The sequence below is a fragment of the Lathamus discolor genome, chromosome 2 (assembly GCF_037157495.1).
Source record: "Lathamus discolor isolate bLatDis1 chromosome 2, bLatDis1.hap1, whole genome shotgun sequence".
NCBI lineage: Eukaryota > Metazoa > Chordata > Aves > Psittaciformes > Psittacidae > Lathamus > Lathamus discolor.
Genome location: NC_088885.1, coordinates 78,253,117 through 78,325,205, shown reverse-complemented (window position 1 = coordinate 78,325,205; position 72,089 = coordinate 78,253,117).

The window sequence follows — 72,089 nt, the reverse complement described above, 5'->3', positions numbered from 1 at the left end:
CTTTTACATTTCAGAGCCTTTTCTATCTTTTCCAGCCTTGGCTGTATGATGATAGTGTGCATGTGTTTACATATATATATATATATACACACATATATATATGTATACGCACATACATACATATATATAACATGATTAGATCAATACTTACGTCATATACCTCTGCAGAATTAATAACGTCAGTATTCACGTGGACTAATCCTTCAACTTTGAAAGCAGACAGTCTTTTCTTTTCGAACTTCATTCCCTTACAGCATTGCATTCAAAGTCGAAGTCACCAAGACATATGAACATGTGCTTAAATATAATTGTTCATTTAGGGCCATTCTTACTCTTCAAATCCGTTAAGAGTCTGCTTAAAGTTAACCAGTGTGTTACTGGACTGAGCCTCTTTGCAACAGATGGTAAGTTTGTACTTCCCAAGAGTCTTTCTCCTGCAGAGACAAGTTCACTTAAGAAGAAGAAATGCTCTGATTCAGGGGAGGCAGAAAGGATGTGTCTTTATAACTTCTTTTTAAGGCCAGCAGAAACCATTGTGATTATTTCAGCAGAATAGTAAAATGTTTTGGATTGGAAGGGACCTTAAAAATATCTAGTTCCAATCTCCCTGCCATAAGCAGGGACTACTTGCACTAGACCAGGTTGCTCAAAGCCCCATCCAACCTTGCCCTGAACACTGCCAGGGAAGGGGCATCCACAACTTCTCTGGGCAACTTGCTCCGTGTATCACTACCCCCATCATGAAGAACTTCTTCCTTATATCTAATCTAAATCTCCCCTCTTTCAGTTCAAAGCCATTTCACCTTGTCCTATCACTACAAAACAAAAAGTTCCTCTCCAGATTTCTTGTAAGCCCTCTTGAGGCACTGGGAGGCTGCTATAAGGTCTCCTCAAAGCTGTCTCTTTTCCAGGCTCTCAGCCTGTCTTCATAGGAGAGATGCTTCTTTGGACCGACTCCAGTAGGTCCTTCTTATGTTGGGAGCCCTAGATCTGAACACAGTACTCCAGGTGGGGTCTCACTAGAGTGAGAATCACATCACTAGAGGGGAAAATCACCTCCTTCAACCTGCTGGTTACACTCCTTTTGATGCAGCCCAGGATACAGTTGGCTTTCTGAGCTGCAAGTGCACACTGCCAGCTCATGTTGAGTTTCTCATCAACCAACACCTCCAAGCCAATCTCCTCAGGGCTGCTCTCAATCCAGACTCAGCCTGGCCTGTATTTGTGCTTGCGATTGCCCTGACCCACCAGACTTATTCTGAGCTGGAACTGAACGTTTATGGAATAATATTAAAAAGATGTTTTGTAACTGTTGTCACAAAGGGCTTGTTCAGTAATGGGTGTTGGATGTTCTTTGGGTTAATCCTTTGAATTGCTGTTACTCTAAGGACATAGTAATATATATTGTATCTCAGTTTAGTGAAGAGTTATATATCTTAATCTATTACTTTCCAATGTCAATGTTAAGCTTCTTTGGTGTGGTTTCTTAAAGTTTTGAGGCATGCATAATAGCACTGTCATTTCTCATTCCCCCCTTTTTAATTCCAGACTAACCACTTGAACCTACTAACCATTTTTAAGCAAATTTAAAAGAAAGTTATGAGTCTTAAAGGTGTCATTTTCATAGATATTTCATGAAAATTAACAGCTCCAGCTGTTATCTCCCACTGGCAGAAATCCTGCCGGACTCTGGTTCTTAACAGGCATCAGAATATCCAAAGATGTTCAACATAACTAAGCCTGGTTGCCCCTGAATTTCTTCATTAATTTTTTCTGTTTGTGAAATTTATTTCTTCACAGTACTGTTTCTGCTGCATGTCTGGAATTCTTACAGGCTAAACTATTCAAAATTGGCTTAATTTAAAATTAGGTTAATTAGTTAATTAATTATATTAAAATCGGGGGTTGAAACTAAATGATCTTAAGGTCCTTTCCAATCCTAACCATTCTATGATGAAAAACTATAATAAGTATGTTGGGCCATATCATGAGAAGTGCCAAGCCCATCCCTCCCATTGACTGTGCCTTGTTTGAACCGTATCGTTCATTTATTCTTTTATTATGATCTCTGTTCCTAAAGGTCAATATTTCTATCACAAGCATAGTAGTCATGAATCCATATCCTCTCTAGACACTCCCTTAATATAAAAAGCATAAATCATTTACTGAGTGGCTATAAGGGCACAGCTATTAGTCTAAAAACAGAAGCCTATTAAAGCTTCATTAAGAAATTCAAGTCAAATATTCCACTGGAAGAGTACTCTATAATAAAATCATATTAATTCTCTTTCTGTGGCATCATTGCTAACAAAGGTTATGTATACTGTCCTATCAATGTTAGTTCTACTCTGTTATGTGATTATAGAAATAATGTCCTTTTGGTCAACAGATCTGCATTGCGAAAAGGCAGAAATACAGCTGAGGATAGTGACAAGAATAATAAAGAATTTTTTTTCTTTACACATACACAAGGTACTCTGTATATAGAGATATAAGGATAATACACACAGACAGTTAAACTAAATGTCTGATTTTTTTTTTTTTTCCCCATAGGGAATTTCTGCTAAGCCATCTTTTTCCTGGTATGTTCGTGTCTCTTCTTATATAGTCTATGTATTTTGCTGGGTAAAAGTTAACATGTGCTGTGGCTTGTTTGGTTGTGTCCCTGTGCTGTCTGTCCAGCTGGTAGCTAATTCACAGAATGACTTTTCAAAATGACTGAGTTTAGCCACTGAATTCTGCTTGCCTTCTCCAGCCTGCAAAATTAGTTTAGACCTCTCTATTTCACTCAGCTGCCAGTTTTCATAAAAAACAGATAGGGGCTTAGTGTTTCTGAGATTACTATTTGTCAAATGTTGTTGAGACTGACCAGGTTCAAAAGTAGCTGTCATCTGTAATGGACAAAGACAGGGCACATCACCTAAGTCTTGTTTCATATGGAAACTGAACTTTAAGAAAGAAAACTTTAGCTGAAACAGAAACATTTTTTTGTTCCACTTTTGTAAACTGAATGTATTTGTCAGTGCAATGATGCAATAAATATGACCAGTCATGTAAAGACACAGGGTTAAATAGTCCTTGCAACTAACACCATGATATGAAAGTGAAACAATATATTGGAATAATTACTGAATATTCCAAACAGCAAATGAAACTCTTTTAGCATGGGGAAATAACAAATAACTGCATCCGAGTATGGTCCTTTTTATCTCAATAGGAAAATTTTCCTGGTTTAGAGACAAAAAAAGTCTCAGATACAATAATTTTGCTGAGTAGCCATTTATTTATTAGTGATTATTATTGCTTACCACCAATTTAGATGGAATTCTGTCAGTATTCTAACCTATCATGAGGTTTCATCAATATTTCACATTTTTATATTTTAAACAACATGGCACCGTTTTGAGTTAAAAGCAAGTACAACTTAACAGGAAAAACTTTACTAATAAATTCTTGCATATCTTATAAAAACTAGCGTATTTTGGCAAGGGAGAAAGCTTCTGTACTTGGAAGTCTATAACTAGCACAACTATCCATTGGGCAGAATAGGAATACTTATGAGCGCATCGGTCCTGTGTAAATTCTGACTTTTGTATCTTGGACATACTGTAGAGTGATTAAGAGAGAAAACATAATTTAAATAATGTAAGAGATTATTAAACTGTGGCCCAAAGGTAACAGTGCTGTTGTTCTTGCAGCCATGTTGGAAGGTCAATTTGGGAGTCTTAACAGAGATGCTTAAGTTTTAACCCGTTACCCCTTGTCCTATCACTACAGTCCCTAATGAAGAGTCCCTCCCCAGCATCCTTATTGGCTTCCTTCAGATACTGGAAGGCTGCTAGGAGGTCTCCACGCAGCCTTCTCCAGGCTGAACAACCCCAACTTTCTCAGCCTATCTTCATACGGGATGTGCTCCAGTCCCCTGATCATCCTCATGGCCCTCCTCTGGACTTGTTCCAGCAGTTCCATGTCCTTTTTATGTTGAGGACACCAGAACTGTACACAATACTCCAAGTGAGGTCCCACAAAAGCAGAGTAGAGGGGCAGGATCACCTCCTTCAACCTGCTCGTCATGCTCCTTTTGATGCAAGATTCCAAGTGAAGCACCAAAAAAGAAAACAAAGAAAAACGCTCTTAAGCTTTCCTTTAGCCCCTTGCCCTTTGCAACCAAGGATGATGGCATTTAACACTAATGGTCATGTTAAAAATGGCAAAACCATGGAAAGAGTATGCACTACAAGTTGTAGAATTCTGTAGGCCTAAGTCACAAGCTGGTAGTGACACGTTTATGTATTCTTTTCAGTCCTAGTTTCCATGGTATTTGTATTCATCAGAGTCACCTGGTGCTTTGTAACAAACTGTCCAGTTTCCGGAAGAGGGGGCAGGGTATGTGGAGGGGGTGTTAAGTGTTGTATGCAAGTAAAACTTGGAATTTGACATAATCATTATTTGACATAATTAGATTTTCCAGTAACCATGAATTAGCTGACAGTAGGTCATGTTCAACTGAGTATTTTAAAATGAGCATACTTTAGCATTTTATTGCTTAATGTCACTGTATTTAAGTGCCTGTCAGTATTTTCATTATGAACCATATTTTGGAAAATGGAGTTTAATTAAACAGTATCTCTAATGTTCTAAATTTTATCAGGCTGAGCTGGCATACAAGCTAGACAGCAAACACTTCACAACATAATTATGGCCCCAGAGAAACCGAAGCAAGCAGACAGGGTATTCACCTAAGTTCTGACAGTACATCTGCTAAGAACAAAATCTAAAGAAACAAAACTGGATGAAGGAAGTTTTTTGGTTGGTTGTTTTTTTTTTTTTTTCCCAGGTAACTTAATAAAAGCACAATGTAATCAACTAGGAAGTGAACAGTGTTTAAAAAGCAAAAGGAAAATTAGATTGTCTGAGGAGGAGGGAGAATGCATTATAGCAGTGATTTTCCCCTGTTCCTCAGAATAAGTAGCTCTCTAATCTAAAATCTTTGCAGTCAGCACTTTATGAGCATGTACAATCAAAGTGTAAAATTCATAAAGGAGTCACACAGGACAAGTGGTGTATAAATTTTGTTGCAGATATAACGACAGGGATTTGTGGAGTCATTTAACAACCTCTGATATACTGGTAAGTCTTGCAATAGAAGATGAGAAGGTCAATTTTAAACTTTGGAGGTTATATTTAAGATACATCGTCAGCCATTTGCTACTACAAAGGAAGATTTCCACCATATGTAAGGTGGAAACAAAACTTGCTAAGATTATAAAAGATGCTATTCTGTAGTTGTGCTGTACAACAGATCAATGTCCAGTCTTACAAGCGAAGCAGGAAGTACTAAACGAGTTCTAGTAAATGAGAACTAGTAAATTCAGTTCCATATCCATCTTCATTACCATTTCCAAAACATATAATACTTGCTCAAGCTATTGTACAGTGGCTCTAAAAAAACAGCGGAATACTGAAGACAGATTCATTACTGGTGTTCTGCATTACAGTGCATTAACAGATGTCCTGTCAGTGCAGATGCTGCAAGACTGGTGAATTGGTAAGATATATAGAGAACTAATGCATACAATACACTGAAATATTTCAGTGTTTGGCATGAAATCTGAAAAATAATGATGTTAACATAGATGGTATAAATATGCCCAAGAACAACTTCTACTAGGAAAATACTAACTGAAAATAGCCCTGTATAGGTGTGACAGGTGGGGCGGGTGATGGTGTACTTTTTCTGGGAAGAGGGAGTATTTTTGTGTTTTCTGTTTTTTTTTCCAGAGACAAAGGCAGAGAAAGGATACAGGAGAATGCTTTGTGGTTGTGCTTTATTTTTTTAAAAAAGATCACAGTCAATTGTGACACTAAAATCACTTTGAAGGAGCATAGGACTGGATCAAAAAAGAAAAAAAAACAAAACTTCAGTAACAGTATGTATATTTCTGACACAGCATATGTTTGACTCGTCACTCCAAATTTGTTGAAAAAAAATCAGAATGATTCTAACTTGTCATTTGTTCTGCCAGAACAAATTCTTCTATTCTTCTATTGCCTGCCTCTGCAGCTCTAGTGATGTACCCAATTGGGCTGTCCATAACCCACTTAAAGATGTTATTTATTTGCTGTTGTTGTTCCTTTCTGTGTTTGGTTTATGTGGCAAGGATTAAGTAGTAGGAGGGCTGCAGGCGTGACTTCTGTGAGAAGATACCAGAAGCAATCTCCATGTCGGACACAGCTAGTTCCAGCAGGCTGGACCTGTTACTGGCAAAAGCTGAGCCAAGCAGTGATTTTGTGATCACTTTTGTGATACCATATTTAAGAAAGGATAAAAAACGCTGTATGGAAGGGCCATACAATAATGTGCGAAAAACAATTACGCAGACACCAAGTCAGTGAACAAGGAAGTGGAGGAGGTGCTCTGGGTGCTGGAACAGAGATGGTCCTACAGTGCATGGTGAAGACTGTGGTGAGGCAGTCTGTCCCCCTGCAGCCCACTGAGGTCCATGATGGAGCAGATTTCACCTTCAGCCTGTGGAGAGCCCCATGCCAAAGCACGTAGAGTGCCCTGAAGGAAGCTACAGCCCATGGAAAGCCTACACCAAAGCAGTTTTTCCGGCAGAACCTGTGACCCCATAGGTAACCCATGCTGGAAGAGGCCGTTCCTGAAGGCACACTGTGGAAAAGACCCATACTAGAACAGCTGTTGAAAAAATGAAGCGTGTGGGAAGGGCCCACATTGGAGAAGTTCATGAGCTGTCTCATGTGGGTGGGCACCACAAGAGAACAAGGGAAGAGCATGCTGAGGAAGGAGCAGCAGAGACAAAGCATTATGAACCGACTGCAACCCCCATCCCCTATCTCCCTGCACAACTCAAAGTAGAGCAGGTATAAGATTCAGGAGTGAGCTTGAGCCGGGGGGAAGGTGGTTTTAGACTTGTTCTCATTTTTCATTATTCCACATTGATGTGATTGGCAATAAATTAAATTAATTCCCGCAAGTGAGTCTGGTTTGCCCATGATGATAATTGCTGAGTAATCTCCCTGTTCCTATTTTCTCACCTTGATCTGTTGAGGAGGTGAAGTGATAAGAGTGGCTTGGTAGGTACTTGGTACCCAGAGCCAAGGGCACCCACCACATTTCTTTCCACAAACCCATTGTCATCTCATTGACCTGAAGCTGCAGTTTCCAGATGTCCCCAGATGTGTAAAGTTGTGTAGGAGAGCTCACCCCTTCTTTGTATGCCTTGTATACCAGATTCAGGCCTACACATGATTGCTGCTAATTTTTAGATTCTTCTAGTCACTGCACAAGAAGTGGGCTTCCTTTGTTTGTACTTTGAAAAAAAACCTAGCTGGCCAAGAGCCACCTTTTCTCAGCTTTCTGCTTTTGTTTTGCCTGTATGTGTTGTATGACTCACTGTCACCAGTTCCCTCCTTTCAGAGACTCAACCATTATATAGGGTGGCAGTCAACAGCTTTAATGGCCTGATTCACCAACTTCTGACAGGAATCAGAAAAGCAATAGTTGGCAGCCAGGTCTTCCTACTGTTCTTTTCAGTAGCTTATCTTTCTGAACACAGACCATATTGATATTGTTCTGAGTGCAGGGAACTTGCATGAATCTACATCACCAGCCTCCACTTAAAAGACCTTCTTTAGACTTGCTAAAAAGATTCCGTCTACTTCATCACATAGTCTGCAAATGTCATCCAGGAAAAGGAGAAACTGTGTGGTATTATGTGATAAGTCATGTGTTAGTGGTATGTGTTAGTGATAAAACATCCCCAGGTCATTAAGAGGTATGACATTCTCCAAGTGACAGAGGAACCAGCAAGGAGAGAGGTGCTATGCTGAACCTTGTTCTCACCAACAAGGAAGAGCAGGTGGGGAATGTGGATAACATATTCCACCTGATGAAGTAATAATTTATTTGCAACAGCAAATTGACTTTACAGATTGCTAGCACATCACACGTCATCTAGGGTAATAGAAATGTTTCACTCAAAAGAAAATTTGGGTAGAGTTTTTCAGAGTCTTAGTGAGCAGCCTAAAATCTATAATACGCATTGCCCAGCCTTGGTAGAATATGACTACAGTTGCTTTAAGAAATGGAGAGGGTTTCTCAGTAGTATAAGCCATTCTATTTCTTTGAATGTAGTTCTCTAGTTTAGATATAGTAATTGAGCTAATATGCACTCTCTGTAGTTCGGTATTTCAAATTACCCTTAGGGTTTACACTTGCTGAAGTAATTGTTTTACTGAATATTATTTGAAGCAGCTTTAGACCAACCAGCTTTGGTGGGTTTGCCTTGTCCAACAGCCAAACTCCCATCCATCTGTTCAGTTCCCACCTCACAACCCCAGCCTCCAAAGGTCGGGGTGGAAAACAAGAAAGAATATGGTTGAGAAACCTTGTGTATTGAGGAAAAAAACAGAGATCCCTTACCAATCACCATCACAGGCAAAACAGGCTTGACTTGGGGATAATTGATTTATTGCCAATTAAAATGTGGGCCTGCTGTCAGTCCACAACAACTCTTCTCTGACGCTCCTTCCTCCTCACACTTTTCCTTGTTCCAGTGTGAAGCCTTCCCACAGGCTGCAGTGGGCTCTCCATTGGCTCCAGTTTTCTCCAGAGCATGTCCATCTGCCCCACTGGGGTTCCTCCCTGCTTAACTTCCTTAAGATTTTGCAAACTGAGCTTAGAGAATCTCTGAACACTGAAAGATCTCTCGCATACTTACACAATGCCTCAACTCTTACTTGCTGCTAAACTTTAGGGCTGTTTTTCAAAACCAAGAGCTCCCTATTTCTCCCATGCCCTCTTTCCCCAGGAAAAAACTGAACATAATCAGAAAGAATCAGGAATGATAGAATGATAGACGCTTAAGATACTTGAGGCCAAGGCAGAGATGAGCAATCCTCTAAAAAAAAAAAAAAAGAACAAATTCAGGCTTTCTACTATGATTCTGAAACTAATCATAAAATCAAACTTAATCCCATAGCTGATAGGGTGGAGGCCTGTCTGTCCTGGGTTCAGCAGTAGCAGTCATTTTTCTCCTTCTTAGTAGCTAGTGCAGTTGCGTGTTTTGTTTTTTTTTTTGGCCTGGGAACAGTGCTGATAACGCTGATGTTTTCAGTTGCTGCTCAGATGTTTGGTCTGGCCAAGGACTTTCTGAGCCTCATGCTCTGCCAGGGAGGAGGGAAAGCTGGGAGGAAGCAGAGACAAGACACCTGACCCAAACTGACCAAAGAGGTATTCCATACCACAGCACGTCATGCCCAGGATGTAACTGGGAGTTACCCAGAAGGGCTAGAGGACTGCAGGGTTGGACAAGGTATCGGTCAGTGCTCGGCTGGGGGGAGTGGGGCGAGTTATTGGTCGTCTGGTGTTGAGGTGTTGTTGTATTCTTTCCTCTTGTTATTTCTTTTATCATTATTATTATTGATGGTAGCAGTAGTGATTGGTGTTATACCTTAGTTACTAAACCGTTCTTATCTCAACCCGTGGGAGTTGTATTCTTTTCGATTCTCCTCTCCGTCCCTCCAGGTGTAGGGGGAGGGCAAGAAGGGGGGGAGCGAGTGGACGGGCTGTGTAGTTTATGGCTGAATTTGTTTAAACCACAACAAGGCCTTTGTTTAAAATGTGACATTTGATTTCTTAACAATTTCTCTGTAATTTTGAGGTAAGGAACATTTCACCTGCACAAACTACAGTTAAATCTATCTGACATTTATTTACTGTTTATGCTAGGACAAAGAAAAGAAATTCATCAGGGGACTGGAACAAAAGACAGTGTTGCAACAGCTTTCTCTCAAATGAATAGGATGAGATAGCTTTTACAGGATCATACACTGTTTGCTTTATTTTTTTTTCCTTTTTAAATTAGATATTGGATCTCTGGTCAAGTACAATAAAGTAAGATTATTCTGAGAAGAGCTCTAACTTTTTTTTTTTTTTTAATTTGAGTTCAGGTGGGAAAACCTCTAATAACTTTAAAGTACACCATCCCAGTCCACAGCCCTGATCTTTAAGTGAAGTGCTTATAAAAATTTAAAATGCTCTTGTAATTTTAAACCAGTGCATGTTGCAATGCCCAGAACCCTGATCACTTCCAAATTTCACTTCCAATAAATTTAAATTGCTTTGTGCAATGCAGAGAGGTTTAAAATTATTGCAGTACTTTAAATTCCATACTGAAGTGCCTATAAAATTTGAAGACCTCCAATAATTTTAAATTACTCTGCATGTTGTATTGCAATTTGAGCCAATCTGAAAACAAAAATCCAAGTATACTATGCTTTAATTTGCAATGATAAGCATCACTGAAAAATGACCATTAAGTACTTACATGAAACATGCCAATTCTCAGTGAATTAACTGAAGCAAATACCAAATATAATGAGGAAGTATTCAGGCAGAAAACTTATGCTTCTTTTTAAGATAATAGGATAACATCATTGTTTTGAGACAGAGAGCTACTACTGTAGCACAAATAAAGTGGTATGTGGAGTGTGAGATTAGGGAGTTTGTGAATGTATGAGTTATTCATCTTCATCACCACTATAAATTACCTAAATGACTACTATTCAGTAAAGTGACAATATGCAAAGTACTGAGCATGAACACACTTACATGATGTGTCAAGACAACACATCCAGATGCTACCTGGAATGTATTTTATCAGCCAAATTCTACTCTTAAGACTGTCAGTGTACATTTAGGGGAGCTTTCTTCACTTTAGAATTTGCTTCAAAATACACTTAATAATCTTAAAAGATGATGTGTATCTTCCAAGACAATATCTACACAGAATAGTTTTCTGTCTTGCCTTATGTATCCTCAATAGTTTTTAGTCATCTGAGGAGCCAGGAAGTAAATAAAATAGTAACAAACTTACAGTAACTTGGCATTATTTTTTTGGCATATTATATCTTATATGGGCAACACTTTCCAAAAGCATAGAGTGTTAGCTTAGCTTTTGTCAAGGGAATTTCAAAGGAAGTTTTCTCTTTAGGAAAGAAAGAATGCTGATTATTTGCATTATAATTCTTTGAGTGATAAAAATCCTGTGACTTTGTTCTGAATTTGGGTTATTTTTTGCAATCAGAAACAGGTAGCAAAAGCCATTGAATGGAGGAAAAAATGATCTCTAGTAGAATTAAAGTACATTTTCATGCAAAACTGGAGGAAAATGACTGCAGTTATTTGAATCCATTGAGGATACTATTATTTTAAGAGCCACAATGAGGCAGCTCAGTCTTTACATTCTAACCTGCTCCCATTTAGTATGTTTCTTTTTTCTCTGTGCACCAAGAAAAACACTCTGATATAATAAAAGGCAGTTGTCAGCTTAACCTCAGACAATTCATTAGGGTACTTAATTTTTTATTTATAGTCATAACTTCACCTAAACCTGACACTGAAAATATAATTGAGAAGTATCATAGATACCTGGGACCACACGACAGGCCTGAGATAAAAATCACGATCCTTTTGCAGCTATAGAAGGAATTTTGCATAAGCAAAATGGAAGCATCAGCAGAGAATTTTGAGAATTGTACTTGAGCAAATGCAAGTGCTGTGACATAAATTGAAGTTAAATGACTAGTTATTTTGGGGCTGAGAAGGTCTTCTTGTCCATGCCCTACCTTCAGGGTAGATGTTCCTGATAGTGAGATGACAACTGGTTTTTGCCATGTCTTAGATTTAAATGACAGTAAGCTTTGTTCCATCTCAAAATTTCATTTGTTGGCAACCTTAGAAATTGTTTGTACTTAGGCTAAGAGTCTGAATTTCTGGGATAAGACAAAGTCAAGCAGGTGATAAAGTACATCTCTTGGCAGTGTAAAAGCCATCTATGACCCTAGTTACTTCTTTTTACTCCTTCGTTCCTTCCCAGGTGTGCTTCAGGAAGTCCTAAAGTAGATGGAAGGACTACTCCCAGGTAAGTAAAAACAGTAATATTTCTTCAAAGCTGTCACTGCTACTGAAAGAAATGTCAACTAACTGTACCCTTTCTTCTGTTCCTGAGTAAATTTCCTACAGCTAGAAAAATTCACCTCCAAATGGAAGGGGCACTGGCAATTGTTATTTAACTGCCTAAGAAGTTTTATCAACAAACTTGATCATTAAACAAAAATGAAACAGAGAAGCAAATTTGGCATATAGTTGCATTATCCAAGAGTGAATAAAGGTAACTAAATATACTAGAACTTTCTCTCTCTTTTTTTTTTTTTTTTAATTATTATTATTTTGCTTAGAAGAGAGATCGTCTACTTCCTGTGTATAAATTTACTCTAGCAGGCAGCTAAGCAATACACAGCTTCTTTCTTCCCTCCACAGTGGGACTGGGAGAAAATAGGAAGAGCAAAAGCAAAAAAAAAACATGGGTCAAGGTAAAGACAGTTTTATATGGAAGGGGGTTAAAGTAATGCAAAGGCAGTCACTCACCACACTGACAAATAGACTGATGCCTAGCCTGTCTTTGAGTAATGGCTACCTACCCAATATTCCTATTCTGCTGCCCTGCCTCAAGATTTTAGTACTGAGCATGATAGCATGAAATATCCCTTTGGTCAGGCTACGTCAGCTGTCCAGTTACATCCCCTCTCAACCTCTTGCCCACCCCCAGCCTATTCACTGGTAGAGGGCAGAGTGGGAAAAAAGATTGCTGCTGTGCAAGCACTGCTCAGCATTAGCCAAAACACTGTTGTGTTATCGAGGTTGTTTTAGTCAAAAATCCAAAACACACCACCATAAGGACTGCTATTACAAAAAATAACTCCAACCCAGCCAAACAAAGCACAGTCCTGTATAAATCTTTTCCTACCTGTTGTGGCCAGACCCTCTGTCACTATCTACCCCTTGAAGGAATTTATTAAACAGATGTAAAACACCTGAAACTGCTCAGTGTTTAGTGGTCCCATTACGCATATTTCATTCTCTTGTTCTCTTTTTCTCCTAAATAAGAGATGCAGAGAGATAAGGGATATAAAGACCTTCTTACTTCCATTTCTTGCAACATTCCTCTTCACTCATTCTCCCCAGTTTTATATTCAATCATTGTTCATCTCTCTAGAAGTGTTAATACAAGCTTTACTATACTAATATATATTGAATTTTGTTTGCTCTAAGTTTCATAGAATCATAGAATAGTTAGGGTTGGAAAGGACCTCAAGATCATCTAGTTCCAACACCCCTGCTACGGGCAGGAACACCTCAAACTAAACCATGCCACCCAAGGCTTGTCGGACCTGGCCTTGAACACTGCCAGGGATGGAGCATTCACAGCCTCCCTGGGCAACCTGTTCCAGTGCCTCACCACCCTAACAGGAAAGAACTTCCTCCTTATATCCAATCTAAACTTCCGCTGTTAAAGTTTTAACCCATTACCCCTTGTCCTATCACTACAGTCCCTAATGAAGAATCCCTCCCCAGCATCCTTATTGGCTTCCTTCAGATACTGGAAGGCTGCTAGGAGGTCTCCACGCAGCCTTCTCTTCTCCAGGCTGAACAACCCCAACTTTCTCAGCCTATAGCCCCTCAGCCTATAGCCTATAGCCCCAACCTTTCTCAGTTTGCTTCTACAGTGGTTCTAATCCTTGTCCAGCTTGCTTTGATATCGACTCTTGTGTTTGTCATTGCCTTACTTTGTTACATGGGCATCTTTAGATGTTAAAGCTGTATGAAATACTGCTAAAAACAGGTGGAGAATCTCCTTAACTCCCTGAGTTGAAGAACTTTTCTAAAACTCTATGAAATACTTTTTTTTCCCCCTCTCACTTACACTTCTATTTACCATTGTGCTACACCCTGGATCTAAGTTGTGCAGGGTTTAATCATAAGCCTGTCACGTGGAATTCTATGAAAAGCCATTTGAAAAAAAAATCCTAATAAATGATATCTTGAGCCCACAGTGGGGAACAGAATGTTGACAACTTCTGTTACATAGTTTTTCAGAAACTCCAGTATTGCTGGTAACATGGGATCCTGGCTTAAATCACACCTTGATTATTATTCCACATCTTTTCACTGCTAGTGTAGGCTTCATTATTGTGTGCATGCAAAACTTCTTATGGTAAATTCTTGTTTTTAGGATTCTGTTTGTCTAGGAATTTCATAGCAGCATAGCGCAGCCATATTCAGCATTTTAATAGCAGTCACTGGATCTGTCAGTTATTCCTGGCTGTGTCTTGAAGATTCTTTACTTTTTAAATGAACTTAATTTTCAAAAACTGATCTTAGAAAATGACCTTAAAGCTTTGCTGAGTACATTAATTGTCCTGACATTCTTTATAGTTAGCATGATGCAGCACAAGGTGATCATCTAATTATAATGATGAATATGACAAGACAGACATTCAAGATGGTCAAAGTTTATTTTGTAAAAAATTTTAGCCACTTAGAATTATTCTTTAACCTGACATTTTGGTGAACTACACTCACAATATGTTTATCATCTGCTATCAAATATACCTCAGCGGCTTGAGACCCAGCAGCTATCTTCCTGCTTGACTAAGAAATATTTTTCTAGTTACCACAGGTCATACCAGGCTAAAAGCAGTAAATTGTACTTTCCATCACTGAATAAGGATGTATGTTCTTGCATCACTTTGTCTGTCAGTCTAAAGCTGTGGTTGAACTTTCTATAACCTTAAAGTTGCGGATGACTCTAATTATACTGATTTTTATTTCATACAGTTGGTGAGAGTTTTATATTTAAATTGCCTAAGTATGATTCATACGATGACACCATATAGCACCACTTGTTGCTAGGTGAAAATCTGCGTTGGCAAGAGGAAAAAAATGTATCATGCTCTTGATGCTTGGCCAAAAGTAAGCAGTACTCCTGAACAAATTTAGAGGGAAAGAATAGTTGAAATGAGATTAAAGGAAAAATAGGTAATAACAAAATAACTTCTTTTTTTTATTTTTTTTATTTGCAGAGGGTAGGGAGTGGTGGTGGTAGGAGTTTTGTTAAACAAGTGTAGTGGTTTTTATAGGCAAAATAAAGTCTCTCTCTCCTATTTGGTCAAAAGCACTTGGTACAGTACTGCATGGTAAATTAGTGGATTTAGATATAAGGAAATTAGTAAAGGGATTGTGGAAAGAGTAGCCCATTGACTAACAGGAGAACAGCACTGACATTAATCTCAGTGTCAGGCAGGGTGGATAATGGGATTTTTCACAGTAAAGTAGTAAACAATATTGTCAGAGGTGGTGCGATCCAAATAAATTATGGACATTCTTAAGCTAGAAGTTCATCAGTGGAAATGGCTGAGGGACAGAGACTTCTTTGTACTAGTTCATTGCAGAATGGTGTAAATTGCCAGTATATTGTAGCTGATAATAACATCATCTTTTCCCAATAGAGAGAAATACTAGTACAATTGAACAAGGATTTAGTAAAACATAATTTGAAATTCTATGCATAATTCTGACCTCTCACTTTCAAAGAATTAGAATTCAAACCAAAACAAGTAAGGAGTTAATCAGGAATTTGGACAGCTCATCACAGGGACAAAGAGTACAAGAACTTTACTCCTCTTAAGCTTTTAATTTGCAAGGATAGAGGATAGGATTGCTCTATATACCCATATTCAGGCAAAAAATACCATGGGAGTTGAAAATCTACTTTAGTCAAATATGATATTAGCACAAGAATATACATGCCCCAAAATAATCCTCTTTCTGTCTGGAGATTAATTTTTTCCACAGTCATCTATGGAAACACCTAAATATTCCTTGTGCTATAACAACTCAAGCCTATTAGTATCTACAGTTAAACTACATAGTTTTCCTTATTTTTTATTCATAAATGATACATTTATTCACAATAGTTTCATAAATTCCAGCTGTCATTCTTTATATCTATGTTCAGCATAAGTGATCAGATGAGCATTTTTGTGTCTTTTTTCTTTTTTTTGCTTTGACAACCAGGCTTCTGCCTCTTTGTACCTGTTTGTCGCATTCAGAAAACCAGAAAAGAACTAAGAGAGCATAAGCAAATTCAGGATGGAATTAGGGACCGTAATCAGGAGAAAAACTGAAAATTACAGGCTCAGAGATGAAAATATGATTGAAAAGGGAAGGAAACAAATAAGGTGATCAGTGAAGCTCTCTGAACTTGTTAGCCCAAACTGGGCTAACCTGATCTTTTGGTGTTTTATAATCCAGTATTGTGTTCCTACTATAAGGTGGATATTTAGGTTTGTTTGTTGAGGACTTGGATATGTATGTTTTTGTGAATGAGATCTACCATTTTAACTTGGGCTTATATTTGTTCAATATCTTGGACAGCTTTCTACAAAATTTAATAGAACAGAATGGCAAAATTCTGCATTTCACTGACATACAGTTATGAATTTGTTTCTGTCAGTTTTAGGATTTTGGTGTAGAAATGCTCACAGCATCTATCACCTCTTAGAGTCTTAATAGGGCTGTTTCCCAAATTACCTTCTTGAGTAACCCAATGGATCATACGAGCTATTCTGGAAAAGTGGGCTAGTCTAAACTTTCCTGACAAATAGTTTGATCACATTATTTGGTCTTCCTTGAAACAGTCTTGAAGAAATCTCACTGCTTGTCTAGATCTTTGCTTGTACTTGTGCCTGGACAGAGTAACACCAGACTCAGCTACAGACTGGGAGACAAGTGACTGGAGAGTAGCCCTGAAGAAAGGATCTCTGGCTGCTGGTCAGCAGCAGGCTTAATATGAGTCAGCAATGTGCCCTGGCATCCAAGGGGGCAAACTGCATCCTGTGGTGCAACAAACACAGCATAGCCAGCTGGTTAAAAAAGGTGATTATACTGCCATAATCAGTGTTGGTGTAGCCTCCACCTTGAACATTGTGTGCACTTATGGGTCCCACAATTTAAGAAGGATGTGAAGGTCCTTGAATATGTCCAGACAAGGGCAACAAAGATGGTGAAAGGGCTAGAAGGAATGTCCTATGAAGGAGCCGCTGAAGGCAGCTGAGGATCTTTGGATCTGCCCAGTTTGATGTAAAGGAGGCTGAGGGGTGACCTCATTGCTCTCTTCAGCTTCCTGAGGAGGAGAAGGGGAGAGGGAGGTTCTGATCTTTCCTCCCTCGTATCCAGTGATAGGATGTGTGGGAATGGTTTAAACCTGCTATAGAGGAGGCTCAGACATGACATTAGGAAACATTTCTTTACCGTGAGGGTGGCAAAACGCTGGAACACACTTCCTAGAGAGGTGGTCAATGCCCCAAGCCTGTCTGTGCTGAAGAGGCATTTGGACAATGCCTTTAATAACCTTGGGTTAGATGATCATTGTAGGTACCTTCTCACTGAAAATATTCTGTTCTGGTTTACTCGTGTTGGAATGGATTGGAAGAGAAGTTTCTTTACAGCTAGCTGCCCATGGAAAACTTAACACATGAAAGTTACAGTGTGTGAGAGACTGAACAGCACTGGGGTTATGATAGCTGTTTGTCTCTGTTACCAGTTTTACAACAAACAAACAAACAAAAAAACCCACAAACCAACCCCCCCCTCCCCACCCCCCGAGAGTTTTTTAACCAAAACTCGACAAGATAGGTAAGCATGGCTCATACATTGAGATAAACAGCTAAAAGGCCACCAAGGAAAAATCAGTCTTGATAGCTTTTCGTTTTTAGTATTAATGGTTTGTACCTCAGTTTTGATACCCAGCCATGAGGTTTAGCAAATGCTAATGTATCAAATGTGAGAACTTATCTGATGGGTTAATAGATATGTCATCACTGATCTCAACTTTCAAACACATTTTTTTACCTTTACAGACATAAGCTATATTAAGTAGCAGCTGGCTGCTTTTTCATTGACCATAACCTAGCTTTTGTGCATGCACAGAAAATGTGGGAAGGAGAATTCAAACACTTTTTAATATGCTGTTAGGCAACATTCTTGCATACTGGTTGAACTGTATTTCATGGAATTGTGTGTTTTATTTGAAATTTCAGTCTCAAACCTTATATCAAGAAATTTGTATTTGTGTTTTACTTTCATGTCTCATGTAGGCTTTGGCAGGGAAACTTAATGCCCTTCTTTTGATTATTTCATACCAATCATCACTCGATTTATGCACCCATTAGTAATTAAAAAAAGATTTTGGATGAAAAACAGAGTCATTTGGAGAATAAACTTTGCATTGTTAGAAATATTTTTCCAGCTTGCAGATTATTTCAAAATAAATAACCCTTCACAATGCAATTGAAAGAATGATTTTTCTGTGAAAGCAACCCAGTACAAAATAACAACAGAAATATCATGAAACATTAGAGGGAAGAGGAGCCTTGAAACTCTTTGACAAATATTTTTTTTCCAATTTTCAATAAACTCTTGCACAGCAGCCCCTTAAAAAAAAAAACAACCAAATGAAAAAACCCTTAAAAAATTACTTCTTGTCATCAGCACTTCACTTTCCACATATTGTTAAAATAAATTGCATTGTATACATGAAAAAGAAAGATGTGACTGTAATTCAGTGACATAAATCTATGTCAAAGTTCCAAAGTTTCATTTAAAAAAAAATAATTTCTCTTCCCTGTCCTCTTTACTTGTGTAACACAGCACTTCCATTGAAATGAGAGTTTTACTATATCCTGTTCAATGTATTTTGCAGTACATTCTGCTATTCTGCATTTATTACTGTACCACATACACAGTATGCAATGGTCTTAAAGTAGTGCATTTTACATAACTGATTGAACTTGATCCTGAAGGCAGCAAAGTTCAGCTGCTCATCACAGCGTTTCTTCTTTTTTCCGCCTTCGTATCAGTACAAAGTGACCCTAAACTCACAGGACACCCAACTTGACAGGATTATTTTAGATAGTGCTGTGGTTATTAGTTCTTACATCACTCAGCTTGTCAGTAGCCAGCACCAGAGTCGTGACCAGAAGGTGATGGAGATCGAGAAAAAAGAGCAGGGAACGAGCTCTCCTGTTCTATGGTGGCAATCTACTTCTGTAATGCTTCCCTAAGGTGTTCAACACCTGGCACAGCTGGAAGCACCCTCAGTCTATTGTAAATTGCACCAGGTGGCTAAACCAGCATGTGTGCCATTTATGACATATAGGGGATGTGGGCTAAAGCTCTCTGTGTCTGTTTTTCCTGATTCATAGCTGGGAGCTGAGGCAAAAAAATTCTCACCTTTTTAAGTTTGCATTATTGCTATTGGAATTAATATGTATATGCACACCTAAAAAAAATCCTCTAGAATAAAATAATTTTATATATTTTAATCTGAAATAGGAAAATATGTGTTTAAAAATGATAAAGCAAAAAGTATAGGAAACAATTTCAAAACACAAAAATCTACATGTTGCATCAGTTTGGGACCAAACTGCAACCATGCTGCAATAGTGTATTTGAAATAATCATGTGCCACGTTTGTTTTTCAGAATTAAGCCAAGGCTTTTAATACAGACACTGTATAGAAAAATGTCAGCCATTCAGTTCTATCAAAATAGTGATCAAACTGCCCCTCACTGCAGTGCAGCACTGTTGTGGTTTAAACCACGTGGTAAACCCAGGACAAGCACCAATCATGCTGTAGCAGGAGATTGAGAGCTGGTGATGCATGTGAACCACTGCAGTGTCAGTTGGCAAAAGCTGCTGTACCACATTTCAGGGAGAGAAAGAGTGGGCAAGTTACGCCATCCATCAGCCTATGAAATAATGTCAACACAGCTTCTCAGTGTCTCCATCAGGAAAAGTATTAATGCATTTATGCATAAATTTCTCTTTATAGTATATACTAAGCTATTACAGGGCATGAAGACTGTAGTCAATACAATGTATGTATTTTTTAGAAGAGAAAAAAATAATAAAAAGTAAGAAATCTGGGACTATGCTGCAGAACTTCCTCTTCTCTACTTGAGCTAACCTGATAACAAGCTACTGCTAAACAGAGCTAAGATTCTCTATGGCAGACTTCTGTTCCTCTGTTAACCTTTATTGGGACCATGAAAACATGACTGCCCTTAAGAAAACTATTAAGCTAAACATGTGAGGGGAGTTAAAGCTGCTTTATATAGCTACCCAATTATCCTTTCACAGCCATCATCTCCTGGCCATATATTAGAACTTGGTGAACTCGAAATAAATCATGCATTATGTTGTAGCAGGAGCCCGTCTTTCATCCAAAAATATTTGACAGAAAAAGATTCAAAAGCCAGATATGAGTCCTTTAGTGGTGCAACACTAGGAAGCAGACATAGGCATATTATTAAGCTGCTGAGAAAGACTGAGTTGGTACTGATATAAATGAAAGAGACCAGAGCTTTCCCTAGCAGAATCCTGATAGCCAAAGAGAGAGGGCAAACACTGAGAGAGGGTCAGTGCAAGATATCTATCAACCTGTATCCTGTAGGATTGTCTCTGATATCTCACAGAATTCTAGCCCTAGAAAGAACTCAGAACAGACCTTGTTCATTTTGCATTATAGAAACTATGGAAAACTAATGTAACTCTCAAGAATACCAGCAGACTTCATGAAACCTAGAAGGTTCACTGGCAGAGCTGTGGGAGGGGAGGGCTCAAAGCAAGCACCAGGAAAGAGAAGGCAGATAGAGGATTCCAGGTATTTCCAGTGAAGTAACTCCCCACCCTCTGAGGACATTCGAGCCAGGGGGAGAAAATAAAGTGAAAAATCTCATGGTGGAGATAAAACCAGACAGACCCCTTACCAGTTAGTGACGTGCAAAACAGATTTGACTTGGAGAAAATTCATTTATTGCCATCATTTACTGCCATTTAACAGAGTTGCACAGTGAGAAGCAAAAGTGGAAGCAATTCCCTCTCCTCTCCCTCCTTCCCAAGTGCAACTTCGTTCTTTTCACACTGACTCTTCGACCTCTTCTCACTCTAGCGCCGGGGAAGAGTGGCGGATTGCTGACAGCTCTTCACTGCAGCTGCTTCCTCCTCTCGCTTTTCCCCTTCCCAAGTGCTGCAGTCCTTCAGGATAAACTTGCTTCAGCGCGGGCCCTCCATGGGCTGCAGCTTCCTCCAGGGCAAGCGCCTGCCCCACTGGGGTCCCTCCCGGTGCCGCAGGGGCATCTCTGCCGGGCGCCCGGAGCCCCTCCTGCCCTGCTCCCGCTCTGCCCTCGGGGCTCGCAGGGCTGTCTCTCTCCCGGTTCCCCTCAGCCCTGGCTGCCGGGCACCGTTTGCCCTTCCTTACCCGAGGCTCCCGCCCGTGGCTGAGGGGCTTGTCCTGGGTTCAGCAGTAGCAGTCATTTTTTCTCCTTCTTAGTAGCTGGTGCAGCGCTGTGTTTTGACTTTCGGCCTGGGAACAGAGCTGATAATACAAATGTTTTTAGTTGCTGCTAAGTAATGTTTACCCTGACTAAGGACTTTGTGAGTCTCATGCTCTGCCAGGGACGAGGGGAGGCTGGGAGGAAGCAGAGACAGGACACCTGACCCAAACTAGCCAAAGAGGTATTCCATACCACAGCACGTCATGCCCAGGGAGGTAACTGGGAGTTACCCGGAAGGGCGCAGGCCCTCTTCGGGGGGTGGGGGGGGGATATGTTGAACTTGTTCGGCGGTGGTACTGTATTCTCTTCCCTTGTTATTTCCTTTATCATTATTATTATTGGTGGTAGCAGTAGTGATTTGAGTTATACCTTAGTTACTGCACTGTTCTTATGTCAACCCTTGGGAGTTACATTCTCTCGATTCTCCTCCCCATCCCTCTGGGAGCGGGAAGGGGGGGAAGGAATGAAAGAGGGAGAGGGGGGGGGGGGGGTAGTGAGTGAGTGAACGAGCTGTGTGGCTTGGTTTAAACCACGACAGGGGCTCAGCTCTGGCCTGCGGTGGGGCCGTTGGAGCCAACTGGGACCAGCTGTGTCCTGCACTGGGCAGCACCGGCCACTCCCCACAGAGGACGCCCTGGCAGTGCCCCACTGCTCCTGGTGCTGACAGCACATGGGCATCTGCACCCAGTACTGTTTCTTGGATGTGATTTTTAAGGAAGTGGGTATTCAGATTACCCTCCTCAGCTTTCCTTTTTCTTTGTAATCCTGTGCTTGCAAGACTTACAGCAGGGAAAAGGCGAAGTGAATGAGGCCTCTCAGCCTTCTCATTTCTCCCCTTTATGATCAGTGGCATTACAAAAAAAATTAATTATGTCTTTCTCATAAAGTCCATAAAGTTCAAACTCAGCTGCTGCTATTTGCTGATGTTGATGTTTCAGTGGCAGTTCTTTAAACCTAACGAGTTACCCGGTTTTATTTATTATGACTAGCACCTTCCTACAAAAAAAAAAAAAAAAAAAAAAACACAACCCAACCAACCAAACTTAATGTATTTTCCTATGACACTTATTATAAATCCTGTTTGTTTGCATTTCCTAACAGCAACAAATAAGAAAATTGTCAGAATAACAGGGCTGTACTTTGGTACCTCTTATAAATAAGACAGGAATTTTATAATGAAGTCGCAGTAATTGATATTGAAGAAGTCTGCCTTAAAGCTAGTGGTTTGCACAGGCATAGAACCCACTTCTGTTACTGCTGTGCAACTATTATAAGGAAAAGGTGCTTGGATTTTGATAAAAAGGTGAGGAAAATAATGCTGGTAATGTGCTTGAATAGGAATATTGTCACGTCACCTTTATAAAGCTGTTGCAAACTAATGTTTTAGATTGTTAATGATTGTACAATTCTAAATAATAAAACAGACTGATGCAGCGCCCTTGCAAATAACTCAGAGTTGAAGGTTGTGACATTTGTTATATGAATCTTAATCGCTCATTGTTTTTTTATACATAATAAATTTGGAATTAATGTATGACTTTGATTTCATGATGATATAAGAATTTTCAGTATATCCAATCTTCTTACAGGGGTTTGTGTTAATAACTTAGGACCTCAGGTTGCATCACCTTTTCCTTCAGATAATCTGTATTAATTTGAGCAGCTCCACTGCAATCAATTGTTACTGACCTTTTCATGCCACCATCTGGCTTACATGACAGCAGTTAAATTTTTGTGTGTGTGATTCTCTAGTTCAGTTGCCATTTTGGGCCCTGAAACTGAATACAGTTTTCATGGATGGGTGTTTTTTGTGTGCAAGTACTGTGCAGGATTAGTGCTCAAGTCTTCCAGAACTCACTGGAATTACGCTGACTTTTGGTGAAGAAGCTGTTTTTTTTGTCATTCTAAATAACAGCCTTTGAAATAAAAATGATTCAGGAGGCTTAATAAAGGGAAAAGAAACTTTGATTAAATATATTTTTTGTAGCAAATATGTTCGTACATTTTAATGTTCAACTTATTACAAATACACCCAGAGAATGTTAATGTCATGATTTCTTAACAAAATTATGATTAACAAAAACAGAGTAACACAGAATATGTTACTGCAAACTAATTAGGGAGAAAATGAATAATCTGGGATTTCGGGAGACACAACAATTAGCACAAGAAACACAGAAATTTCCTTGTTGGAAAACAGTGCTGTGACCCCTCTGATATCTTTGTCTTCTTTCCATACTTCATCTATTTTTTATGAAGACTGTACAGTGGGTGTGGCTTTCTGTGCCAGGATAAATGACCAAACTTTGTTGACGAGCCTTGTGGATCACACCAGAAGTCAGCCTTCATTGTCAGCCTAGATCTTTTTAGAAAAGAAATTCACGGCAAGCATCAAGCTGATTATTTCTCAGGAACCTCTCAGTTTCCAGCATGTGTCAGTTTACGGATTTCCTAAGTTATAGGCTGCCTCAGAACCAAAGATCCTATCCTTGAAAAATTGTCTGATATCCTTTATAACATATTTCTATCATCTGGTCCCACCACATCCTTTGGCGACTAGTTAGACAAATGCTGTGCATGTGAAAAAAAAACCCAAACAAACAAACCATCACCTCCCTCCCCCCAAAACCAGGTTTAGCTTGTTTCAGATTTTTTTACTTTTGACTTCTCTTGGTTTCAGAGTTTTTAGGTTTGGGTTGGTTGTTTTTTTTTTTTTTTTTTTGGAGGGGCGGGGGTTGTTTGATTTTATTTCTAATGCAGGATTTAAATGATTGTTTCCTATTGATTTCATGGATATTTATGAAATCTGTAGTGTTCTCTATTTCTATCTTACCAATCTCAATCTGTTTTTCATCAAAGCTAAATAGAGCAGGACTTTTCAGTGATTCCTATGTAGAAGCTATTCCCTATATCCAATCACATAATTTGATTATTTTCTATGGTTGTCTCTTTGTGTGTGTGTGTCCCTATTTCTTTATGTCTAATATGACTACTGGGTAAACTAATTAAATTGTACAATGGGTATAGTGCTTATAAAAGATATAGACAAACTAATTTATGCTTCTCCCAATGTTTCCTACATTGTGGTATGTTTGAAAATGTTTTCTCCATGGTAAACCCAGTTAGTGAAACTTCAATTTACTGCATTAAACAGCTGTGAATTTCACATCTACTTATAGTTAGCATTTTGCCTTTGTATGAACAGACATTAAGGGATCAGTTGCTGTTTGGAATATACATTTCTAAGCATGGCTTGCATACTACTATTTCTTTGAGATATCTGTACAGCTAAAGAATAGAGGAACCACCATTTCAAACTATAGTTCAGAAAAGCAACATTGTAAGCTGTTTGATTGCTAACAAATATGGTAACTATCCATTGTACATAGGATGGAGACCTGCACTGAGTAGCAGAGTTGCATCCTTAAGTAGAAAGAACACTGTATCCCCACAATGTTCCAACAGTGTTTTGAACTATAGAGTATCAGGAAAAAATCTGTCCCTGGAAGGAAGCAGATGGTTCTTGGGGAATTAGGTATTCCTGGAAAGCAGTGAGCAGACCCAACAGCTATGATCAAAGACACTTGGTTTTATATGTGTTGTTTTTTTTCCAAAAACTGTAATTTTTTAGTGGCATGAAAATATAATTGATTGTGTTAACAACGTGAAGGTATTGAATAGGACCTGGATTACAAGCCACCAACTGTGCCTTTTAATAGAAAAAGATAAAACTAGATGAGAAGCTTTAGATTTGGTTTTGCAGTCAAACCTGTGGTCTTTTGTTCTTGGTTGGGTTTGGGTTTTTTTTTTTGTCTTTTTTTGTTTTGTTGTTGCTTCTTCACACTTACTAGTCATAATGGAGAAAGAAGAGCAAAGATTCAGAAGGTTGTTTTTCTCATAGAGTTTTCATAGCCTAACTTGTCAGGCAGAGTCATAGCACAAAACAAACTTATCCCAATGTCTTTCTGTCCATAAAACAATTTGTTCCTTACTGCAGCAAGACAAGACAAAACAAAACAAAACAAAAATCCGTGTTAGGCTAGCTCACTATTTCTCACTGAGAAATAAGACTTTTTGTGCAATTGAAAGTTAGAATTCAATTCACTGTTTCAGTATGTATTTGTTGCTCCGGACTTACCTGAATCCAGATGCCAGTCTGTTTTTAACTCCCTGCTCCAATCTAGACATTATGTCTTTTGGACTAACATTTTTATAAGAATAAAGGGTAGGAATATCTCATGCAAGAAAGCACACAAGCAGCAATAAGGAAGTGTAGAGACAGATTTTGGGAGAATTAAGTCCTAAAGAACCACTAGGTAACAGCAGCCAACACACCAGTCCCATAAGTCCTATTGATTCTTATCTATGAATATTTTCTGATTTATGAATATATAAAGCCTATAAAGGTATCAATAGTAAAATAACAATAATTAATCTGAAATGAGTTTATAGGATTTCCTAAATGCTGTATAGTAACAATAGTGTATAGATCTATAGCTGTTACATAATTAATCTTATTGGAAGGTAAGAATCCTCAATTCAGAACTCTATTGTTTGAGATACTGCTTGTTATCCTATTTAATTTTAAAATAACAATCAGACTTAGTTACCTTTGCAGATACTGTGCAACTAATAGAATCTGACAAAGGATGGACAAACTCTATAGGTAAAAAGCTTGGGGGTTATCCAGTACATAGATACCTAGCACTTTGGCAGTTCTATTGGTTGTACAATCTTGTTTTTGAAAACATATTTTAAAAGTATCAGTGTTCAAAAAAAAAAAAAAAAAAAAAAAAGAAGAATTTAAGTTATTGGTATTTATCCTGCATTAAAACCTTAAAAATCTTAAATTTCAGATTTTAAAAGCTAGTACAGTATTAGGTGTCATAAATTGCATGCTATACTTTTGGTAATGTTCCTTCCTGATGAGTTACATTTTCAAAGAGACTCCTCTAAGATCAAGAAACATTGCTTCCTTGAGTCCATGCCCAAATTCTGTGTTTAGATGAGTTTTTCCCTAATTATATTGCAGTACCTCAGACCAAATACGTATAAACAAGGAATATTGTCAAATCTGACTCGATATTCATCCTTTTAAAACATGTAGAATTATAGGGTTGTAATGAGAATATGGTTTAATGAACATTATAATAATAAAAAAAAAGAGCTCTTCTAGAATTCATTTAGAAATTAGTAATAGAAAAGCAGTTTACTTCATGCCGTTCTGTGATTATTAGAAATATTTTAAACTTAACATATTATTTTTTACAATTGAGATTTAAGCAGCTGAAAGTTAGGTGCTAGGTTTTAAGACTAGTAGCTAAAAAAGCTCAGACATAAGCACAGGCAATGCTTTTCTGAATCAAATTACTAATTTGTGCTGGCTGGTGCTTCACAGTAAATCTCAAGAAACCTTGCAAGAGAAAATAAAGACATAACATTTCCAGGCAAAATTTCCTCCCAAATCTTGACAGTTAGAGGTCAGTCTTGTCTGAAATACAGGGATTTATATCTTTCCCTTGGATCCATCACTTTGTACATGGTTAGAGAGCTGAAAATAAAAGTTAAAATTCATTGGAGCTGCTGTGTGGGATCAATTAGAATTCTTAATTATGTTGGCCCAGATCCACAAAAAGATCCAAGGAATGTAGGTGCTCAAAGCTAAGACTCATTCTCTGTTCGACATTTAGGTGCTTTAAGGTCACAGTTGCTGTAATTCAAGCCAGTAAAGTTCCCTCAGGAATATTTCTTCTGTCCTGATCATTGGTGATTTTCACTACTGGGTTGAGCATCCTGTCACCCCGTATCTCAGACAAAACTTACAGAACTCAGTTCTAAAACTCCAGACAGAATTTCTGTGGCTCAAACTACATGAAAGGATGGATCATCATAAAATTTTTAGAAATAATAAACTTTTCTGTACCTAGTCCTGCAATTGAAAGCAATATCTCTGCAGATATTGCAAGTGCATCATTAGTTCTACGAGAAGTCAGCTTCGAGCCACCGCAAAGAAATAAGGAAAATATTGTTGTTCAGGAAATTGTTCCCTATAGAAAAGACACCTGTTGTGTTTGGGTAAGAGAAGACTTGAAATCAGGTCCTCCACTGGCTTGAATGGGAAGTGTTCCATTTCATTTTAGGAGAGCATTTTATTTTTGGCTTAGATTAGGCAAAATTCAGGGTCTCACAAATGTTCAAAAGTATATTTCTTAAGAAAGTAATTTACCCTTTCATTATGCCCTTCAGAAAACATTTTAGAAAAAGAGATTATGATAGGTTGATATGGTACTCCCATTCTAGATATTACAGTGATTGAACATTGCAAAATCTTACAGTAATAAAATAAGCAAATAACAATAAATTTTATTCCATTTTTATTTTTATGAAAAGAAAAGTTCGATAGAAATCCAGTAGGCCTTTGACCTGTGGCAGAATGGGGAGAATGGGCCCTGCTGGAAAAATCAATTGTAACTTATAATATAGTCATATCTTAAAGGGTTCCTTTTTTTTAAGTTATGTATTGCTTGCAGATCTAGGCATAAGCACGTTTCCTGCTCTGTGTGGGAGCAGGATGGATTGCTCTGCATTACTTTTATCATGATCTCATAGTAGGTATACCATTAGTAAGATAATTTCAATTTCCTGGGATCGTGGATTGCAGGCTGTGGGAAGTACTAAAGCACTAAAGACGTGGTACTGAAGAACCAATAAACAGGGAGAAGTATGCAGAAAAAGTTTCACAAGTGGTTGGATTTTGGACATCTCTGGCAGTAAGTATTGTCTGATGCTTATTAAGAAAATTAAGCTCCTACTCTTAACCAGAGTTCCGTCGCCACTTTCTGCCTGCTTTCGGATACCTCATAGGAAACGTATCTTTGAGATAATTTCTCCCTTTCAAAATTTCATTGAATTTAGCAAACAGTCTCAGAGGGAAACATTCAAACAAATTTTTGGTGTTTGGGGTAGAAGTGTGTGAATAAAGCTAATAGTATAAAGTTTTGCTTCCTTTCTTCTAACAGGAAAGACAAACTTAAAATAAGGACATCCTCACTGCAGTCAAGAAGGAAAGTGGTTTAAAGAGTAGCAGTTACTGAGCTGTATGCAGTTTTGAAGTATATGATACTTCATACATATGATAGGTATGTATTTTGAAATACTTTATTAAATCATGCAGGATATTCTGTGTATTTTAGCATTGGTGGGATTTTTGCCTGGGGGGAGGGAAGTGGCGATTTGTTTATTTGCTTGTTTTAATCCAAACATACTTTTTGAAACCCAGATGGTTTTTCATAAAAGTCCAAGTATAATCCTGGTAATAATTATCTACAAGTATTTCCATCCTTTGTCAGCCCATTGCTTAGTCTTTCAGTGGATATTGTTTCTGTGTCTTTAAAATCTATTTCAGCTGTACGATAGCACAGCAATACCAGAAAGAGCAGGTAGCGGTCTGAGGGGGCAGATTAGAGAGATGCCTGTAGTGTTGTATGTGGCAGTGTAACCTTCCCTATCCCCAGGATTGTGCTGTCTGTGATCCCAGGCCAAGGTCCCGTATGTTGCAGCTGCGTAACCTTGGCTCAGACCAAGGATAAAGTGTAGAGATGAACCACTCAGGAAAAGAATGATAAAACTGTACATTGAGGTTAGTTTGTTGAGATGGGCATACATAGCAGGTCAAGGATTAAAGATTGGAAAAAATTATTAACATAGAAATATTTAAAGGGAAAAACAGGGAGCTGGAAGGTGGTGATTAAGCAATGGGAGGGAGCTGTTACCCCTTCCTCACATCACTGAGGACTGCTTGCATGTCTTACGCAGTTGTTGCTTACAAGGGCATATGCATGTTTAGTATGGCACATTGTTATTCTTTGCTATCTTTTTGTGTGTGTGTTATTTGCTACTCAGTGTCTTTATAACTGCTTTGTACTCCTGTGCTATGTATACTTTGCAGCATACTTGTACACATCGAAAGGGACCCAGACATTCAGTGAGGCAGCGAGTGGATTTCACGTCAAAATTTACAATTGCCTTGTCAATCACTACACCTGGCTACATTTTGCAATTAGAAATGCTCATTTCCTCTTCTGCTTTTTATTTAAATCATCCTTGGTAATGTCTGGTATGAACATTTTCCCAAACACATTTGCAGTTTGCACTATGCAAAAGCAAATAGCACTTTGGTTTTGCTCCTTTATTAAAGTAGTTAAAGACTTTCATTTACAGTTTATTTTGTACCTATAATCTTAACTGTTGTTCAGTTGAGGAAGCAAAAATGCAAATTGTTCTTTGAAAAAAGTCATGTTCTTTATAGCTGTAACACCAAACAAGCACCAATTTAGAACTCTGTTTTGTGGGGGGGAAAAAATCAACCAAATAAAACAACTTTTAAATCTAAAAAAGTAAAAATTGGATGTATAAAATCAAGCCATGTTCAATAAACTGTTTCATGAAAATTGCAGTTACAGACTCACATCCATCAGTGTCTTGGGAATAAAACCTTTCTGGATTTTGTAAATTTATGAGACTTAGAAGCTTGAGATACGGACCATATGAAGCATTCCAGTTTTTAGATACTTATCATGATAAAATTAGTTTTGAGGTACTTCCCCTTATAAATCATCTATCTGCTTTAAGGAGATATGCTGCAAATCAGAGTAATTTATTTATTTAATATTTATTAGCTTGTGGTCTTGCTGAATGTTATATTAAAGGCACTAGTATGAATCTGAATAGCAAATTAGTGCCCTTCGATTCTGATATGAATAGAATGCTGGCAATTTTCTTCACATAAAACAGGAGTCTTAAAACTCAGGATGGTTTAGTAGAAGAGGATTGCTAACTTAATATGTTGATGATTCAAATAAGCATGTTTCAGATAGTTCACTTTATGTGTACAACATTGACAATATAAAAAAGAGGCATGAAAGCATTTTGGAATAAATAAGATAGTACTGTTACTGGATCCCAAAATAAACCTGCCACTAAACTATTATTCGTTGGGTTTATTATTGTTGCATGTTTCAGAACTGCATTATATAAATGTCCCTGATAGAATACATTATTTTGAAAAATGTCTTGATCTTGATATGCAAGAAAATTATAGATGACAATTCCTTGAATTTTAAAACGCTATCTTTCTCTGAAATTTTCTCAAGATATGAAATATATGCAATATTAATTCTTTAATAAAGAATACCGTTAATAAAAAATTGATCATTTTTATAAAGAGAGATTCCAAAAGAGTAAATTACTGAAGTGATTTAATAGATGTTCAAGTTTGAAGTTTTCTTAACTTTTGTTTTAATAAGGGTTTCAAAAAATAAAAATAAAGCTCCACCTAAAGCACCAACTATCTCGTAGAGAAGATAAATACTACACAATATTTGTAAATAACTCAGCAGACACTTGCAGACAGCTTTCTGAGACAGCATAGTATTCCATGAGCAGTTTTATTTATTGTCCATCCTTGATTTCTTGTAAAATGGAACATTACGTTACTCTTTTTGTTATGCTAAGATGATTTGGAATCCCAATATATGTTTGAATAAAAATTGTCTTCATTATAAATATGTTTCAGTGGCTATTTTTATTTTTTTTTTAAAGAAAGGACTAAAGAACTTAGGAGTATTTACAAAAGTTTTGGAATGCTCTCAAAATATATAGGCTATATATATCAGCCAGGTACTAGAGTCAGGAGCCAAGTTTCACCAGGTCTTGGTAAATACTACAATTAACTTCTGAAAAAGAGAAAACTCATAATCATTAGGTCAGACCAAATACCATGAAGAGTTTATACACATCTCTCTGGGCTGTTAGAGGTGAGAAAGGTCTTTCTATTAGGAAGTGGAATGGAGGAGTTCTAAAAGACAAATGCATTTATTTGAAAATTTGCACAGTATTATTTTACTGCTCTTGACACTTATTCATGGGTTGTTAAATACTCTGAGTACATAGAAGCAAACAAATGGTATCTAAAATGGAAATACTCAACCCTGTGCCATTTTAAATTCAGTAACTACTTAATAGATGGTACACAATAGAACAAAGGAAATACTCTATTTTGGGCCACAGTTCAATCTTACAGTGGCCATTGGGTGTGAGTTAGAAATGGCTACTCTAATTAAGGTTAACAGGCAATTAACAGGGGGTTGCTTGTGTTGCCCAAAAATATCTAAGCTAGTTTTATTTTTAATATGCAGTGGTATTTCCCTATCAAAAGTACCTTGATGATGTACTTTTGTATAGTTTTGAAATTAATTGATTCATACTGTCATTAGGATAACACAGTGACTCATTCAGTGCCCATCAAATGTTTGAGGCATACACTTTTTTGATTGTATTTTTTACCAAGTTTATGGAGGAATATGCATGCTATTAAAGAGTCATGTCATAGTTAAATGCTGTTCTGTTTCAAAAAAGAAAGCAGTGGACAGAAGCCTAATGTTCCTGATAACTGAGAAGCTTTGATAAAACTCGACAAAAAGTAACACAAATTACTGAATTACAAGTTACTCCTACACAGGTAGGAAATCCAGTGAGTATTTCATTAGGTATCTTTTTTTTTTTTTTTTTGATGAATATTTGTAAATTTTGACTTTCAAAAGCAGAACTCTTATGAAGCAGTGGGGTTTATTTAGTTACTTTATTCACTAGCATTTTTATCTGCCAGAATTTTCAGATTGGAAATTTATAATTTACAGGTCAATTTGTTAAGCTTAGCACATTTTCAACATGTTAAATAAATGTTAGTAATTTCTTTATCTGTGTGTGTTTGTGGAGGGTTTGCTGTTAGCCTGGAGAATTTGACATTTGCATGGTTAAAAATACCAAAATTTTCTGAATGCTAGAAAAATCTACCAATATTTCTGAGCCTTTTCTTCTAAGTGTTCATTGCACAGTTAGGTTGACATACAGTTCATTATTTCAGGATCAGAACTGGGATCCATTAGACATCCTGCTAGAACTGGAACTTTTTTGGTTTGTGTGTTTTTCAGAAGGGAAAGAGAGTGAACACAAGCCATTTGCTTGCTTGTTTACTGTCAGACAGTAAATTTTATTATTATTTGGGTAGTAGTACTGTAAATTACCACTATTCAATAATAAGGTGCTTTTCCTCTGAAATAGACTGTTGGCCTACACCAGTCATTTCCTCATTGCAGCAAAAGGCTTACCACATACTTCAGAAGTGGCACAGTGATATTTTGCACTTCCTAATGCTACACAGTCACTATAAAACTGTTTCAAGAGAAGAAATCATTCTGAAGAGCAGTTTCCTGTAAATTTCCCTGGATTATTTTAGTACTTTCTACTTTTATACTTTTCAGCTGTAAGCATGTGTCATACAAACCCAGAAATAATTAGTTTTGGTGTATTTTATCCTCTGCTTTTGAACAATAGAAGTGGAACAACAGTGAAACTTACAAGTTCCCAAGGAGAAGGACTTAGAGATGGTGTTTGGAGAGAAGCTCAACATGAGCCAGCAATGTGCACTTGCCAACCCTGTCTTGGGCTGCGTCAAAAGAAGGCTGTCCATCAGGTCTAGGGAGGTGATTCTCACCTCTACTCTGCTTCCCTGTGAAACCCCACCTGCAGTACTGTATTCAGCTCTGGGGCCTCCAACACAAGAGGGACATGATCTTGTTGGAGCAACTGCAGAGGAGACCACAAAGATTATCAGAGGGCTGGAACACCTCTCCTATCAAGACAAGTAGAGAGCTGGGGTTGTTGTTGGAGAATAAGGTTCTGGGGACACCTTATAGCAGCCTCCCAATACCTAAAGGGGGCCTACAAGAAATCTGGAGGGAGAAATTTTGCAAGGGCATGCAGTGAGAGGACAAGGGGGAATGGTTTTAAACAGAAAGCGGAGATTTACATTTGATGTGAGGAAAAAATTCTTCACTATGAGAATGCGGGGACACTGAAAGAGATTGTCCAGAGAAGTTGTGGCTGCCCCATCCCTGGAAGTGTTCAAGGACAGGCTGGGACAACCTGGTTCAGTGGAAGGTATCCCTGCAAATTGCTGAGGGGTTGGAACTGGATGATCCTTAACGTCACTTTCAACCCAAACCTCTCTGTGATTCTGTGATACCAAGTTATTTAAGGCCTGCTTGGCAGGACTGTGGGTGTTGTTGGAAGACCAAAGGTAAGCTATGCATTGTATAACTGTACATGTTTAGCAAAAGCACAGTCAGTCATTTTTATGTTTTCTGTCAGAATATGGGGAAAACTAAAACAAAATAAATGAAGAGTTTTTATGTGAGGTTTTGTTTTTACCTCTTCAGGACTAGGTCGTTTTTGTGTAAAAAAGGGCAGCAGTAGCAGTGAGTGTCAGGATGCATGGAGCAGGCGGGACACCTGAAAACAGGATGAGGAAAGGCTAGAGATATAGTGGGATTATCAGCAGGGTAAAATGTCTTATGCCTCTACAACAGAAGGGATTAGACAATTGCTATGGGAGCCCAGCTGTGGCAGGAGGGAGGATGGCTGTAGAAGAGCACATGGGAGGAGATGCAGCTCCATGTAATAACTGTTTTGAATTGAAGTCCAAGGTCATGCATGGATGGCTCATGCACATTGAACTGCTACACGAGCATCCCCAGGCACACACTACTATTTCTTTGTGCTTTTAGAAGTACTGTAGTTGTGCCATGCTTCTGCTCTTTGCTTTCTCACAGCTAGGTCACAGGGCTTTATCTTGTCTATGAAAAAGTCACTGGTTTTTTGGATCAGATCAAGTCTAGCAAAAATAAGACAAGGTTAACTGAGGTGGAAGTATTGTACACTCGTTATGGTGGGAAGGGACAAAAAAAAAAAAAGGAATCTAGAATGTCTGACCCTGATTACTTTATTTCTTCTTGTATATTTCTCTGTAGAGCTCTTTCATGTGAGTGGCTCATCCAGTATTTGAAAATGTCACCTTTTACACTTAGCTAGAGAAGAATTTCTTTAGGCTTTTGTGTATACAGGATTTACTGAGGAGTCTGTTTTCTACAACTTAGAATTATGCACAGTGGGAATTAGAAGAAGAGAAAAAGTTTACCTGTTTGTGTTGTGAAATATAAGAACAGGGAGAAGCTGTCACTTTTGTACTAGCTGGTATATCTAAAGCTATGGTTTCTATTTCATCCTGGAAGCTTTTTTCTTTTTTTTCTTTTTTTTCCTCTCCTTTTCTTTCATGAATGAAATTTAAAGGAATTAAGGAATTGCCAGTCTAATTGTTTAATTTCTACTTCCAGGAATAATTATTATTTTTCTACTGTAAACCATTTTCCCCTGAGGTGGGCTGGGGACCACGTGAGGTGAGAAAGGTTTTGGAGTCATAAACAACACCTTTCTATCATGACTACAAAGTCAGAAAGAAAATATGGAAATGATGTTTTAATCTGTGCTTTGATCTGCAAAATCAAAGAGATTGCAAGATACCATTTTTTTGGGGGGGTTTGTTTTTCTGTTTGTTTTTTTTTTTTTTATTGGAAAGGAAACTGGATTATAGTCTGGGGATACTGTTCTGCCAAACAAAACTTCCTTTTCTTGGTAACTCTATGGACACTAGTCCCTAGGATTGTGACAGTTTGTACAGGGCATACACTTCTGTTTTAGAAGTTGACAAACTATTTTTAGTTTTGCCCTCATGAAAGTCCTCATTTCTGCTAACCAGAACAATTTACACTAAAGTATCTCTCACAGGTTTTCCAATTACAAGTTTCCTTTGGAGATTGCCATGCAGCATTGTGTTTCTTAATAGAAATGGGAGTAGTGAATGCATCATTCCCTGATGATGTGAGTCCATTTGCTGGTATGAATTCCACACCTGGGCTGAAAGCTGCTATTGCGTTCTGGGAGATAATACAATAGAAATATAAATAGACATTAAAACAGGCAGTGCCTCAGTTCCTCCCTGAAATCTGCATCTCTTTTTGTCTCTGTAGTAAAGATTCTTCAAGACTCAGCACAAATAATATGCAGCATATGTCTGGAAATCTTTTAATTTGTGTATGACATGCAGTAAACCTAATCATCACTCTTGTTTGACTTGAAGTCAGGCTATTTTAAGGTGCAATTTGAAATTTGCTCCTACTCTGACCTCTCATGTTACAGTTTACAGGCTTGCTATTGCCAATTGGATTGCATTGGTCATCTGATTTTCTGCCAGTACAAATACAGTATACATGCTGATAATGTGTGAGAAAGATGGGATCATGCTCATGTGCATGCATAAAAATCTCAATTGTCAAAAGTCCCTATGAAATGTATCTTTTATTCAAATTGTGAGCCAGAACCATGACCCAGAAGCTGGGTTAAAGCACTCAAAGGCATGGGAACAGAAAAATCTCTGTGTTTTTCTTGAGGTTCTGCTTCAGTACTTGCAGTTCAGTACTGCTCACTACTCAGTCACAAGACAATAAAAGCCCTGTACAAAGGGAGCATTGTGTGTTTCTCAGTATGGCTTATAGGGGTTAAGTGTTATGTTGCTGCAAAGGCCCAATTTTTCAGAGACTTATGTGGGCAGTGTCATACTTTTTTTTTTTTTTCCTGGGCTACAAGGGAATTTTTTATGTCAGCGGCCTAAATATATGACATTGTATAAGACTTTGGCAAGCTAATTGCTTATTACAGAGGAATTTAAAATGCGTGTTTAATGAATGAACACTACCTACTTAAATACCAGATTACAGGATTGTAAATCAAGGTTACTGTGCTTAGGTCATGCAAGATTAGGAATTGTAAAAGTGACCCTCTATCTCAGTGAAACGATCATTTTAATTTCAAATGCTTTTAATTTAAATGTGAGTTATGGTCTGAAAGAATTACAGTCTTTTATTTCAAAACTGTATTTTTGACTGCCTGCCTTCAGGACTCATAGCCATTGTGGAGGAAGAGGTAATGAACATATGGAATGTAGGAAGCTTGTGAACATAAGATAAAGACGTAAGAAGCCTGGTGACCCCATACCTGGCCTTGCTTTGAGCATGAGGTTGGGCAAGAGGCTTACTGAGGTCCTTTCCAGCCTTAACAATATTTTCAATTTACCTGAAAACATCATTTTTATTTGTAACATTTTTTCTCAGTTGTGGTAGTAAGCTAATGTATGTATTCATATAGATGATATTTATGTCTTCTGACTTGATGACAAAGCATTTGGAGATTGGAAAACCTGCAGCCATTCCAAAAAATGATGCTTCACAGGAATTCATTACATCACTAAGCTCATAGCTAATCCCCCAAATCCATCTTTAAAGGTTATATTTAAAATCTAAGTTGTACAGAAATTTTTATCTTCTGGGAGGTTGCGTTTCCAAATGAAGTTAGTTTATTATGTCCCAGTTTATGTTACACCAATGTTAAAAATAAATAAAAGAGAAAAAATGCCATTCCTGGGGACTTGAAATAGTTCTGCTATTTCTTGCCGTGCTCTACTGAGACTGGTGATGACAAAAGAAAATAAGTAGATTCTGTGCTGCTCAAATCTAGGATCACTATGCACTTTACACAGGCCCAAAATTAATCCTAGAACTGAGTAAATATAGCAAGTAAAAGAAATAATAAACGGGAAATCCTGTGATCCAGTATTTCTTCCAATTCTTAATCTCCACAAATAAACACACTCAGCTTTTAATTTGTTTTGAGTGTTGCCTCTATTTATACAAATAAGCAGAAACTAAGATGGCCAGCAGTGTATGTATATGGAGAGGGAAAGGGATGCCCAGATCTTCTTGCAGATTTTGGAAAAAGCAGACACTTGTGCTTATCCTTTTATAGGTATATCCCTAGATAGAATGCCCACAATAGTATTCTGCCAGATGGACAAGGTAGATCAATACTTTATTAAAAATTATAATAAAATTTCAGGTAGGCAAACCTGAGCTAATATTGATCTAGACAAAAAATGGGATTACAATACCAGCAGAGTGACTAGTTGTCATTTACACCACACCTAGGTAAAGATATTGCGGTTTGCTCATGAAGGCCTAGTTCTGCATCCTTAGTGCTGAGTAACCACAGAGTTATAGCATGACCTACAAGGAGTGAGCTTCCATTGTGGTGACCAGAAAAAGAAGAGTAGTGTTTTAGAGGCAAAATGAGTATTTGCATCACATTTTAATTTGTATAACCTTATGACAGTAACTAGCATGTCAGTACCATCATATTAGACATCTTAGTGGTTTTAACTACTCTTCAATGAAATAAGACACCCCATGCATTTTGTGTCTGTAAAAGTTTTCTGAGATAATCAAATTCAAGTTAAAGGGGAAACATCTGTGTAAATAATAATAATAAAAAATCTATGAATACTTTTTTTCCTCTTTGACTTCTAATTTGAGTGATATTCCAAAGAGAGGGAGAACTCTTTGGACAGTAATTTTATTTATATTATTTTAATGATCTGTCTGGTTCATAATCTGTGACCATATTTTAAATGTCATGAAGCTGCAAACACCTCTGCTAAGTGTCCTTTTTCAAGGATGACTTATCAACATTAAAGACACTTCCTTCCTCTGCCTCAATATTTAAAAAAAAACACAAACCCAAACCCAAACAAATAAAAGAAGAAAACATCCTGGCTGTAAAAGATCATTCTTCCATTACAAGGTCAAGTAAATTCAGCAGATCTTGCAGAGCTGAGAAAGTCCTGAATTTCAAAGCAGACTTCTTTTGCTACAATACACAAGCCAGGTATACCTAAAATGAATTTTGAAACTAATAGACCAGTGAATTTTGATTTTCTTCACTAGTTCTTTCTAGGTTGTAAGTTTGTGTGAAGATAAAGGCATAAAAAGAAAAAAAAAGGAAAAGAGTGAAAGCACAAAACACAGACATGAACTGTTAAGCAGTATGCCCATGTGGGTTGTCTTTCCTATACCATTTTTATCACTCACATTTTCCATCCTCCCTATCATAATGAAACAAAAAAGCATGTATGGCAATTTATTGCCAATTACATGGTAAAGAAAGAAAATATCAAGCAAGAAGAGAAAGCAAGATGACGTGATTCAAAAAAACAATCAATCACAAGCAGAGGTGTTCAGAAGAACATGGAAGTAAGTGATAGCAAACGCCAAATCCTGCATTAAAAAGCACGCATGCCAAAGAAACCCAGCCCACTGCATGTTCAATGGTTATTAGCAAGTGTGTTTTTTCACACCTGTGATTCCAGATTAATTTTTGCATGAACCAAAAATAACAGATTCATGATTTTGTTTATCATTATTCCAAAGAGTTTTACTCATCATAAGTTAGGCTACATTAAATGATAAATTAAATGGACTGTTTGTTAGACCATTAATCCTGACTTTAAATTGAACAAAGTGAGAATTGGATAATTTTCTGGAAAGCCTGTCATGGAATTAAGAAGTAGCGAAGAAGAATCATAGAATCGTTTATGTTGGAAGGGACCTTCAAAGGTCGCATGGTCCACCCTCTCTGCAATGAACAGGGACGTCTTCATCTAGATCAGGTTGCCCAGAACTGCATCCAGCCTGGTTTCTGGAAAAATATTCATAAATAAGGCAAATCAGAGAGAAAACACAACCAAGAGGAAATTAGACTTTATAGTGAAAGAAGTAACTGATAGCTAAAAGCACCAACCAGAAAACAACACAGCTAAACAAGCATTTAGTTCTCTGCAGATGAAGAAATAACATGGTAAAGAGGGAACTTATTTTTTTTCTGCTTCTCAAGCAAAGGCTAGTTAGTGTTCCTGACAACATCTTACTTTCTATCTGCTTTTACTAGACTTTACAGCAAAATGCTAATTTCATACAGTGGCTTGTTATGTTTTCCAAGTAATAGAGATCTTGATCACTGTATCTGAATATTCAAAATCTGAAAACCTGTTAGCTTACCTTATTTTGAAGAGAGAGAGAGGAAAAGTTTTTTAATGTTAGGAGAGAACAGAATCTTCTATAAAACTGAAAAGAATTTGTGATATCATTTAGGGTGACAGTATAAAAGGTAATGAAAATTTGGTGTATTGACATAAGTTGTAGGTTAAATACATCATCTAATGATTTATTTAAAAAGACAGGTGTCCTGGTTTCAGCTGGGATAATTTTCTTCCTTGTAGCTGGTGCAGTGCTGTGTTTTGGCTTTAGTCCAAAAATAATGCTGATAACATACTGGTGTTTTAGTTGTTGCCTGGTAGGGCTTACTCTTAAGTCAAGGACTTTTCAGTTTCCTGTGCTCTGCCAGTGAAGATGGGCACAAGAAGCTGTGGCGGAGCATGGCCAGGATAGTTGACCTTAACAAGCCAAAGAGGTATTCCATACCATGGTGCATCATGCTCAGTATATAAACTGTGAGGGGTTGGCTGAGAGGTGCCGATCACTGCTAGGGTCGGGCTGGGTATCAGCGAGTGGTGAACAAATGTATTGTATTCTTTTGGGGTTTATTTCTCTTTACTTCCTATTATTATTATTATTATTTCAATTATTAAACTGTTATTATCTCAGACCATGGTTTTTTTATCTTTTTTCTGATTTTTCCTCCCTATCCTACCACAAGGAGGAGGGAAGTGAGCAAGTGGCTGTGTGGTACTTAGTTGCCAGCTGGGATTAAACTATGACAGCATGGAATCTTACTAAAATTTATATTATAGCAAGATAAACAGCAATGAAAGTCCTTTCTTAGGCATAATTTAATTGCTCTTAGCAACATTATTCTTTAATCCTGACACAAATTAATAATAACACCATTATTATTAATTTGTGTACTTTACAGAGAGTTAAAAAGTATTGTAAATTTCACAAGTAATTTTTCATAAAGCTTTCACCTTCACCTCAGATGCACAGAAATCCTTTGCCATTCCTTAGCACAAGTTTCTATAATTTGTAAAGTCTGGCATAATTTTCCAACTAACTTTCAAGAGCTTCCTTGAGACTGAACGTAGGAATTGAAGCTGGAAAAGTTTTACAGTCCAACGTAATAAATGGAAATTGGTACAAAAATATTATAGAAATAAAAAACTACCAGTGATCTAGGGAATAGCAATAAAATATTTAAAAATTACAGAACAGTGACAAGGTGATATCTGAATATAAGTAGAATATGGGAAACTAAGTCAGCAGTCTTTTGTTGTCTTTATAACTATACTGCCAACTTGAGAAGCCAATGCAAAAAAGTCATTCTGTCTTTGATCTTTTTTCAAATGCAATGAGTGAGTGACTCAGATGCCTTAGTTCTAGCAGAAGCAATAAACTGTTATGCACTGGACAAACCTGATATTTTTCCATATAGTCTGGCAATGTTAGACCTCATAAGCTATTCCAAACAAAATATATTGTGTCTGTATCTTTCAGATTTTTCATTAGTTGTCTACTGAGCTAGCAAAAAGTTCTTGTTTCTCTCAGGGAGGAAGAATGGCTGTTCTTATTAAGAAAGTAGTCTTAAACTTGAGATCTGGATCCTGTTCCCAGTTTTGATATGTTGCAATGTGTATTCTTATCTCTAAAATTTCTGATGAGATGCTGTGAAATGTTTATTACCGTTCAGAAAAGAGACCATGAAAAGCAGGTGGTCACATATCAGTCTTGCCTAAATAAATGCAGGGGATTTGACGGTCCAATACTCAATTCTAATCCCATTTTCTTGTGTTCTTGTATTCAGTTAAGCAAGTTACTTTGAAGTCTTCAAAAATACTCAGCTATTAAGGACAGGATTCAGCTCCAGATTAACTCTTAAATGTAGCTGTTTTACGTGTAGATGTCAGCTTCTTAACTTAGTGTCTAACACTAAGGTTGATGGAGATGTAGTCAATGTAGTCAGTAGGCTACAGAAAGCTGTCCAGGTGAACCAAAGTAAGTGGCTGCTTTAAGATTAACAAATAACTCTTGGCACTCTTGCCTGTATTGACTAAACTGAATACAATGACATTCATCTGTCTGAATGTGGAGCTAATCCCACCCTAAATGCAGCAATAAGAAATGAGTCAGGGTTAATTAACAGAAATAAACTGTATTCTTAGACACATTGTCCTGTCCCAGCCCCCAGATGCCATCTACCCACTTAAAAGGGTGGTTGACACTTTACTGCCTCTTTTTTTTTACTATATACTGACCATTAAAGAATTATGTATTTGGATAAGGTGTTTAACTTAAGTATTTTATGTCCGGGCACCAGTGGATAATTTTTCTACTGTATGTGGAGGTTTCTTATAAACTAAAGCACTCCCAGAGAAAACTGCCACAAGCTGGACAATCACATTCTTTTATGTGAGCTTCCTAAACTACTTTTCCTCCACATTTTATACACAGTTTATATAATGTCGTGTGTCCTAAAAATGCCTTTTAGAGTGTACAAGTAAAATGTCCATCACCTGAGGTCTCTAATTCCTGATAGTGCCTTGCAAATTTTATAAAATATGAAGAATAACTAGCTACAGTTCACATATTATGTATAAGAAAATTGTTCTGGCAAGAAAAAGTTACTATAGTCTGTAGTAGCTCCCTAGTATCAATTAAATGCAGTCATGCATAGGAAGCCCTGGATAGTCCTGGATGCTCAGAATATAGCAAGGTCCAGCATCTCAGCTGCTTAGAGATTCTGAGGAGTGATCATATAGGTATGAGATACTTTTGAGATATTAATCTAAGTTTTTGCTTTGCCACAGGGATTCCTGTGTGAACTATGGGAAGCCTTGTTAAAGCAAGGTCTATACAAAAGATCCTGGCAGCAGCTGGATACCAAAATGACCCTTTCTGTACTCATACTCTTCAGACCCAGTCTCATCTACTGCTTAGCTTTGGAGGACCTGAGCCACCCAACATGCTGAGCTTTTCTCAGTAGCTTCTGTAGACAAAGGTCAACTTCCAGGATTTGAAAATTTCTAGGTGTTCAGACAAAGCATTAGTAAGAATAATGATTTAAATTAGAGAACAATAATTATCTGTTAATTTCAGTGAACTCGTCTAGAGAATGAAAATGTCAGCAGGGACACAGGGAAAAAAGACCTCTGAGAAATTATACAGAGGTAGCATAAACATGCAAGGAAGGGAAAGACCTGATACATAACAAAAGATGAAAGCAAATTGCTAGAAAGGGAAGGAAATATCACAGGAAAGAATTTTCTATCACAATCTGCAAATCTTCCCTGGCAAAACGCAAAGTGGAAGAAACTTGTCAATAAAATCATTTCAAGATATATAAAAAGCAAATCATAGAATCATAGAATAGTTAGGGTTGGAAAGGACCTCAAGATCATCTAGTTCCAACACCCCTGCCATGGACAGGGACACCTCACACTAAACCATCCCACACAAGGCTTCATCCAACCTGGCCTTGAACACCGCCAGGGATGGAGCACTCACAACCTCCCTGGGCAACCGATTCCAGTGTCTCACTACCCTAACAGGAAAGAATTTCCTCCTTATATCCAATTTAAACTTCCCCTGTTTAAGTTTTAACCCGTTACCCCTCGTCCTATCACTACAGTTTCTGACAAAGAGTCCATCCCAGCATCCCTATAAAATCACACACAGAAACAATAAATATGCAATATAGTTTATTTAAATATGCTGCCAACAAGCAACTCTTCCCTTGTCTACCTTTAACTTATATATTTATGCTTAGTGGGTTTTATTATTTTGTCTTCCTCAAAGTGTTCTAACATGCATTATTGAAAATGCATAGAAAAGCTAAACAATACAGCTGAATTTTGTGGTACCAAAATATCTGACTTGAAGTCTAAAAAGATTTGTTTGGAGAAGGCACAAAAGCGTTATTTTGGCAGAGTCCAGAGTATAATGCTTAGCTAACTATTCATTGCCATTGTGAAACTTCAGCTTATAAAGGAAATGATCCTTTCCCTATGAGCTAGATCAGGAGGGAACAATTTCTTTTATCTGGCTGGATGCAGAGTCTCAGAGAAGATTAGATGTTGGGTCTGGTTTTCTTTGCAATTTGGAAAAAAATATAAAGCTAAATTCTTATTAATTTTTTTAATGAAAGCTCACACAAAGGAGATCCAAATTGTTCGCTTCATTCTTTTTCTGTAAAAATGAAATATAGAAAGCCTGAGAGACTTATTTTTCACAAATACTTTGAAACCTGCAGTTAGAGTTGGGAGCCAAGCCAGCTGTATACTATTGTCAGCTGGCCAATATTGCCTTCCTGACATGTTGAGTACCAATGGTCTTCAACCTAACGATGTAAGATGCATTGAATTGAAGGCAAGTGTGTTTGTAAGCTTAGATGTGTTTATTGTGAATTTCTGCTAACTGAAGTATCACTGCAAAATCTTCCTTTTCCACTATTTACTGAAATGTGCTTCTGCTACAGATGCTCTGTAAAATGTCTTCACTTACTTTTCTTTGTAGTGGGACTATTATAATTTTTTCTTCTTTAATGGGGGCTTGAGATGGGGAGACACAGGTCGCTACCTCTGACAATTTTCTATGAAGCATTTTATTCATCAAATTGTGATTATTAATGCAATCAAGCTGATAATGTTAATAAAAGGTAAGTATTCAGAGAGTATACTTACTCTCACCTCCTTTTCTAGTTATCCAGTTGAAGCCTTGTTGTTTCCTCTGGAGTATGGGAACATACTGATATCACTTCAGAGGGATGTTTGTTTCTTTCTTTCACCAGGTGTTCAAACAATGCTCTAGTTTTTCCCCTGCACAAAGCAACTAGTGCATCTTGGATGTGGCCCAAGTTACACAACCTTTTGCTGATGCCAAGTGTGTTTTAGTGGTCTTGTACAGATTCAGCAAACTCGTGGTGTCATGACTTTATCAACTCTTGCGGATCCAGCAGTACTCCTGGTTGTCAGGTCTTGTCCGTGAGCTTGTACATGCTCCCTCATGTACTCAGCATGTACTCTTTTCAGCCCTTTGTTTTCTGGTAAATATTCCTCCATCCCAACCTATTGAAAGTTATGGAAGTTATTCATACAAACTGGCATAAAGGCAACCTTTCTGACAGGATCAATCCTATATCTTTCTAGCGGTTTTGCCTGGTTTTTGTCAAAATGTCAAAAATAGACTTTTGTCAAGTTTCATAAGTCTTCTTCATTTCAGAATAGTTCTGTCACAGTACTTACTGGTAGATTCTCTAAGTTCTCTTCTAAGTCGGTTCCTCAGGTTTCTTTCCTGCTTCCCACTCCTAAATATGACTAAATAATTCCTCCAAGATTTAGATGGAAATATTCTTCAAATATTATTCACTTTCCTCCTAGATGTCTTTTACCTCTAACACAACCAATGAATACACACTCCATTCTTTCAAATTTCATAATATTCCCTGCAGTCTCACTTTTTTAGTGTACCTTTTCATGTTGTAACTGAAAAATCATGAAGTAACAGCAGTGAACAGAAAAAGCTAGGTGGCACCCCAGAAATAATTTATGTCACTGATTCCTTATTGGTCACTTGACATAACTTATCTGACTACCTCTGCTCCCCTTTAACACTAAATTTAACACTTTTAACATCTTGTAATTTTCTCTTCTGTTTTGATGCTATGTGATGGGGCTTTTCCCAGGTTTCCATCATCTCTCAACCCATACTGTTTCAGTGCTTAAACAGTTAAGCATTGTTTCAGTGCTATTAGTGTTCAGTACTCTGGGATGTAGATAGAAACAGGTTGGACACTGTATGAGAAGAATCTGAATAATAAGAGTGCAATCAACAGTTGCAACATGGAGGTCTAGTGTGTAACTAAGCCCATCAGGGAACAATTAAAATAACAGGATTCCTTATATCCTAGAAACACATCAAATAAAACTTTGTAACTCTGGAATACCTAATAAGAAATTAGGTTGATTTGCATAAACTTATTGCAGTTTACCTTTAGTCTGTAAGTGCACAAGATGTCATTAGTATTGCTATTTGCTGGAATTCTGAAGGTTTGAACAGCTTTATGTAGTTAAAACAGAATCATTGATAAAGAGAAGTAAGCTGAGCATTTTTTAAGAAATGCAGTAAAATGAACTGTTCAAACAATTAATATCTGTTCAAGTAAATTTGGAATAGTAGCTTAATGTGTTTGAAATATGTCTATCATCAAGGCTTTTGAAGCTGTACATTGCAAAAATATGACACATATAAAATGTACTAATTCTTACCCTTCAGGTGACTAAAAATTACAGTTCTTAGAAAAAAGCTCACTGTTAGGACAGTCATTTCAAGCTCTCAAGATATTTATCAAACAATAACATCTCATACTCAAGCACCTCAATAACTCTTGCTATTAGGAACCTTTTAAGAATAATGAGATAATGCAGTTGTTTCAGGCATTAAAACTTGGAAATCTGTAACATGGGGAAGCTGCAGGCCGAGAAATGTGTAGGCATGATTAAATGTAATGGCTTTGAAGCCGAAATAGGTTTTTATTTGCTCAGTTATATTGACAGACAGAAAGAAACGAATGTAAATCTGTCACATTTGAGTTCCATATTGTTGGGAAACTTTTAGATTTTCTTTTTTTCCCTTAAAAATTGCAGTGTAAAAACTGAGTACTCTTGTAAGCAGCAAAACTGCTAACCTTGAAAATCTGAAGTCTATTCATACAGAGAAATAGTTCAGACACTAACATTTGACATGTTAATTGACAAATAGTAGTGACATTAGAGATTCATCTTTAATGGCATTCCCTGCTTTTGTAAACTGTCATTGTCCTCTTGAAATCAGTGTCAAATGAGTTTTCATATTCATTTGTCCTTGACAACTTCATGAAATGTACAGATTTGATATTTTAACTTGTAAAAAGACTCTGCAAGGATATGATGCCTAACTAGAAGCCCTCTAAAAAGCATGGTAACTTGCGGGATCTAGCATTTATCACAAGAGTGAACCATGGTAATGACTGCGAGCATGTTTCTCCTGTTTTAAAATTTGAACCAGAGCATTAAATATTTCTCTGTGGTAATTGAAAATTCAGATAAGCAAAATTTTCAACAGAGTTTCTCTAATAGGCAACATCTGAAAATGTCTACCTATGTTCTAATAGAAAAAGAAATTATTAGCAACTTTTCTGGATTTAAGATTTGCTCTTAATTTATTGTAACAGTCATTGGGCTTTTAAGGTAAAGATTAACTGCTAACTCAGAATTCGTAATACGTACACATCATCTGGACTTGATTTTACAATGTCATCAGAAAAAATTACTTTTAGACTGTTTAATATGGACGTCTTGTGTTCGGAGAGTTTTTTCTCCATCCACAATAGCTATAAATTTTTCAGTATGATGGATAATATAAAATCCTGTCCTGGTGAAGTCAATGGTAGTCGTTAAAAGCCATCTTTTTACCTCCTTTATTCATCTGCTCCTAAATAGAATTTTATGCTGAAATTAAATTAGCTTCCTGCAGTTTGAGCAAATGTATCTGATTGCATCTACATATTCCTCCTATGTTCAGCCTTGTGCCAGATAGGATCTCATCATGTGTAATTTGGTTTTAACAGATCCAGTCAGCTCTGACAATTGGGATTCCACATTCAGACATCCTGTAGATGCAATAAAGGTTTGTGCTCAAGTTACAGACTATTAGCAGAGCAATTTTGCCTTTAGTTTTCCTGTTGTAGATGGCCCAGTCTTGGATACCTTCACTACTGATTTAAGGAGACAAAATCAGTTGCAAAACAAATTAATTTGTGGCTTTGTCAAGAAAGTCCATTTAGACAGTTCTTATATTGCCCTACTCCATCCTTACACAAAATATAACTATTTTCCATGATCCTTGATTTTACTAGAAAGTTCTATTTTACTTAAAGTATTGAAAATTTAGAAGAATACAGAAGAAGGAAGTAGTTTTTAAACTTTCAAAAATCTATTACAGCATTATTTAACTGACGGCTCTGAACATTAACTTTGTGAATTTGAAGTTAACATTTTATTCATTATCCTGACTACCCATACTTTTTGCTTGTCATCCAAACTTCATACATACATAAAACACATACATACCAAAACTCTAAACAAAGGCTGCACATATGGCCTGTCCTAGTAAAATTTGTTGTACTATAGGCTCTGAAACAGTCTGATCAAAATAATATTTCCTAAAGCAGTACTAGTAGCATGGCTCTCTACTGGGAGATTGGCCTATTATTTTTATCTGGTGTGGAAGTCATGACTACATAATTTCTTTCTGGATGATTGGCATGTTTTGAAAAATATTTAGAAATATAAAGTAGTACTGTTAGTGTACTACATTACTTAGAAACTTTCTGCAAAATCATACCAAGCGAGATTGTGAAAATCTTTTATTTTTTATAGCAAAAGAGTTTGATAATTTGTGTTTTAGTTTTAGCATATCTACTGGACCTGGTGTAGTGGGCTGACACTGGCTGGACTCCAGGGCCCCACCAAAGACACTCTATCGTAATTTAGCTGTTCAGTAAAGCATGTGGGTTTTTAAAAATTAGATTAAATAATATAGAAAGTAACAAAAAATCCATTCAATATAATATCTTATTCTGCTTTCTGTAAGCTTCATATGTTTTTACAAAGCTATTTTTGGATAATACTCAATTTTCAATTTGCAAACTGTCCTCTTATTTAACATAAAAAGCAACTGATCTAGGAACAAAGAAATTTTATAACCAAGTAGTTGAATATTGTGTAATTTTTCTCACTGTCACTCCTCTTTCCAGCACAAATAGTGAACATTTCCAAATCATATGCAAGGAAGCAGGGTCTCTCTGTCTCCCCTCTTCTTCTTCTTTTCCTTTTCCCTTTCCCTAAAAAATACCTATCTATCTGAAACCTCTCCTTCCCTCCTCTCCCTCACCCTTCCTTTCTGCTTACACCCATGGGCAGTGTGCCTTCCATGAGTTTATCGAATTACAAATAAGAATCTTCCCACCTCTTGCCTGCAATTTCTCCTAGGTTTGGTATACTTTTGTACGCTCGTAGAAAATTAGTTCTTTCTCTGTCATCCCTAATCAAAATGCTCAAATTGCTTTTGTTCTTTTTTAATAGAAACAATAGTATTTTGCCTGGAGCCAGACTTCTGCTCTACTGATAATTACAGTCTCATCCCCTTTCAATTACAAACCCCTGTTCTATTGTATTATAAGAAAGCACAAGTGCAAGAAGATATGCTTTACATTTTAAAGTCAAGAGTATTGCCAAAACTTTCAGACAGGAATATTTATACATTGATTTTCATACTATATAAAAGAAATCCTGATTTTTAAGGTAAAAAGACATCTAAGTTCTCAAAGCCTATTTTTATTACAGCCTTTTCATTTTGTCCCAGTTAACATGATATAATACATAAAAATAGACAGAGCAATACATAAATATAAATTTATATGGTAAATATTATCTGGTATAGTTGGAGCCAGTATCAAAACTATATCAACTTCATACAGATAATTGCATTAAAGCTGGGAAAGCATTTTAAATGTTGGAGAACAGCAACAATGAACTTTACAATCACCATAAGACATGATAGCATAAAAGTATAAAACTAAAACAGAATTAATGGATTTTATTTCAAAAGCAGTACAGGAAATTAACTGAAATTCGCATACTGATTGCTCATACTGACAATGAATTACTCCTTTAGAAATTTCTGTGGTTTAACAAATACTGAATGTTTTTATTTGCTTTACATAAAATAGAAGATCTGAGACTTAAGACTAAGTAAAAACTACTGAGAGAACAAGAATTGTGGGAAAAGTTATTGAAAAAGTTAGTTACATTATCAGAAGAAGGGATATAGACGGCATATAGGAATAATTTTATGGTGCCCGACGTGAGCAGCTATCTAGCCCTTCCGGGTAACTCACTCCAGTTTATATACTGGGGATGATGTGCTGTGGTATGGAATACCTCTTTGGTCAGCTTGGGCCAGGTATCCTGTCTATGCTTCCTCCTGGCCTCCCCTTGTCCCCAGCAGAGCATGAGACTCACAAAGTCCTTGGTCAGAGTAATCATTACTTATCAACAACTAAAAACATCGGTGTTATCAGCATTGTTCCCAGGCTGAAAGTCAAAACCATAGCGCTGCACCAGCTACTAAGAAGGGGAAAAATGACTGCTACTGCTGAACCCAGGACAAATATGTGTAATAGAAAAGAATATGGTGACAGTGGGGATTAGGTACCAATAGGGCAGATAAAGAGCAGAGACTAGAAGATTTAAAATACGGGGGAAATAAATAAAGGAACTCTGCAGTTGGAAGGATTAGAGGTAACTCAGCTTTGCCTTTAGGTTGGATATAACAATAACTGTCACTGATGTTATAAATTCATTGATGTTTCATAGAAGCAATAAGATATACACTAACCAAAAATAACAGCTATAAGGTAAGCTGGAAGTAATAAATCTATATGGTCAGAGGGAAAAAGATGAAAGAAATAAGTACAATGTTCTGTATTCCACACGTAAACATAGGTGGTGATATTGTAAATATGGTTCATTCATGTCAACTAGGTATAGAAAATAATGCTCACCTTTATTTGTATGGATAAATAAAGATGACTGCAATGTACTGAAATCTGAGTTAAACATATACAGCAGCACTGTTGTATAGGAAGGATAATGGCTTAGAGCCAAGGTGTAATAAACAGGCTCTTCCCATATGAACTTCAACCAATTTTTCTTCACTCAGTGAATAATGGAGAAGCAAATGGCAATAGAGTTAAAATCAGCTCTGTGTCATATGAATAAGGTTGAAAAATACAGCTTCTACTTTGATTCTTCATAAGCTGCTCTGACGTCAGATAAATATTTCATAACAAGGTAATATTTAGTCCATGAAATACATATTAGTGTAACCAAATGGAACACAGCTTGTCCAAATGGAATTCTTATTGTGCTGTAAACTTTAAAAGTATACTAAAAATCAAGACAGTCTCAAGCATCTTGTATGTTCTTGTCTGTGTTTGAGATGATTGTTAGCCCTCTGGAATATAAGTGGCCTATTAAGTATAGAGGATTACAATAAACTCATTATTTGTAATCCATCCTTCGTCAGAATACCCTGGTGACACTTTGAACTAGGTTCTACAAGAAAATCTGTATCTCTGGAAGAGATGATTGAGACCTTATATTTCATATCAATTATGGGAAGAGCTGGATCTGAAGTTGTAACTAAAAACAAGAAAGAAAACAAACAAAAAACCCCCAACAAACCAAACACCAAAACTAATAAAAAATATTATGCTTTCCATTACACTTTGTTCATTAATTTAGCTAGAGAAAGGATACCATCCACAGTAATGGGTTCAGGCTTCTGAACTGCAGTAGCCACTAAAGCCAGTTAACTGTCCAAACACTGAGATTGGTAGAAGCACACATACCTATGCCTATCCTGTTTGTTTGAAGCTATGTTATATAATGAGAAAAAATGTTACAGTAAGAACAGTTTCTTGCCTTCTGAGAGACAAATAACATGGATTCACCCCAGAATTCTAGGGCAACTTATATAAGACATCACAGAGCTTTTAATTAGCATATTTAACCCATTAACTATTTTCCCTTTGGCAATAAAGGAATTAAAGGATTCAGCAGCTTCCACTTTCACTGTCTCAAGATGAACAGCATCTTAAGAAGCAAGAGTAAAGTGCAAGAATTAACCAATTTATGGCTAAATATCATAAACCAAGGAAGAATATGAAGATGGAAACATACTTCACAAATCCACTAGGGCCTCACTGATGTAATGCATCTGAATTTTCAAGATTTTGATAGTGTCCTTTACCAAAGAATCATAAAAAAGCTAACTTACCTATGGGATAAGAAAGGAAATTGGTTTGTATACTAAACTGGTTAAATAAATAGGGAAATTGTTAGCATTCAACTATCACTCCTCATGGGGGAACATCCCAATGACTACATTTTTTTTGTGCAGAGGAGGAGTGCATTCTTAAAATATTATGCAATAGAAACATAAATGATCAAGAAAAAGTGGTGAATGTTAAGAAGACAAGTTTGTTGATGCTCCCAGTTTCAACAAACACTCCCAATAATCAAAACATTGTAAAATGGCAAAATAAATTAAATGTTATTTTATGTAAATTAATGCACATCGGAAAAAACAGGTTTAAAACACTGCCAGTATTGAATAAGGACTAACCAACACTAAGGCATCCTTATGGAAGTGGCTGTTAATGTTACAAAAAAAGATAAAGAGGAAAACTGAATCAACCATAAAAATGTTAAAAATTACTGATGATAAAAGAAAACAAAAACCAGAGGATAAATCAAAGCTAAACAAATGCTAACATTACATAGACAATAAAATACACAGAAGAGCCACTGTGTATGACAGGGATCATAAGAAAGGAAAAGGAGTCTAACAGGCAAATATATTCAAAGTTTCAAATTCTGTTCTGATAGATTTTTAAGCTGCAAATTGATGTTATTAAATCAAAGCAGGGGGGATGGAAATCTTATAAAGGAAATACTGGATAAAAAGAAAGAAATAGTTTTATGAGGATCTATATAAAGGTAATGGATTATACATGCTATTGACTGTTCAGGAGAACAGAAACACCAAAATGAAAATTTAAAATTGTACTTTTAATTGAAAACTTCAGGGAAAAAAAAAAGGAACACAAAACCCACAACACATCTGATAATAAACAGAGGTAGCTTTTAAAAATTATATTTCCTTCACTTAATGTATTCAGATACTTAGGAAACTGGACCATGCACTAACAACAAGTGTTGTGTGGCATTAGTCTGCAAATTGTTGAACCATTTCTTTGGTGTTACATGTAAGAAGTACTTCAAGTTGAAGTCACTTGAGAATTTAAAGGAAAATATCTAAGTAACCAGATTCAGAAAGGGGAGGGATACAGAAACTCCTATATATGTATCTTGATAATTTAATTGGAGAGGTATTAAAACTTCATTGGGTTTTTTTTGTTGTCTTTAAGGAATTTTATGCCATGAGCTATGACAAGTTACGCCTGAGTGGTGTTCCAGGTGAGCTTTCCACCACATCTCGTTACTAGCTATGCCGCCAACATAGTTGCTTGTAAAGCACAAGTAACATAAGAGATGTTTTTAGCCATCAAAGGTGCAGTGTGTTATACACTGTTACCTTCTTTTTCCAAATTCATTGTTGGAGATGACAATAAGTACAAAATAGAAGTAATTTAAATACAACCATAAAATAAAGCTCAGGTTAATCAATTACTTTAGATATTTCAATTACTTTCACTAGCTTCTTTGGATGATAGGTTGTTTTGGGCAGGAAAAGATCATGGAATCTTGATTAATGTATTAAAGAGGAAAATGTTGATCTGTAGAAGAACAAGACCTGAAGACACTCTGAAAGGTAAAAACTTTAGTTTTATCATTATTATTGCTATGATTACTGCCATACAGTAAAAAATCAACATACTTTATATAAATTGCATATCATGAGAAGAAAAATTAATAATACAAAATCTTTGGATGAATGTGAAAAATACCCCCACCCCCAAAAAAAATAATTCTGTGGTAAACTATGTGGAGGTTGTACCTACTTCCATGGGCATTTATAGCTGGGAGAAGAAAAAGAACTGGAGAAGCTTTAGAAAAGATTTTTTATATATAACAAATATCTTTCAAAAGTAAAACCACTAACAATAAAATTGTAATGAATAAGAACCAGAAAAGATTGTGCTAATTCAGCCTTTATTCACAGCAGAGAGCGCCTTTTTTTTTTAAATATGCAATTATAAAGTGAGCACCTATGAAGTACAAGGATCCACAGTATAAATCCATACATCTTAAACTCAGTATGTACTTCTCATCAAACATATGCTGATGGTTCCATACACTGGGGAAGGACTTTCTGTGGTAACAGACAACTTCTCTGTCAGTGACAGACAGCTTTTAGGACTTATTTTCCTGTTTTTATTACATTTATTTAGTGCCTTTCATGGTGAGTGTCTTGTTTTATTTGTCAACTTTTTGATGTTGTTAATTTATAAACTTTAATAAATGGTCTTTATGTTCAGTTTTCCACATTGTGACACTAATACTAAGCAACTGAGGATTTGCTCAGATCACGCCCTTATAATGGTCCATTAGCCTCTTGCTCTGCTGTGCACTGTCTCTTAATTAGATATGGATCCACCATGCACCACAGAAAATAGCTTGGGACACTCTGAAATGCAGAACAGATATTCAGATGCAGCAGAACAAACAGGGAAAGGAAACAAAAATGCTTCAGGGTAGAACCAGGAGGGATTAATGGAATAGAATCCATCAGCCTGAAAAAGTAGTAGATGAAGGAGCAGTAGAATAAGCCCAACACAGGGATGAATAGTATCAAGATGATAAATAGAGAACGATTAATCATAAGAAGTCCACTCAGTGAAATTATCAGTTAGCACGCCTAAAGAAGATGTATTTTTCCACGCAACATATAATTATAGGTATAAATTGCTTCAAAATAGATAAGTTATCAGCGCCTGTTAAATGCAACATTCCAAATGCAGTCTCTAGTTCTAAAACCCCTGATGACCTGTAGCTGTGAAAAATATACCAGTGCAAGGGCAATTCTGCACTTGCCATATTTCCATGTTCTTTCCTTCCTGCCCTCCCCCAGATAAGGAAAAATGGAATAGATGGCCCATTGTCCTGACAAAGTGTGGCAATTTGTATAATGTTTTCTATATCCTGTAATTAGGTCAGATTGTGAATATGATGCCCAATAATAGCCGATAGGAGTGTTTCCAAAGTAAGTTTGATGCCAGTCCTTTTGAAGAGGTTTTAACAGAAAACACACAGTGAGTTGATTAATGTATATTAATTATCCAGAGTAGAAGCAGAATCATGTAATTAATTACTTTATTCCTTTGATTTAACATCTTCAGAAGTGAAATGCATTCTGGAAAAAAAAAAAAAAAAAAAAAGTGGACAGAATCCACAAGCTAATATTTTAGATATTATCCACTGTAACCACTGAAAATTTTAATCCAGGTGACATTCGGATTAATAAAATGCAACCTTATTGGATTTAATGAGTCTATTCTTGTGACAAAACTTTGCTTCTATTAGTAGCTATGTGGTTTTCTCTGTATTCATTATAATGTTCCTATGAGTGCCTGTTTGACTTTCACGCTGTTGATGTAAATGAACCTTTTCATTGATGAAGATAATATAGTAGAACAGCAATATGTGTATATAATTGCACTCTTTAAAAGTACCTTTGAAATTTAAATCCAACCTGAAATTATTTTAGATACGCAAATGATCAAATTTAGGGTAATGCTACAAGAGAAATTCATAACAGCCTCAAATCAGAATAGAAATGGCTGTCTGTGCCTTAGGCTTATTGAAGGTATCCTGATAGAACCCAAATTCATACCAAGCTGAGGAAAAGAAATAATACCTTGTAAGCTTGTAAGCTTTATGTCTTCCTGTCAGAGCCTAAAGCTCTCTGTTAATTTTTTTTTCAGAGAAATCATTCTCCCCATGAAGAGGGTTTAACCTGGAATACCAAATTTACTGTACAGGATTTTGATTTAGCAGCGATACAAGCAATGTTCTGAAGTCACAATACAAGCACAACATAGTGATTGCAACAAACATTTAAATCACAGTGCAAATATCATTCCATTTCTAGTGTCTCTGCATGCTCACTGTCATGACACTGTGTGTCCCGTCATTAGGAAGGATTAATAGGTTGAGGCCAGCTCAGGTCCATTGCTCTCTTCAAGGTGCATGCTTCTTGTTACTCAGTTTTTATACCTGATGCTGGGCTAAGCCATGTTTACACTTTCCCATGCTAGTCTGGGAAAATAAGGAAGGCAGTACTCTCTGCTAATTTCCTCTGGGAAGGCCATTTACACAACTAGTTGACACACTAAACTGACACGAAAAGTTGATCCCCTGATACAGTCATTTATCTAGAACAAAGGCCATCCACTGCTCCATTTTGTATTAAGATAAAGTTTTCTCTGCAACAGCTTGTTATTCCCTGCATTCTTCCCTGATTTTCCAAGCATACTGCTGTTGCTCATCTCTTCTGAGCCATCTTCCATTGCAGGGGTTTGTTGATTGATCACATCTTATGGTTTTCGGAAAAGAGCCAATTCCTATATACAACTTTATGAACTGCGGCCTCTTTTTCATTTGGGAGTAATACTTTTCATTTATTTTTTTTCTTAGAAACAGAATTCAGAGTCATCCTTGAGTCTATTTTAGTTCACATCAGAACTGACTTTCTGAAACAAATTGCCCAGTCACAGCCACATGCTGTTCAGTTAGTATCACAGAACAGTCTTAGAGCTTGTGAATTTGCTACAAAATTAAACTAGAACATGCACAGGTGCTTTTAATGCTTAACAGTCATTCACGGGCACTCAGTCAGTAAAATCAGACAGGTACTAAAACTCTGCAAAACACATATAATGTAGATGTCAGGCCCTCAGCATCCGGTGTTTCACTTTGCAGATTTGCTCATATTACACTCTAAGAAGGCTTCCAGTGTCTTCCTGGGAGTACAGAAATTCTTTTCTGCACCAGAGCCATCCTCAAGGCTTTACTTTTTCACAAGTCTAGCTCACAAAAAGTGTTTTGTAGAAATAGTTGTTTCATTGGTCTTTGTTTAAAAATGTATGTTCAGTAATGGCTGCATGAGATGATCTAGAGATGGTAATTTTCTAACTTAGAAAGAAGACATATCTCTTTTGATATGTCACCTTTGATTGCAGCATGCACAGACACGGCTGAACTAGTTATCTCAGAAACTGGCAGAAGCCCATTTGGGAATCATAAAAGCTTCCTCTGAGAAATCCACATTCTACTTTAAATCCTGTGTCAGTTTGACTTTCTTGTTGTCCTTACCTGTGATAAACATAATGACACTTCATGAAGCCTGCAGTTTTGCTTGCCAGTTACAGTGTCACTTTCCAATTGCAATGCTGTTTGATTAGTATTTTCACCATCCTCAGACAAGAGAGTTTCCTGGACACTAATAGAAGTGATACATTTTATAAGACACTTGAATGTGAGTAGCATATTGGAATGTTGCAACAAATAATAAAGGCTCAATAAGACATCTGATAAAAATGAGATGTCGTAACTAACGTCTTCCAGGTAAACAGCAATCAGTACTGCATATTTTTGTTGGGAAAGAACAGAATCTGTCAGAAATACTGAACGTTGGGGAGGAGATGGTTGTTGTTTGTTTCTTGGTTTATATTCAATATTAATGCTAAGGAGTTACAGTAGCTTAAAATATTTTTGCATTATGAAATGATATTCAGAGACTGATTGTTTTTATGTAACTATAGCAGTAAAAATGTTTGAAATGACAGCATTCTTGCTCTATTCTAGTCTTTTTTCCTGCATTTCTTCTATTGGCTCATTTTCTATGTTAGGAGATCAGTTTTAAACCAGGGGACTGCAAAGTATGATTAAAACCTTTGCATATCAAATGAAATTAGAAAATCAGTTTAATTAAGAAGAGAAGAATTACAATCCACTGCAACTTATGTACAATCAAGCAAGGTCTTCATTCAGATTAAAGGTGAGAATTCTAATAAGGATCTGACTCCATAATGATCTTGATTCATTCTATTTTCTTCTCATAATATATGCTAATAGCTTGTGCAAATATATGCATGTATAGATGGGTGGTTTATATCCTGAATTTTAACCTTCAGTATTTATTTTCAGTTAAGTTTTGATGAAAACATAATATTTTCAATATTTTCTGAATATTTATTGTGAAGGTTTTTTCTTTTTTTCATTGCTGTTTTCTTGAAGAAGGTACTGCATCCTAGAGGAAATGATATTTTCAGTCAGTAATCTAGGTGTGTAGGGCATCTCAATTTAAAATTATCCCAAGTAGACTGTCTTTTTGTAGTGGGATGTGATGCCCTAGAAGTGTTGTTCATCTGCAAATATAATGTATATATTCCTTTTGGACCAAACTTAGGTCTCATGAGCCTTTTTTTCTTGTCCTTTGGAATTATTTAATGAGGAATTATTTTATGAGACTTGAGGAAAGTTAGCTAGCTATTGTAACAGCCCGAGAGTTTGGATTGCAGAATTTGCAAAAATGACCAAAGATAAAACTCACTTCCAGGTGAATTTTTCTAATTTCAGTCCCATGACAGAAAGATTAAAATGAAACCACTTTGAAGTAGTGTAATACTGGTACCTTAATGTAAAACTGTCAATAAACAGGAAGGTATTAGAGGTACCAAAACAAATATCTGCCAGGCTCTTAGAGATTTACCATCATTAAACTTCACTAATGGACGGAGGTATTGCTCTCTTCTGCAGGTATGCATTTTCAGAAGTTTTATACATTATCACAACAGCTATTTTTAACAAAAACATATATTTGGTAGCCTGCAGTTACTTATATTTCTCAGTACCCACCATCCTCTTCTCCACAGTTCTTCTGGCTTGGGGATATACTTTTTAAGGTTATGAGGTGCTTTTCATGCATCTCTAGATCATACAGTAACAACTGCACAGTTTCATTGTGGCTCTGATACAATTAATAAATCATCTCTGTTTCAATCATACCCCAAATGTATGTACACAACTTTCAACACCAACTTGTAAAACAAGTGATCTAATTAAGAACATCAGCATTTTCGACCCTTGAAAAAGGTTTTTCTAAAGAAAGCTGAATTGGAAAATTAGTTCAGCTTGTCATGGTAATTATAATAATTCTCAAGTATTATATGTTCTGAAGTACTGTCCGGGAGTCTTACAAATCTAAGAAACTCTTCCTCTCAGAATTATGGAAGATAACTCAGCTTATCTTATCCTCAATTTAGCTTTTGGTTGTCATCTTTTTCTTTTTATTTAAGATTAAGGAAGTTTAAATTACTAGCAATAATAATTAATCACATTTTTGTAAGCACATTGCATACCATTTCTTACTATGAAGCTGGGAATTGTATTAACACTAAGCAATTGCATGAAAAAAGAGTAAACAAATAGTATGATGGTGAATGCTCCTGCTGATAGCAATACACGTAGTTAATTTTGGTACAGAGTTTGGTCAATTCAAGAGAAAAAATAGTCCCTCCAAGGAGAGTCTCTGTGAGATTAAAGTATTTTTTTAGTAATTAGCTAGGGTAAATTGTAGCCCTCATAAAAAACAATTCCAAAATTATTTCTTTAAATTGGAGCAGGAAGTTCCTATCACTAGGCAAATATGTTTTAGAAAAAAATGTCATATTCATATTGAGGAGTGGGGGAAAAAACAAAACACACTCTCCAGTCAAACTTTGATTATAGCCTACTTAAGAGTTTCAGAAGTTCTTTATGGCACTGTCACTTTGAGACTGAAAAAAAATCTGGACAATTTGCTGTGAGAGACAGGGAGTAGGAAGGTGTATATTCACATGACATGCACCAGACATCTGAGTAGAGCTAATGTAAACAGGAAATAACAGGATTCCCTTTGTTATGTCTAATCAGAACAATTTAGTGTCGAAATTTTTAATATTTCAGTTTATGAGTTAAAAAAAAACACTACAATAACCCAACTAAAGACCCCAAACATCATGGTTTCTTTTCTGAGAGCTTCAATTTGAAAGTCAGCATTTTTTGGCCACAGATTTATTAACTGCTTGGAATTTCAACTTTAGGTTCCCATTCAGAGTTACATTACAAAAAGCTTAATTTTGCATAGTACTGAACACTTTTTTAAAACCAAAAATATTTTAATGATCTCAAATTGGTGCTCTAAATACCAGTTGAGGTTAGAAAATTTTAGCCAAATGGTGATATGATTTCATTGTTAGATGGCTTATTTATTATTGATTTCTAGTATCATATTACTTGAAGAAGTACGTTTCATGGAAAATCTCTTGCAAAGTGTCCTGGGTTCAGCGGTAGCAGTTATTTTTTCTCTTTCTTAGCGGCTGGTGCGATGCTGTGTTTTTGATTTTTGGCCTGGGAACAGTGCTGATAACACCGATGTTTTTAGTTGCTGCTCAGATGTTTGGTCTGGCCAAGGACTTTCTGAGCCTCATGCTCTGCTAGGGAGGAGGGGAAGCTGGGAGGAAGCAGAGACAGGACACCTGACCCAAACTAGCCAAAGAGGTATTCCATACCACAGCACATCATGTCCAGGATGTAAAGGAGAGTTACCTGGAAGGGGTAGGGGACTGCAGGGTTGGACGAGGTATCGGTTGGTGCTCAGCTGGGGGGAGTTATTGGTCAGCTGGTGTTGAGGTGTTGTATTCTTTCCTCTTGTCATCTTTATCATTATTATTATTGGTAGTAGCAGTAGTGATTTGTGTTATACCTTAGTTACTAAACTGTTCTTATCTCAACCCCTGGGAGTTGCATTCTTTTCAATTCTCCTCTCCATCCCTCCAGGAGCAGGTGGAGGGTAAGAAGCAGGGGGAGTGAGTGAACGAGCTTTGTGGTTGGGTTTAAACCACGACACAAAGGTTTTAGCATTATTAATTTAAGATATGCAGGATCCTTTCATCCCCATAATTAAGGAACATTATATGAAATAACTATTTGCAAAATAATTTATTATCAGATCTGGCAGAGCTGTAGTTGATATCACCGTTTCTCATTTGTTCGTATTTATTTAATTTTGGACAAATAGCATTGTCCAGTCACTTTGAAATATTCTGGGCCAAACCAAATGGTAAGACTTCAGACTAAAATTTACCTGTAGGCAAAAGTTGTGAATTAAATGTGCTTGACACAAGACGTAAACACAGAAGAATGAGGTATGTGACTTTCTGTTGGAGACAGTTAGACTCTAAGTGAAAGGTAGCTACCAATAAAGTAGTTTGAATTTTGCTGTCTTAAATGATATTTATTGACAGAACAAATGTCAGTATTTATATCCATGCAAATTATGACCCAGCTGTAATTCAGATTGCAGAGAGGCAGTACCGAGCCAGAAGATACAGTGACAACATCCTGTTGTCCAACCAAAGATTGCCCCTGGCGTAACAGAAGGATGGAGCACTTCTGCCAAGCCTTGTTAGGCTCTCAGGATGTGTGTGCATTTGTGTTTCAGCTGGGTTTGGGAGAGCTCTAGTGAAGAGAATAGTACATTTCTTTCAATTTGTTTTATTGTTCTGTGGCTTGTTTTTGTGGCATAGTCTCACAGTGCATGAACAGATTCCTTCAGGCTGAAACCAAGCTGGAAAATGAACTCCAGAACTCTGCAAAATGCTCTCCCGCCCTCAAGAGGGCATTTAGTCCATGGGACCAGGCTAAGGGTAGTCCGAAGCATTAAAAAAATCATGTACTTTGCATCAGCAGTTTCTCTCTGCAGAGCTATTGATCCATGTCATTCTCTAATGCAGACATAGTTTAAGATTGCTAACAGATTAATCACCAGTTGGAACAGGCAGGTCTGCTTCTCCTCTTGTGCTCATCTGAATGGCTACGTTTTACATGTCATTAGGATAGGTGTAAGTGAAAACTCAGCCACTTGGTTTTGTGTTCCTCTGTCTGCCAGTCTTCATCATAATATTTTGTCCAGATTAAGTCTAAACTATCTGTATTCCTCCCAGAATGCTTTCACTGTTAGAAATTAGGAAAGGAGAAAAGTGGTTCTGTCAAGTGCTGATGAAAGTTAAAGGAAATATAATTTCTGTGTGTGCAAACTTCTAGTGCTACAGAAAAAATCCTACCACATGGTACTGTTCCTAAATGTTTTCAACATGAACTTTATTTTTAAAGAAATACATAACTCAAATAAGTTTTTTGGTTGTATCATGTTGTCTACAAACGAAAACTGGAGACAGACCCTTGGGACTCACAAAACCATCCAAGGGTAGCTACAGTTTAATCAGAGATCAGCCCTCCTGGATAATTTGCATTTGTAAGGTATCTTTCAGGCTGCCCGTAAACTGACACTCATAGAATCATAGAATCATAGAATAGTTAGGGTTGGAAAGGACCTCAAGATCATCTAGTTCCAACCCCCCTGCCATGGACAGGGACACCTCTCACTAAACCATACAACACAAGGCTTCATCCAACCTGGCCTTGAACACTGCCAGGAATGGAGCACTCACAACCTCCCTGGGCAACCGATTCCAGTGCCTCACCACCCTAACAGGAAAGAATTTCCTCCTTATATCCAATCTAAACTTCCCCTGTTTAAGTTTTAACCCATTACCCCTTGTCCTGTCACTATAGTCCCTGACAAAGAGACCCTCCCCAGCATCCCTATAGGCCCCCTTCAGGTACTGGAAGGCTGCTATGAGGTCTCCATGCAGCCTTCTCTTCTCCAGGCTGAACAGCCCCAACTTCCTCAGCCTGTCTTCATACGGGAGGTGCTCCAGTCCCCTGATCATCCTCGTGGCCCTCCTCTGGACTTGTTCCAGCAGTTCCATGTCCTTTTTATGTTGAGGACACCAGAACTGCACACAATACTCCAGGTGAGGTCTCACAAGAGCAGAGTAGAGGGGCAGGATCACCTCCTTCGACCTGCTGGTCACGCTCCTTTTGATGCAGCCCAGGATATGGTTGGCTTTCTGGGCTGCAAGCGCACGCTGCCGGCTCATGTTCATTTTCTCATCGACCAGCACCCCCAAGTCCTTCTCTGCAGGGCCACTCTGAATCTCTTCTTTGCCCAGTCTGTAGCTGTGCCTGGGATTGCTCCGACCAACTTTACCAACTCCGACTCACTTTACTGTAACAGTGGTGCTCAGTTCTCATTCTCTAATTAATTCTCAGAACCATGAGATGCAGGAAAATATGTATGCATGCATTTTTATGTGTCCATACCTGTACACGTATGTGTTTATGTAGAGATTCTGATGCAATCACAAGCCTTTTGTCCAGGTATGAAGGGTCAGAGGGAAGAGTGCATTGGAAGGATTTTGTAGCGAACATGCCTAAATGCAGTTATTGCACTTTGATCACTTTGATTCCTGTGCCTGTTAACTTAGTATACAGTAGCTAGACATCGCAATTGCTAGTGTCTAATCTTATGAAATTTTTGCCTTAAAATCAGTTCACATTCATCCAAGTATTTGTTAGGATTCTTGAATGTAGAACTATGAATCTTCTATAAAACAAACAAACAAATAAAAAGCCCCCCAAAAAGGAAAATGAAAATTGAGGTATGTATGACTCCCTTGGCTTCAGGTTTTGAGAGCATTTTTTCCTTTGTAGTGGGAAAATCTACAGTTTTGGGGGGTTTATTGAGAGAAAAAAAAAGTAGTTTCAATTTCAAGAATTGATCTGAAATAATAAATTAAAAACTTCTCTGGTTCTATTTTCATTTTGAAAAATAACTGTATGAAAAAAAGAAACAGAAAATGTGCATGAGATCAAGGTTCCCCTAATACATCAAAGTATATGCCCATTTCATATGACTGAATAAATATATTGTTAGCATATACCATAACGAGAAACTTTGGAAAAAAGACTATAAATGAGTGGCATGAGGTTTTATGTCACATTATCTGTTGCTGAAACTCTCAGACTTTAAAGGAGTTATAGTAGTATATATTTTTAGTTTATTACTCTTTTCCATCTATAAGCAGTGAATCTTACATAATGCTAAATTCATGCTTGATTTGTTTGGGTTTGGGAGTTTTGGGGGACTTCTGTTTGTGTTAGACTGTTCCATATATAACACTACTGAAATCAATGTGAATATAAATTTACTTGTATTTATGTAAATTATCGTACAAAAAAACATACTTGCTTGTACCTCAGCTCAGTGTTAGAGTGACCGTTGCTTACTGCATAATTTCATTTATTTTCTTATGCTGCTCTCTGCTAGCAAGGTGGCTTACAGAAACTGCATGGCAAGCCTCTTTCTTTGCCTTACATGTCAGTGACCATCTGTAACTTATGCAGCTACAGTAGTTTATGTGTTTACGTTCCTTGTAATCAGTATGCAGCAAGGTCTGCAGCTGAGGTGCCTGTCAGGGAAAGCTGCTAGGACATCTTTGTTTAAAGGACAGAGGTACCTGAATGGATTTTTGATTCATAAGGGTCTGATGGACCCTCAGATGCTTCTCACTAGCTGAAGAACTGTAGTAGTTCTACTCTTAATCCTTTCACTTCAGTCCCTGTGTTCAAAGGATTACTAACTTTCTGGCTCACTTCATCATCTGTAAATTTCTGTCCATGCACCAGGGAACTTACATACCTTTTAGCTGTTCTACTTCAAACATAGCTTCAAACATTAGGAGAATTCTGGTCTTAATTGTATTTTCAGAAAAATGTATTTGCAAAAGCAAACTTGCTAACTTCTGGTGACTATATTGAGCCATTAGCTCATATATGGTACAAAAGGTGCTACAGCCTTCTCCCCCTAGTAATTTATGAATCAAAGCAATTTCTGCCCTTGTGCCGTAAATTCAGCTATGTCTGCTGTGGGTAGAATGTTGCTGTTAGAAGGTATAAAGTTACCATTTAATCACAGTCTTTCACCACTCAGATTTCACTTATCTTTAAATAGAAGATCCAAACCTGAGATATAAAACCATTATCCATCATAAAATATTGCTAACAGTGAAGAGCATCCTCATACATTTCACTGACTTCTATACCAAGGTGAAGAAAAGGCACTGTTCAAGAGTTAGTTAATTAATATTAAAATACTTTTCAAGGTACATAGAAATTACACCTGAACCAAAACCATGAATTAAGGAGATGAGTAAAACTTCTGGGGGGGGTGGGGGGGGTGGGGGGGGTGGGGAGTGATGCTGTTTTTCCTCTGGATATTACTATGGCTTTCTTAAAATATTACACAAGTTCTAATTTGTTTGCCTTTCAGGTCTCTGACAATTTGTCAGTGAAGTGAATTCCCAGAGAAATGAAAAATAGGAATAAATGAAAAAGGCAATGAAATTTACCCACCCTCTCAAAAAAAAAAAAAAAAAAGGAAAGAGAATTTGAAGAAGAGTCTCAAGAACATATGGTCTGGAGGCACAGCCAGAATTGCAATAAAGAGGAAAGTGGAAGAGACTTTGGAAAGAACAGATATTTATGAGCAAATCCCATAAGTCTTTCACACCAATAATCTGAAAGCCACTCCAATAAAATGTGATACCTCTATAAGCCATGAGGCAGTCAGGAAAAATAAAAACTGGACAGAAACATAACCTGCAGTAAAAATCAAAATAAGCAAATAGCACAGGTAAAGAAAAGAAAAATGTCTGTGTTAAACTCTTATATGAAAAACGCCTGTGTTAAACTCTTATATCTCTATAATGGAGTTTGCATTTCAAGCTACTGTTAAACATATAAAGAGAAATATATACGAAAATTTACAAACTCTATTACTGGAAATGTAGCAATGGTAAAAATGTTGTTACATCAAATTTCCTGGAAGAAACATGATATTACATGGACGAATTAAGAAACTGAAGTTACTTCGGAAAAGCCTTAACATCTGTCATCTAAAAATAGTTGTACATAGGTAGAATGTTAAAGGATAATGAATACAAGTGAAAATAGACTAAATACAAAAATAAAAAAGTGTCAGTACAAAGGCAAACATTGGTGTACATTTCACATAAAATATGACAAAAATGAAGTAAAACCAGCAGTTTAAATCTTCAGCTTCAGTGGAACAAAAATATGTGAGTTGAATTTGGTGAATTTTTCTTTTTGAAATAGCTCCTACAAAAATATCTTGAAACGTTTGGAAGTCCTCAAACATTTTCAGGATAATGACTGGCTTTTAATTTTTAAATGTAGATAATAACAAAAAAAGCAAACCTGAAAATACACCATTTTGAAACAGTCTTTAAAATGGACTCAGCAAAATGTTTTCTGTTTTTGAATCTATAGAGATTACCAAAATTCTCTTAACTTTTCATGTTCCAAATTTTCTTTCCTATATTTTCAAGTGGCAATCCTGGTAACAAACAGAATCTCTGATAATATTAGTCATCCTTGTTGCTTCTATCAAAGGGAACTTAATAACCCAATGGTTCCTATTTTGATTAGAATTTCACTGATGTTGATAAACATTAAAAGGCAAGTTAGTAATTAAGAATTTAAAATACTAGTGTGTGATTTTGACCCCATGTGTTTATAGGAACAGGGATTACAGATATTGAATCTGGTGAAATGCCAACAAATTACTAGTGCTGTTGCTCTGTAATAGAGTATCTTACATTGCTCAGAGAGACTATATAGCAAAATATAAATAATCTATGCTTAGAAGAAACTTTATCTTGTTCAAAGCTTTCGGGAGGTGGGTGGTGAGGCAGATAGGAGAGACCATTTCAAGACCTAGTTTTCCTTTAAATGGAACTTTTATCAAATGTGGAGGAGAACACACATGAACTAAATGAGCAGTGAATTTTCCATGTGCAGTAGCGCTTCAATAAACAATGACATATCTCACTGTCTCAATATTAAAATAAAAAAGTTTCATTCAAGCCCTCTTCCTGTGAGAGTTCCTTTCCCCCTTCCATCAGTGTCTAAGAGAAGCAGATAACTGCCATAGATGCTACATACAGTCTCAGGCCAGAACAGAAGCTACACAAATAGGATCTGAATTATTTGATTGAGAACAGCCTCCTGGCTATGTTTCACTAGACACTATGAAATTCATTCACTGCTACCTTTGATAAGTGAAGAAGCAGGTGAATAAAGAACCAACCAAAAGCATAAAGATAATCCAGACAGAGGAATTGTCTTGGTTTATGAAGACCTGTGGTTTGTTGACCAAAAAGATGACTTTTTGACCTATCAGACGTTCCAACTGGATTAAGTATCTCTTAGATACTGCTGAATGAATTGAAACTGCTAAGATGTTGTGCCCTTCTTGAATTGAAATGCCAGGGATAAGGGAGAGATCACTTTGCAGATGCTAGTGTGTCCTAATTGCTTTTTACAGGCTTTTAATTGATTAGTTACCTTTCAGAGGTTCAAAACACAGTAATGATGTTAAAATACTTCTGTAAGCAATCACCAGCCTCACAGTCGGTTAAATAAACAAAAGACGTAGTACCACATTTCTCAACCACACTCAGCAAGAACTCGGGACAAAAATAGTTTCACATTTCTGTCCAACAACCATAAGGTCATTGAAATTTGCAGTGAGTAAGAAATGACTGATGAAAATACATTTACTTTAGGTAAGAAGATACTTGCATAAAGATATGACATTTACAAAAGCAATTAGGGAGGTTTGCAAAGAACTTTGGTATGGTATAACTGATGGGCTGTACTCTATGAATACCTGGGTTAATCTAACTAGGCCAGAGATCTAGAACCACAGTAGAACTGAAATGGAAAATATCTCAATGATGACATTTTATTTTCTTTTTCACAATTATTTATACTGAGTAACTGATTCCTTGAAAAAAATCCATTCACTAAAGAGAGCCTTGGAACTGATCTCACAGTGAATAATTATGGTCTCCATATGTCTCATTCAGCATTCGGAATAAACAGGAGGATTTAGATTTCTGTATGGATTCCACCTTTTAAGCTCATTTTAGGATAATATCGTATCAAAACCTGAAATTTTTTGAACATTATGTAAACAAATTCATTTAAGGCAGAATGAATTCAGGACTTTTATTCCATTGCTGAAATCACAGCAGCATTTCTCCACCAGTTTGGTGTGTTTGTTAGACATCTGCATTACCCTGGCGTATATGAAGTAGTTAAAGCAACTGGTAAAAATTCAAGGGTAGCTGGTTAAAACCGTCCTAATATTAAAGTACAGATGGAAATGAAAGGAGAGGAAAGGGTGTGAAAGAGAGACGTTTAACTGTTTAACTAAAATGAGCGAGTTACTCAATATTTTGCCTTAAAATTTGAAGCTTTCACATTTGATAACACCATATTTCTGTGTAGCAAAAACATATAAACCACCTCACAAAACTGTGCTAATTTTCTTCATAAAAGCTTCCTTCATTAATAAAAATAAATTAGTTTAATCATATTTTGAAGACTACACCCCTTCCTTCATGCTGCAAAGGGTTTGTACCCTCTGATTCTTTCTCACACCAGTGACATATATGTGCTCTGAAACTCTGAGTACAGATCTAGAGACAAGTCCATTTTTTTGAATCAAGTAGTTTGGGGACCATGGGGAACAAACAAGAGGAATTAGAGATGTGTGCACGTCTATGGGGGTATGATATAATAGGCATCACAGAAACATGGTGGGATGGCTCCTATGACTGGGGTGTTGGAATGGAAGGTTACAGGCTCTTTAGAAAAGACAGGCCCGGCAGGCGGGGAGGGGGAGTTGCCCTTTATGTTAGGGATAAGCTGGAGAGTATGGAACTCTGTCTGGGGACAGGTGAGCAGTTTACAGAGAGTTTGTGGGTCAGGGTTAAAGGGAAAACAGCCGTGGGAACATTACTGTGTGGATCTGTTACAGGCCGCCTGATCAAGGAGAACCTGTGGATGAAGCACTCTACAGACAGATAGGAAAAGCCTCATGCTCGCAGGCCCTTGTTCTCATGGGGGATTTCAACCACCCTGACATCTGTTGGAACGATGGCACTGCACGGCACAAGCAATCCAGGAGGCTCCTTGATTGTGTGGAAGACAACTTCCTTCTGCAAGTAATAGAGGAGCCGACAAGGAGAGGTGCCATGCTTGGCCTTGTGCTCACCAACAGGGAAGGGCTCGTTGAGAATGTGGTACTACAGGGCAGCCTTGGATGCAGCGATCACGAGATGGTTGAATTTGAAATCCTCAGGACAGTGAGAAGAGCGTGTAGCAAGATCACTGCCCTGGAGAGCAGACTTTGGCCTCTTCAGGAACCTGCTTCGTAAGGTTCCATGGGATATAGCCCTGGAGGGCAGGGGGGTCCAAGACTGTTGGTTGATATTCAAGGGTCACCTGCTACAAGCTCAGGAGTGCTGCATCCCAACTAGAAGGAAGTGCAGCAGGAGGGCCAGGAGACCTCCTTGGATGGAAAAGGAGCTGCTGAGGAAACTTTGAAGAAAAAAAGAGGCTTCTAAAAGGTGGAAGCAAGGACAGGCGGCCTGGGAAGAATACAGGGATGTTGTCTGGGAAGCTAGGGACCAGGTTAGGAAGGCTAAGGCCCAGTTAGAATTAAACTTGGCTAGGGATGTTAAGGATAACAAGAAGGGATTCTATAGGTACATAGCAAACAAAAAACAGACTAGGGACAACATAGGACCCCTCTGGAAGCTATCAGGAGAACTGGCTACACAGGATTTGAAGAAGGCTGAGGTTCTGAATGACTTCTTTGCCTCCGTCTTCACTGGCAAAAGCTCCGACTGCACCACCCAAGCCTTGGAAGACAGATGCGGGGACTGTGAGAATGAAGACCTTGGGCCTTCATTCTTCATTCATGTAGGAGAGGATGTGGTTCGAGACCATCTTAAAAATCTGAACGTGCACAAGTCCATCGGACCTGATGAAATCCATCCGCGGGTCCTGAAGGAGCTGGCAAATGGAGTTGCTAAGCCACTGGCCATCATATTCGAAAAATCATGGCAGTCAGGTGAAGTTCCTGATGACTGGAAAAAGGGAAATATAACGCCCATTTTCAAGAAGGGGAAAATGGAAGACCGGGAAATTACAGACCAGTCAGTCTCACCTCTGTGCCTGGCAAAATCTTGGAGCACATTCTCCTGGAAGGCATGCTAAGGCACATGAAAAACAACAAGGTGCTTGGTGACAGCCAGCATGGCTTCACTAAGGGGAAATCCCGTCTGAGCAATTTGGTGGCCTTCTATGATGGGGCTACAGAACTGATGGCCAAGGGTAGAGCACTTGATGTCATCTACCTGGACTTGTGCAAAGCATATGACTATGTCTAATAGATGGAAATTTGAGTTCCGGAAACCTCAGCTGACACGAGGAAAGGGACTCTGCTCAGTTCAAAAGCAGCAAAGCTCGGTGGCTGCTCCAAGGCTGTTCCTAGGTTGCTTTAGGCAGCGAGTGAAGAAGGAACCAATAGGGCTTAAGCTAGCATTGAATTAGTCCCACCGGGCTCTATTATTCATGTGTCAAAGGCCCATTAGTCTTTAAGCTCCTGCTTTTCTAAAAGCAGAAATAGTGAGCAATCCAGGGAAAAGTCACTGAAGCAAATATTAGCTATGGTCCTGGTGCTTGACAAAGAACTATTTGTATGTATTTGAATCAGCTATTTCAAAGACAAGAGTGCTCAAATGTCTTTTTAAAACCAGTTCAGTGTCAAAGCATCTGACTGGGACATAGAAATGAGTGTAGGATTTCCACTTACTGTTTTGTTAACAAAGAGAAAGTGAGAGAGGAAGGAAAATGGAAACCAAGTGACACAGAAAAATGAGGATGAAAGCACGGTTTTGTTGTGGGTTTTTTTTTTTTTTTGTTATTGTTTGTTTGTTTGTTTTAGCTTGGTTTTGGTTTTTTTCATTGAGAAGCAGTTCTATTTATTTCCTGCTTCTATGCAGTCACATAAGTTTGTGAATAAAAATACTATTATAGGTATTAGCATCTTATTGTTTTACAGATGTGTTTTAAATTTCTATTCATATTGCTTCAAGTTACATCTGTCCATAGCTATGATGTGCATAAGTCACAGAGACACGGCACATATCTGGACTCCTGCTTCCTGGTTCTTAAAAAATGCAAGAACCCCAAATCAGTCAGAAAAACAAAATAAATAGAAGAGCTAGCAACAAGGCCATAGGACTTCAGAAACATTTTGGTAAATTCTTGGATAACACAAGTATCTGCATTGAATTTAATGGAATTTGATGCTTTCAGATTCCATTATCAAAGTCTACTTGAACCTGCCAACTAAAAGTATTTGCCTTAAGTCTTCCCTTTCTTAAATGCTTTGAAATTTTCCATTTTATGCTGAGAAGAGCAACACCAAACTCTTTTAGCAACTGCTGTATGCATTTGTTAATCTGTGGTTGGTATCCTTGGTTCCATGAGTTGTCGTGCGGATATGAGGCAGTGGCCTAAACCTGAAGTCTCTAGGAATAATTCTTGGTAGCCTCGGTTATGGGCCTTCCACAATTAGAAGTGCAAAATACTTCATTTTCCTTGGAGGTAACCAGTCCCTGATGGCTTAAGGAAGAGGAAATGTACGAATGAGGAGAAATAAGGGTCACACTCTGGCAGTATCCACAGACTGTGCTGCCATAAGGAACTCTGGACAAGTTTCCTGCTGGATCCAAAGCTCCTTTGGTTTTACATACCCACAATAGAGTCTTGACATCAAAGAATAGACAAATGGGACAGCAGATTTTTTTTTCTTGTGTAAAAGAAGAAAAAAGTTGGTTAACTTTGTAAACAAACTGTTCCATCTCTATATCTCTGTCTATCTATCTATCTATCTATCTATCTATCTATCTATCTATCTATCTATCTATCTACCTATCTATCTATCTATCTATCCATCCATCCATCCATCCATCCATCCATCCATCCATCCATCCATCCATCCATCTCTCTGTGGGAATTATCCTCATACTGGAGAATCTGTCGTTTTATGCTTGTGTCTTGTCAGATGGGCATAAAACTGAAAACTATAAAAAATAGATTTGATATTGGAGAAAACAAAAAATACTGAAGGCATTTCTGGATTGGCTCGCTCTTTGTGTGTTGTGAATAGATCATTTATTTTGTCTAGTTTTTCTTAAAATCTAATCATGTTAAGTCTTCAATTAGACTGGTTTCATTTTATTTCTCTGTGACTAGATTTAAAATCTCTGCTGGAAAGAATCACATGGCATAATTCCTGTGCTTTTCTCATAATTTAATCTTGAATTATAAATAAATCATATACCTCAAGCACCAAACTACATATTATAATTGTGGCATTGGCTTTGATGGGGATTCCAATAAGAGAAGAAATATAAATTATTTCCAGTTACATCTTTAGTTTCTTTTTTTTGTATCTTTATTCTAATTAACTGCAAACTCATTTCTATCTCTCTGTCCACCTGGATCTATATCAAGGTTCGTTTTTCTATCTTTGAAATTACTGATTACTTGTTACTATAAATTACCTTTAAAAAGGACTCTAATTTTTGTCTTCTAATGACCTCTTATTAAAAAAAACAGTTACTACACAGCTCTTCACCACTCAGCAGTGTGTCTCTTGACAAGAATGGTAAATGCAACTCTGACATTAGCTAGTGGTAGTACAGATTTACTTTATAGTAGAAAAATTAGTCTAAATTACCTTAATAGACTATATAGGCTCTTCTGAACACTGGAGAATAAGCTTTAATTTAAAGTGCAAACTCCCCTCTCCCATGTTTCGGCAATTCCAGTATATCTGTAAGATGATGTAAATTTCATCACAACAAAAGTTGGTTGTTAGGGGAGGCGAGGTTCCTGCCTCCAAAGACTATATGAGATATTCTGTGTTTCTTTTTTTGGCTGTGGAATACTCTTCACAAATTACTTACTTGTAAAAACTGGTGCTGTCATTTTTTACCTGATTTGTTTCCTGTGCATAATCAGAGTCTTATCTGTTTGCATTTTGCTTTACATTTTTCTTGTTATAATACAAGAGAAAAAAAAATTGTGAATGGTAGAACAGAAAAATGGAAGACAGTTACCCTCAGGAGTATTGGCATCAACATTTCAATGGCAAGTGAAAATTCTGTTCTCTTTTAGCAGTGATGGAATTCCACAAATCCAGTGCAGCAGCATATAGCACATCTCAGATTTCAGTTTCTTTCTTCCCTGTGTTGTTGTGGGTTTTTTTTCACCCTTTTTTAATGTTTGCTTTGTTTGGATTTCTTATCTTATTTCTGTTTAGAAGTTAATATGTTAAGTCAAGAATCATTAAACTCCAATATGCCATTGTTTAAAAGCTATATTTTAATGGTTTAAACTCACGTCAGAAAATCTCTGTACTTGGTGTGTAAAATTGTGAAGTAGGTGGTTTTATCCTGTTTGAATTTAAAGACTGATTCCATACATATGTTTGAGGAGTTTAAAAATCAAATCTGTGAATTTTAGGTGTAATTTAGAGATTGCCTTGTTCAAATCTTCGGTGTAAAAAAATGTA